General features: G+C 48.4%; 2 protein-coding genes across 4 annotated transcripts; both read right to left on the bottom strand.

Moving 5' to 3' along the window:
- Positions 1-5,217: 5,217 nt before the first annotated feature.
- Positions 5,218-22,119, bottom strand: Nuak2 (NUAK family kinase 2). The gene is made up of 7 exons (XM_020167063.2): positions 21,727-22,119; positions 13,441-13,561; positions 10,876-11,027; positions 10,473-10,538; positions 8,535-8,654; positions 7,874-8,006; positions 5,218-7,321 (listed from the first exon to the last, which is right to left on the bottom strand). The coding sequence occupies exons 1-7, from the start codon at positions 21,970-21,972 to the stop codon at positions 6,261-6,263; spliced, it is 1,899 nt and encodes a 632-aa protein (XP_020022652.2). The 5' UTR covers positions 21,973-22,119; the 3' UTR covers positions 5,218-6,260.
- Positions 22,120-36,885: 14,766 nt separating this feature from the next.
- On the bottom strand, positions 36,886-54,605 carry Klhdc8a (kelch domain containing 8A). 3 transcript variants are annotated; one of them, XM_074048511.1, is made up of 6 exons: positions 54,224-54,605; positions 43,330-43,912; positions 40,521-40,685; positions 40,096-40,311; positions 39,378-39,479; positions 36,886-38,252 (listed from the first exon to the last, which is right to left on the bottom strand). In XM_074048511.1, the coding sequence occupies exons 2-6, from the start codon at positions 43,703-43,705 to the stop codon at positions 38,059-38,061; spliced, it is 1,053 nt and encodes a 350-aa protein (XP_073904612.1). In that variant the 5' UTR covers positions 43,706-43,912; positions 54,224-54,605; the 3' UTR covers positions 36,886-38,058. The 3 variants fall into 3 exon arrangements, with proteins under 3 accessions (XP_073904612.1, XP_073904614.1, XP_073904613.1); XM_074048513.1 differs by lacking the exon at positions 54,224-54,605 and adding an exon at positions 46,159-46,915; XM_074048512.1 differs by lacking the exon at positions 54,224-54,605 and adding an exon at positions 44,255-44,496.
- Between the last annotated feature and the right edge of the window lie 15,907 nt (positions 54,606-70,512).

Genomic DNA, 70,512 nt, shown 5'->3' with positions numbered 1-70,512 from the left:
TGCTACCTGGTATGAAACTGCTACTGAGCAGAAACCCACCTGATGGATACAACACAGGTGATGCTGACCAGTGATTGGAGCTAGGGGTCCCAGACTGACCCCTAGAAGCAGGGCCAGGCCTGAAGGGCCATGCAGGATCCAGTGGGGGAGCTTTGCATCCTTTCCCCAGCCGGGGTGGGGCCCATGTGGTCAGATTTGCTGAGAAAGCTGAGCACCCTACAGTCCAGAGTCCAGGTCAATTCAGCCTGAGGCTCACATTCTGATCCTAGGGAGAGGGTGAGGAGGAGGAGGGAGGAGTAAGGACGAAAGGGCACTGGCTGGGCCCCAAACTGCAAACGCATAGTTGAGCACTTCCACCAGGAAGCTAGGACTTAGCCTCTGGATCTGGGAAAATCCTGGCCAGCGGGGTCTGTTTATCAGGGAAGCTGAGTCAGAGGAGCCCACCTCCTAAAAAGCTCTGCTATTTCTAGAATCTCATCCGGTCAAAGCCAGCCCCAGACTAATTTCTCTTCTCAGGGGAATTCCTTTGGGGAGAGGGCAGAGGGCAGAGATTGGTCCTTTCCTAAAACTGAAACCCAAACTCTGAGTTTTTGCCCATTTATGGACTTGAAGCCCCCTCCCCCACTAGGCTGACTCATTCCCTTAGCTTGCCCTAGGTGCCCCTGGAGAGGGGAAAGGGAAAAATTGAGAAGGTAGAATTAGCCCAGGAAGGGGCTGGAGGCTGGAAAGAGGAGACCACTGAAAATGATGGGGAATTCCCCTGCCAGGGAATTGGGGAGGGGAGGAGTTTAGAGCCAAAAGGAGGCAGGAGCAGATAGGGAGAAAGGTTGTGTCCCAGAGAGGCTGCTGGCCCAGTGGTGTCAACTTCCCCAGAGGCAGTGTTCACCTTGAGCACTTTTCAGACTTTAGTGGCATCAGAGCTATTTGCCATGCTTGCCCCTGCAGAGTCCCTGTCGCACGCAGCCAGCACTGCTCAGTGTCCCCAGGGACCTTGAGTAGCCAGTTCTGAAGCACATGGTGATGACCAAAGACCCAGAATGATTCTCTTGACCTAGGGTTTCAGTGTAAAGCAACTTCTAACTCTTCTGCAGAGGCCAGTGTCAGACCCTGGTCCAAGGATGCCGTTTCTAATGAAATCTGACCAGAGAGTCTTAGGAAGGAAGCCTTAGTACAACCCTCTCCTTTTACAGACAGGGAATCTGAATCTTGGAGAAGTTAAACTATAGGCTGGACCATATCCCCTCAACTCTCTCCTCCCATCCATAAGAGAACTTGACCAGGAGGAGAAAGCAGAGGCCAACCTGGCAAAATAGGAGTCCCTAGCCCAGTACTGCTCTGTTCTCCAACCCCAAACCCTGCCTGGAGTTTTTCTTGGTTTCTCTCCTTTCTTCACATCTGACATGCAATCTATTAGGATAGCCTCTTGTCTCACCCTTCAAAATATGTTTCCAAGTCTGACTATTCATTTCTTTACTGCTAAAATTCTAGTCCAATGCGGAAACAATGAGGCTCCAGAGGTGTGGGAGCCCCATAAGCCACCACGCCCCACCACCTCTTTCCAGAATTGACCACCAACTAGGTCCCCCTCAGCCTCCCACTGCTCTCCTCAACAAGCAGCTAGAGGGATTTTTTTTTTTTTTAAATCCTAAATTAGATCACATCACTCCTTAGCTCAAAACCTCCCAGTGGCTTTCTGTATCAGTAATAAAAGCTATGACCTTAGAATGGCTCACAAGACCTCATATAATCAACTTTTCCCTCCCTGATTATTTCTCCTCACTCCGTCGGGGGCTCCTCTCTCATTCACTCTGCTCTAGTTTCATAGGTTGTTCTAGAACTTGTTTCTAAGAGAGTAGAGATTTTTGTTAGTTTTATTTATAAACATATTTGCCGTGTACATTGTAGGCCTACAGTAAATAAATATTTAATGACTGAATGAGTGAATGAACACATTATATAGGTGACTGTTTATCACACTGAATCCTGCATCTCAGAGGCCTCAGCCCATTGGTCTTGAACCTATTCCTGTTCCCTGCCATGGCCTACACATCTATTCTCTTTTCTAGAAAACCACCCCTGTCATCTACTATGTGGTTCTCACCCTACCCCTTCTCCTGCTTTAAAAATATCCAGGTTCGCTTTGTAGCCAATTCTTTGTCCTGGGTCATCCTTGAGGGCACTGCAAATCCTGATTCCTGGGAGTTTTATGGGGGGTGAGCACTGTGACTTGTGGGTGACATCCAGATCTCCCCTGTTTCCCCTTTATTTTTTCCCACCAGGAGGGCAGCTGGTTGGCTGTGGCAGAGGGAGAAGTGAAGGGGTCAACATGATGGTGGGGCCAGGCTAACACATCTTGGAGTTTCCCTTCCTCCACAGAGAAGTCTGAGTACTACCTAGTGAGGGGGTTTCCACTCAAGAACAGCTTGGGCCCACCTCAGGAAGAAGCTGAGAACACTGCGTTCAGAAGGCCTTTCCTATATCCCGAAGTTGCCCTCCCCCATCATTGTCTGGGTTACCCACATTCCCGAAGCACTGATGTGGCACTAAATACTCCTGCAGGCCCAGCCTTCTCCCCCAGGGCTCAGCGTCATCTCTGAGCCTGCTTTCTGGAATGTTTTTGGTATGAACTATCCCGGCAGGTGAGGAGAAGGTCTGTGCAGATGGGATCTAAGGCCCCCACCCCCACGTCTAGGTCTCTTGGGGACCAAGATGGTAGAAGTTTTCTTCCCATTCATCCATACCCAGGCCTCCAGATGAAGCAAACAGACCACAGGAGACCAAGCTCTTAGGACCAAATACCTGTGTGGTGCTTTTCTTTCCTGGAAAGCCCATCTGCCCAGCACCTGCTGGGATGGTGCCGATGCAAAGGACTGCCAGGGCTGGCTCCTTTCCCTCCCTCATTCCATACCTCAGTTTCCCACTTGGAACAGCCCTCCTCCTCTTATATCCTCCCCTACTCCTGCCCCCCTCTTCAGCTCCTCCCTGTCCCCTCTTCTCTCCTAGCTTTTTAAGAAATAATCTTTTATTGTTATTGTTTTTGAGACAGGTTCTCCTATCTACCCTAGGCTGGCCTAGAACTCTCTAGTAGTCCAGGCTGGTTTCCAATTCACAGTCCTGCCTCTGCCTTTCAAGTGCTGGGATTTCAGACGTGTGCCACCTTGCCTTGCTCCTAACTCCTTCTTAGGGTTTGTGGAGACCAGGAGAGGGTATTCCCAGTTAGAGGAAATTACTATATTTCTTATACCTGGCATGTCATAGATGCTCAATAAATATTTGTAGATCCATCTACTTTTGTTCCTTTACCCAATTTTCCCAATCTAATTTAGTTCAAATGAGTCTCCCTACTCTCCAAGATTTGGCATCCCATAGACCTGGGTTTTGAGAGTGATAGAAATAGAGCCAAACTGACAAGGCTACAATGTGCCTGCTGCATGAGTATTTAAGAAATGGGCCAGATAGGGTGGTAAAAGCTTGTAATTGCAGCTACTCAGGAGGCAGCGATAGGAGGATTACAGTCTGAGGCCTGCCTGGGCAAAAGTGTGAGACCCTGTCTGAAAAACAAATTAAAGTGAAAAGTGGCTGGGGGCATGACTCAAATGGCACAGTGCTTGCCTAGCAAATGCTTGCCTGAGTTCAAGTCTCAGTACTATCCTCTCCACACACACAATGCTAGTGGTGCACACCTGTAATCCCAGTCCTCCAGAGGTATAGGCAGGAGGATCAAGAGTTCGAGGCCAGCCTGGGCTACATAATGAGATCTTGTTATAAAAAGCCAAGAGCTGAGGGTGCTGCTCAGTGATAGAGCACTTGAATAGCATAGGCAAGGCCCTGAGTCTGATCCCCAACATGGCAAGAAAAAAAAGAGAAAGTGGCCCTTATTATCTCCCAGGATGCAATTCTCCTCTCTCTCATCCTACATTAGTTGAACAGTTTTTCATTGGGTTTAATTCATCTGTGCTACCCTGCCCTCTAGTCTGTAGCTTTCTCAAAGCTAAGATCATGTTTATTGCCCAGCAATGCAATCACCTGTCTGCCACACAGCTTAGCACACCAGGGTTTGCAGGAGTCATGAGTGTAAGGAATAAATGAACCCTGCTTGCACCACAGTGGACTCTGCCCTTTTTTTTTTTTTTTCCACAGTACTGGGAACTGAACTCAGGGCCTCCACCCCCAGTCCTGACTCTGCCCTTTTTGAGGGTGAACATCCACCCCTGTATTTTTCTGGTGCTTACTCGAGCCTAGCCTAGAGCTAGGACCATGACATCTATTTTTCAAGTTGACTCTAGCTGCCACCTAAGCAATTTCTTGCTCACCATCCCATCTTGACCCCATAGTGGCTCTCCCGGTGCAGAGATGGAGGTCCAGTTCTCTGCCTGGCAGACACGAACAGCTGCAGGAAAGTCAGGAGTGCTGTGGAGCGGGAGCTGGAGCTGGCCACAAGTGGGGAGGTTTGGGGGCCTGCAAATACCAGAATACCAGAGTGGGGAGGGAGCCTGCCTGGAGCTGGAGCCAGGCAGCTGCCAGCCTGCACTTTGTCCTTGTCCAGCTTTCATCGTGGTCCTTGGGGCCCAGGAGTTTTTCAATGGAGCAGCCGCATGGTGAATTCTCTGCAGGGGGTTGGCCTGGGGGTGTGTGTGGACATTCCAGGCATTCTTTACTTCCTCCAGTAGTCTGGAGTGGGGGCGGAGGGAGGAGGGAGGAAAGCAGGCCAGGGAAGGGGATTTCTTTGGAAAGAGAGAATAAAGGCTGCCCGGGTGTCTTCAAGCAGCAGGGGGCCAGGCAGCTAGCAGATGGAGGAGGGGCAGCACCAGGGTAGAGTTGGGGCTGGGTAAAATGCCAGACCCTGTTCCTTTACTACCTTGGGCAGGAGCAATCTGGGACCCTAGGCCCAGCACTTTTCTACCTGAGTGCTTAAGAAGGTCATGCCAAAACTGCTGGTGCAGGTGTAATGGGAAGCTTAGGGCATCAGAGGGTTTTGTTTGTTTGTTTATTATTTTATTTGTTTTGTGGTGCTGGAGATCCTGAGTGCACGCTAAACCAGGGGTCCATCACTGAACTGTTCTACCACTGAGCTCCGCGCTACGCCCCCACTCCTTTTGTTCCTTTTGGATTGAGCAGTTTCTCTGTGTTCCATCCCTGGCAGCCCAGGGGAAAAGTGTTATGAGAAGGCTCAAAGTCCTGCCCTATCCTCCCTCCACCCCAAGAGAACAGAGGCTGTTTTCAAATCACCATTGTGGTTTTTTAATGGAGTGTTCTTTTGGTCACTGAGGGTAGACAGCAGCAGGATATAGAGTGAAAGGACCCAGAGACTCATCTCCAGACAGTGCAAGGGAACTTGTGGGCTTATAAAAGATCCCCCTCCTCTGATTAGAGAGGAGTCATGTACCTCTGTGTATAGGAAACCTGGATGTCAGTGAATTTCCCTAAAACATAGCATTCACATTATAAAGATTCGCTTTTTTAAAAACACAGAATTGAGAACATAAAAATAAATTAAGGACATTCTAGGATCCTGCAAGCCCAGAGAAATTGACACATCCAGTCTAGACTTCAGGAGCAGCTTAGAGGCAGAAGTTCAAGTGTTTGAGGTCCAGGGTGGGTTCCAGAGGAGCGTGGAATCCCTTGAGATGAAGTCTGACAGCAGCCTGAGTCTTGCAAGTCTTTTCGATCTATAGCAGCGACTCCTGGAGGCTCAGGCCAGGTGTGGAGGCTGGGAAAGGGGAGAGGAAACAGAGGCTGCTTCCTACTCCCAGGATAAATAAGGGAGGGTTACTTCAGAGCAGTTCCAGGACACCCCAGGCCTGGTAGGGGTGCCATATTCCAGCCCTTCAAGTGGGATGGGAACTTAAGTGAAGACACACCCCCACTATGGTAGGGAATGAGGAGAGAAGGGGCTGTGCTTGAAGGCACCAAGTGTAACACTTGCTTATGGCAGTAAAGAAGGCAGGCACTGATGGGAGTGTTCTTTCCAGGTCTCTGCAGCCCCACTGCGGGGCAACCAGGACTCCACCATGGGCCTTCCCCGTTCTCCTCTACTCTTCTACTCTTTTTCCCCCTCTATCATCTTCCTCGTTCAATAGGGCTGAAGACACTAAGCCCCTGACACACTTCATTTGCCCATTCCTGGTCCAGTCCTCCATAAGGCTCCAGTGCACACCCTTTTCACTTTTGGAGCTGGGATGCTGGTCCTAGGAGGCAGGGGAGCAGCACTCTCCCCTTAGGACATAGCCAACTACATCTCAGAGCCTGCCCGTCCATCCTCAGCTGAGCTTTGAGCAGATCCCTAGGGCCTGCCGGTAGGCTGCTGTCACTTCCTGGCAGTCTGTCAGGGAAAAGCAGCTATCGCCCAGGGGATCCCGACGCCAGCGCCTCAGGCACTTGCCAGGAGCCTCCGAGGGGGGCTCCTCGAGCCCCATGAGGTTGTCCACAGACACACAACCCCGCAGTGGAGGCTCAGGGAGCCGCTCAGGCAAGTCCAGCTGGTCAAAGGACTCAGAGGACAGGATGCTATCCTCACTTGCAGCTCCCGAAGGACGGCTGGCCCGTACTGGAGGGCGAGACGAGGCCAGTTCATCCAGGGAGCCGAAGGTGGTTGGGGCCGTAAGCTCCAAGGTGGTGCGTGAGAACTTGCCGTTGAGTTTGAGTATGCCCTTGCGGTTCAGGATCAGCTCTGAGGCTTGGGGGGGATTCTGCTCCATGGGGTCCCCACTCACAAACACATCACCGGCGTCCAACAGCTCCCCAGACTCGCTGGGTTCGGGAGAGGAGTAGTAGCCAGACTCGCGCTGCCGAGAGTTCTTCAGGATGCCCTTTTTGGGGAGTAGGGGGGCCACCTGCTCTGGGTTGTTGGAAACTGGGCTGACCTCCTGAGGGGTCTCCTGAGTCCCCTCTGAGGAGGTGGCCCTCTTCTTGAGAATGCCTTTTGGGAGCTTGAGGCTGCTCTTGCCAGGGCGAGGGAAGGTGTCCTCAGCTGGGTCACCCTGGAGAGACTGGGCCATGTCATTCTCCTTGCGGGACTTCTTGAGCGAATGCTGGCGCTCCAGGCCGGGCATGGTGCTCCCACCTCCAGGTGCGTGCTGCTTGAAGAAACTGCACACCTTGGCCCCATTCTCCAGGAGGGGGCGGGAGGAGCGGCGGAGCCAGTCAGCCATGGAGGCTCGGGCAGAGTCAGCAGTGGGGTGCCCACCTTCACGCAGAACCTCCTGCTCCCCTACACGAGTGGCATAGCCCCAGTTGACCCACCAGTGACTGGCCACATCCTCCAGTGTGGCCCGACGGGTGGGGTTCACCATTAACAGCCACCGGATCAGACCACAGGCATCTGGAAGACCAAAGGCAAAGGCTTCAGCTTGGCACCCACGGCCCCTCCCCGTCATGGGCCCCCATTTGAACAAAGACTCTGCTCACTCCTGGGTCAGCTATGAACGTTCCCACTGAGGGCTCCAATCAAGCCCCAGCCCAGGTGGGCTCCCCAGGTCAGCTTTCCTGAACGGACTCTGCTGTTGCCTCTGTCCCATGACCTCTTCATCATCTCTCGTTTGTATGTTAGCATATATTTTCTTTCTTTTCAATGAAATTCTACCCTCTGAAGGTAGGGACTGTGCTCAGGATAAAGTAAGGCTGGCATACACTTCTTCCAGCCTTCTACATCGTATGTGAAAGAACACAGATTTCGGAGGATGTGTGTCACTTGTGTGACACAAGTGTAGCAGAGAGCATCTAAGTCAGACCTTAGGAAGCACTTCCCAGGTATAATAAGGCATGCCTATAAGGAAGGAGACATTCCCTCCTTCCTCAGGGGTCTCAGGCACTGGGGAGGTTCCCTAAACTGCCACTCCAGCCTGGATGCAAACACCCACAAGCTATCACTCACCAGAAGGTTTGAGTGGCTCCCGGTAGGCACCATCGCTGATCTGCTTCACCAGTGTCTTATGATCTTGTCCGTCGAAAGGCATGGTGCCATGCACCAGGATGTAAAGGAGGACACCCAGGGACCAGCTGTCCACCTGAGAGAGAGGATTCAGCAAGGATGCCCATGTGCCACAATCTGGCTGCTAGCCTCACCTCCAACACCAGGGAAGAAAACTGTACATGCTGGAGAACTGCGAGACCAGTGCATCTGGGCATGACCCCCTCCCATACCCAGGGACAAAGGGGGCACACTGCAGAGGGACTGAGGCTCACAGGAAGAAGTGCTATCAACTGCCTCCCCCAGGGAGGACAGCCACAGCACAGGAGCAATGGCTAGACCATCCTTTTGGGCTGGGGCAGGGTGGCACTGACAGATACCACATCACTCAGGGAGGCTGGATTGGGTGCCAAGAAGGTTATGGGAACAAGGGAGCAAGAATGAGATGGGGAGTCAGGAGACCTGAGTTCTGGTGCTAGTTTTGCTACTCCTGGCTAGAGACTTAGTAAGTTATTGCTTTTTAGAGGCCTGAGTTTTGTACTCTCAAAAAGGAAGTAACTAGAAAACTAGCTATCTATCCCGCACGATTCTGACTAAAGCTGGCAGGAGGAGTTGGACCACTCACCTCTGGTCCCATGTAGGGCTTCCCGTTGACAATCTCAGGTGAGGCGTAGAGGGGGCTCCCACAGAATGTCTGCAGGAATTTGTCTTGGTGGTAGATGTTGGAGAGGCCAAAGTCAGCGATCTGCAGTACGGGGACAAACAATGGGTCATACCTAGGTATCCTGCAGCTCTCAGTCCACCCCTTTCCAGATTCCGGGAAACCCCTAGCCCACATTGGGTTTAACTATGTCAACATAGCTCAAGCCCTGGAAGAAAGCATGTTGAGGCTTGTGGCAATGAAGAGTACCTAGGCAGAGGTATATGGGGGCTCTAGGGTCCTCCCTGCTCCCGGACCCCTTTGCTCATGCCATACTCTTCTACTCTAGGGATATTCACTTCTGCTTTGTACACCCTCCTGATCCTGCAAGTCTGCCCCCAAGGAAGCTATCCATGGCAAGAGATCTCCTGTGAAGTTCCAGTTTCCAACAGCTCCCCACACCCATCTCTTTAGTTGTGCCTCCCAGCCTGATCGTGTGCTCCCACGCAGACCTCCTAGCACAGGTGAGACCTTGGGTGAGGTTCCAGGGACATTTACTAACTACAGGAGGGTAGGTCAGCCAGATGGAGGGGAGGACCCACTTCTCATGCCATTGCCAGAGCCCCCAGGGGCAAGCAAGGCCGTGTGATGTCTGAGCTGCCCTTCTCAGAAAAGGGCTCATCTTTCTGCCCTGAGCAGGCACCTGGGGTCAGCCCGGTTGCTAATGGGCAATTGGTGAGAGATGGTAGAACAAAGATCAGGGCTGTGATTATAGCCCTGGAGAAGAAACCTTTCCTAGGACTCTCTGGCCATCTAATTCTGAGAGTTTGAGAGGACCCAACTTCATTCTCTCACTTCCCAGAGATCTGTTCTGATGTATCCTCAGCTAGAGGTGGAGGTCATGCCCTGTTGCTCTTCACCTCTTCACCCCATCAGAGGGTCATGTGTGCCCAGGGTGGGGAGAAACTGTTTATGAAACTCTGGCTCTTTTGTTTATGGTTTTATTGGCTTCTTATCAAGCAGTTATCAGATGAACCCATAGTGAGGTCTAAGATTGGTACAGACAGGAAGGTGCGTGCCTGTCCAGTGTATGTGTGTTTACCAGTTCTGACCTCCCCTCCACCCTGGTCAGCATCAAAGAAACCCCACCTGCTCCAGGAATTGGGTGGGTAAGGGGCATGGACTCAGTACCAGGGCACTGCAGGGCATCTTAGGGCAAAGGTCAGAAACCATGGAGACTTTGTCCTTGATCAGGAATGTTCTAAGGAGGGTCAGAGTGCTGAGTCAACCAGGTACTTGCCAGTCCAGCTCTACTTCAGCTAGCTCATACCATCTCCCCCTTCCAGCACAGAGAGCTGAGTTTATCCAATCTGTACAAAATTCTCCTGACTGACCTAAATCTAACAACTTCAGCATGAGAATTCAGCAGCTGCAGCAAACAGGAAGTAGTGATGGGGTGCTTGGTTGATGGGGAAAGGTGCCAAAAGGATACCTAATTGCAACAGATTAAATTGTGTATCCGTGCATGTGAGTACACATATGCACACATGCAGGGAAAACTCAGGCCCTACCCTACCAGTCTCAATGTTGTGAGTGAAAGGTGACCCTAGATTTAGATGTCTTGTCAGCCTTGTGACATCAAAAGTCCGGGAGTGAGAGACCTTGGTTCTAGGTCAGGCTCAGTCACTGGATAACGGGGTGACCTTGTGCAAGTCACTTCTCATCTTGAGGCCTCTGTGCCCCATCCATAAAGGTGGCATTGGAACAGATGATGGCTAGGTCCCTACCAGCACCATCACAGAAGTCTGAGCTTTGCTTAACTCCTTCAGGAACACATTAAGCACTTAGTGTTATCTGAATGGGACAATGCAGAAAAGCTAGGGTGGGACGGGGAAGCTTCTGGAAATGAGAAGTGGGGCTCACCTTGATATTTCCATTGGCATCTAAGAGAATGTTCTCCAGTTTGAGATCTCGGTGCACAACCCCATTCTGAAAGACAGATGGATTTGAGTCAGTGAATGTCACCAGGGAAGGGAAGAGGATAGAGGACCTCATCTAGAAGGTAACACAAAGGGAGCCAAGTGGGTGGGGTTGAGCACAGGTCGGCTAGGATACCCATCTTTATTGGTGCATTTGCAATAAATCACAGGCTCTTCTATCCCTGCCAAAAGACTCAAAGCCAGAGATCCCAACATTTCCTGGTTTGGGAGTCCAGAAGCCATTTTGTCTTTCTGTGTGATGCTGGACAAGTCATGGACTCTCTGTGGTCCAAACTAGCTCCAGAACCCACCAACTCAGAACACGGCTCGGGCAGGTGGTTGCTTACCTGGTGACAATAGTGCACAGCAGAGACGATCTGCCGGAAGAAATGCCGGGCATCACGCTCACTCAGGCGCTGCCGCTCACTGATGTAGTCATACAGGTCACCCCTACTGGCATACTCCATGACGATCACGATCTTGCTGCTGTTTTCAAACACTGGGGGAATTGAGTAGGAACATCAGAGAAGGGGCCATACATCCTCCCTGGTCCCAAACTACACAGGACCTCACTCTAAGAATGTCTACTAATGGGGTGCAGAGGAAAATAAGGGCAGGAGGAAGGAGGCCTTTGAAGAATTCAGCATCTTCCAGGAATAAGGATAATGGCTTAAAATCAAGGGTAGTGGCTAAAGTCAGGCTTTTGAGAATTCTGGAAACTACTCTGCAAACTCCCAGGAAGTCAAAAAAAAAAAAAAAAAGACAATACTAGTGGGATGAAAGACCAGGTTCTTTGGTTCAGAACCTGACACTTTTTTTCCTAGTGACCTGGGTCAAATCTCTTCTAGATGCATCAGTAAGAAAACAGATTTGCTTGGACAAGTTATTCAACCATTGTGCCTCAGTTTCCTTATTTTGAAGTGGGATAATAACTGCAACTTTATAGAGCTGGGGAGAGAAACGGGTAAAAAGTCAGTGATAGCTCTGGGTCTGGCTAGGCAAGCTGGCACAGTGTCTGACGTACAAGCAAGCACTCAACTGGGCTCGACTGTTTCATTTACAGTAAGTGTACTCATTGGAAATCTGAAAAGAATGCCAATAATAAGGCCTGGCTTGAGGATCAGGAGATGGGTAAAGCATACAAAAGTGGACTGTGAACAATATAGTACCATGGAGATCTGTGAGATCATCACTCCTACCATCTTTGATGTCCCAAAGTACCCAGGCTAGGGCCTAATGCATATGACCTCACACGCAGAAACAATCAATAAGTATGTGGTAATTGACTGGCTGGCTTCCTGACAGACAGCCCACCCCAGCTAGCCCATCTTTATTCACGTGTAGGGGCCTTCTTGTTACCTCAGGTCCTGTCTTGGCTCCAGTCCTCTAGAAAGGTAGGGAGTGGCTGGTTCACCAAATTAGCCCTTCAGCTGGGTGTGTGTCAGAACACGCATGTCCATGACATTGGATTGTTGTGTCAAACGAGTCCTATGAGTTTGGCTTGCTTGGCCAGCCCAGAGCTATTGCTGTCTAGCCTCTGAGAAGGAGCTGAGGGACAAGGCTTCTCCTAAGACCCAACTCCCAGACACTTGGATACAAGACCTGGAAGAAACCCATAATCCCTGAAGCCTGTACTGGGATGGGGATGAATCTAGGGGAGTCCCTCAGACACAGTCACTAGGATTTCCCTGTGTCTGCAGAATCTGCAGGTAGAGAGGCTGCATCCTGGGCTTCAGAGCTCAGTCCTCAGACCCAGGTGAAGATACTGGCATAGGGAGAATTCACACACACACACACACACACACACACACACACACACACACAGCCCAATCACTCAGCGCAGCCTGGCTTAACCAATACTTTGTCATCTGCCCACTCTTCCCTAAGGGAACCTCACAGAGACACAATTAGCCTTCTCAGCCACTTGCTTGGGCTCCTCACGGGACAGGCTCAGGCCACTGGGCCATGCCAGAGTCTCTACCTTTAATCTTCCTATGAGCCAAGAGCGGAGACATCTCTGTTTTTTCAGACAGAGGACAAAGCCACAGGCTCCCTTCCCTCCCTCCTACTGCTACTGTTATTCCTGGTTTCCCATCTAACTGATATTACATAAAGGCTTGGAGCAGACAGGTGTATGTGGGAGGGTTCTCCTCCTCTTTCCTTCGTCACCCTCTCTTGCTCACTTTGTTGTCTGGGTCACAGGGAGGAGGGCAGATGGAATAGAAAAACCAGCACTGATGTCAGAAGAGTGGAGGCCAAGGGAGACCAGGAGAGGCAGAAGCCTATGGACTCGAGAGTGGACTTGAGGGGGCCTGGCTCTTGGGACACATGAAGAACAACGCCCTCACGCTGAGCCAGGTGCAGGTCTATGTGTGTTTTAGCTTCTCTGGGGTTGCTACTCATCTCACTGGGCTAGGAAGCAGTCTAGGCTGGGGATATAGCTCAGTGGGTAGAGCAGCTGCTTAGCATACATGAGGGTCAAGGTTTGATCCCAGGACTTCCAAAAAAACAAGCCTGCAATTCCACTATGAGCAAAGCACAGGGCGCTTAGTGACATTATCTACATTATCTGTAATGTAGATGGGATTATTGCGTTTTATAAATGAAGAACTGAGGAATAAATGAGGAACTGAGGCTGGTGGAATGGCTCAAGTGGAAAGAGTACCTGCCTAGCAAGCATGAGGCCGTGAGTTCAAACCCCGGTGCCACTAAAAAAAATAAATGAGGAAATGAGGTCAGACCCTCTATTAAATGAGTTTTCCTAAGTCATGAACCTAGGTTTCAAACCCAGTTTTTGCTCAACTCTAAAGCCCGTGTCATTTTTTTCTTTGTGTTGCCAGTACAAACACACACACACACACACACACACACACACACACACAACTGCCAACTCCAAAGCCCGCCAACTGTACCTTCATGGATAGCAATGATATGGGGGTGGTTGAGTGACGACATGATCTCAATTTCCCGCCGTATGTGCAACAGATCTTGCTCATCTTTGATTTTGTCTTTTCGGATCGACTTGATGGCCACCTGGGAACAGAGAATGCAAGAAATTGAGGAGAAAGGTCTGCAGGTACAGGCATCCCTGAGGACATACTGGGGGCCTTGCCCTGGAGGTCTGCCTGCAGCTGCTGCACAAGCCATAAAATGCACTGAGAGAAGCCACCCCACCCACCCTTCACTAGGGGAGTTGGCAGAGGGGCTGGAGAGCACCTGCTCTAGAAAAGGTTTTCAGCTGGGTGTGGAACAGTTTTTTATTCAGAGTCTACAAATGAATGAGGAGGGTAACAACCAGCATCCGGCTTCCATAAGACTGATGCTTTGTGGTTTACAAAGCAAATTTGCCCTGATGCACTATGAGTACAAGGACTGGACCTGTTTTCAGCATCACGGGGCCTTGATGCTGAGCACTGAATAACCAGGTTTTTGCATTAGTAAATTGGCCTTCACGACAACTCTAGGAAGTAGGCACAGAAAGCACTGTCCTCCCCATTTGCAGGTGAGGGAAGTGGGACCCAAAGAGGGTAAATGCTCTGCTCAAAGTCACAGTCACTCCTTGACACAGCTGGCTCTCTGATTCTGAATTCACTGCTTTTTCTGCTCCAGCACTCTAAATTGCCATATATAAACAACCAGGCTCTAGCCAAAAGGTGAAAACAACCCAAATGCCCGTCAATAGATGAATAGATAAACAAAAATGTAATACATACATAGAATGGAATATTATTCAGTCATAAAAAAGGAATGAAATTCTGACACATGCTACAACATGGCTGAACTGTGAAAATATTATGCTCAGTGAAAGAAACCAGCCACAGGAAGATAAATAGTATATGGTCCACTTTATGAGGTACCCAAAATAAGCAAAAATATACGGATAGAATAGGGGGCAGGAGGGTAGAATGAGAAAGTTACTATTTAATGGGTGTAGAAGTTCTGTTTGGGATGAAAAAACATTTTGGAAGTGGACACTAATAATTTACAACCTTGAGGATGTACTTAACATGCCACTTAATTTTACACTTAAAACTAGTTAGAATGGCAAATTTTATATTATATATATTTTACCATAGTTGAAAAAAACCACACCAAAACAAATATGAAAAAAAAAAAAACCAAAAACCCAAAACCCCCAAACAGTAGTCTCATCAATCCAGGTAAGGAATGTCCCTTCCCTAGCAACAAGCAAACAAACAACTAGACAGTTACCTAGTCCTCTGGGACTTGCTATCTTTGTAAGGTGATAAATACCATATAAGGATTAACCCGTCTGGCTGGTGCCTGTGGTGGGCTCAGGAAGGGCAGAGTGAGGGGAGAGGAAACAGAGAAAGCTGTGAAATGCAGCTCAAGTCATCTCTTGGGGACTGAAGAGCCTGAGTCTGCTCTATCCCGCTCAGCAGCAGCTCTTGAACGAGGCCCAGGTCACTGTAGCTGATAGGAAAACAGGGCCAGGAGTCCATGGCGTGTGTGAGACACGTTGCCTGGAGATCTGGGCCATGATTCTCCAGGTTCTGACCCTGTCCCTGTGGGCAAGTCCCACCCCTCTCAGAGCCTCAGTTTCCTTTTCTCTGAAATAAATGAGTTGAGCGGAGCTGTCTGAGGGGTTTTCCTGGTCTGATTCTGTGATGTGAACTATACAAATGCTACAGGGCCCCAAAGGCTATGAAGCCTCCATGTGGGGGAGGTGGTGTCCCAGGCTGGTCAGTTCCTGCCAAGTCCTGTCCAAGGACAGGAATGATAAACAAGAGACTTCCTCTTCGCAGGAGATAGGGCAGTTAGGAGAAATCTGCAGGCATAGGCCGAGGTAAACAGCAACTCGTTCAATTTCCCACGGAGGCTGGCCTCCCCTCAAGATTCAAAAGGAGCCAGAGAAGGAAACCCCTGCTCCAGGGGAGGGGCCTCTAATCCACCTTTTCACAGGCTCCGAAGGCACACAATGGCTTCCGGCTCGGCTCCCTGGGACAGAGCCTGTGCTCCCCATCAGACAAGAATGCGGAACGGCCCTAATCCCGTAAGAGGAGTTGCTCACAATGGCCCAGGCCGGTCACCCCAGCAACGGGCCAGGGATGGCGTGCCCTCCGCCCTGCCCCTCCCCCGAAGCTGCAAGGCTGAAAGAGGGGAGGCCCCACTAGGGCCATCCCAGAGCAGGGCAGTGAAAACAATGGCACGGGAGAGACATGGTCACCATGGAGCCTCCTCCTCGTGCTGCAGCTGCAGGGGGTTGGGCTGCTAGCCTTCTGCTCCAACCCACCCATTTCTCCCCTAGAAGCTAAGCAGGAAAAATCCCTGGGCTTGAAACTGGGGCATAGGGGCGGGGGTAGAGGTCCTGAATCCCTCTCCAATTAGGAGGCACCTCTCTCTTCTGGATTCAACCTGGAGCGTCATTCCCACACATCTCTCTCCACACCCCTTTTCTCTCCCTGAAGGGAAGATTTTTTTATGGACAAATTCTTCTCTAAGTTTTTGTTTCTGACATCAGACAATGGGGAACGTGCTGTGAGCTCTTCAGAGACAAAGGTCCTTAAAAAGTGTGTTAGTAGATAGTGAAAACAATCACATATAAAGATATACCACTATCTAGACAGCCAAAAATAACTTGTGAGCTCAAGATGCATACTTTTGCACAGACTAGGCACATCTTGGTTGTATAGTTATGTAAAAGAGAGTGAGATGAATCATAGGCTTGGGGCAGAGCCCTGAAGATAATACCTAACAGAAACAAGGCTCAAAAAAAAAGAAAAAAAAGGGGGGTCTTCAGGATGCTAGGAGTGTGGCTAAAGGGCACATAAGTAGAACCCTAAGGTCCATTTCTTTCAACCCTGGAAACCTGTAATTCTAAATCAGGTTTGTTTGTTTGTTTTGGTGAGGATGGGGGTTAATGCTGGGATCAAACCCAGGGCCTCATGCACCCTGGCACGCACTCTGCTACTGATCCATTATTTGCATTAGGTTCCAGGAGATCACTGCTTGGCTGGCTTGCTTACCTTCTTTTCCAGGAAAGAAACAAATTATATCATAGGGTCTTTATCAGTCCCCAAGCAGGTAATAGACAAGAAGAGAGATGTACCTTTGCCTTGGTGGGGCTGGACCACTGTTCCCAACTTTTCCCAGAACTAAGAGGAGAGGTCTCTCAATATACAACAAAGTAAATCAGATACAGCACTAGCGCAGGTCTTGACAGAGCTCAAGCATACAGAAAGTATTTAACAATTGTTTACTAGTTGAACACATACCACAAATAAATATTTATTGGCTAAGTCCTTGAGTGGATCTTTGACCCAAGGAACCAGTACCCAGATAAAATTTTCTTCCCTTCCAGGCCAGGGTGGAGTCCATCTCAGTTATGAGAAATAATTATTAGGGACCTTTGTTCTTACCTGCAAGGTAGTTGGTAACTATATTCTAGAATAAAAATAAGCAAACTAAGGCCAAGGAAGAAGGTACCAACTGCTGTCCTGGCTACCCAGAAGGCCACATAGTCGTGGTTTGTCATGGTACAACTATTCCTTTTACTCTCAAATATTATATGGTCACCATCCTCAGATGGAGAAAGGAAAACCAGCCCAATGAAACCAGCTGGTTCCTTATTTGCACTTATGAAGCTGTGTGACTCAAGGCAGTCACTTGGATTATCTGGTGAAGTGGGCTGGCTAGTTTTAATGTATTGTTCTGAAAAATTAAACAACAGTGATTCTTTAAATGCCTGCCGAAGGCCTACTATGTATCTGGGACTATGCTAGGTGGTGAAGATTCAGACAAAGACTGGATAGTCATTGTGTAATGGCCCTCTGTCCAGTGGGAGAACTAGCAATCAAATCCACTTCTGTCTAGTGTGACAAATATGGTAGCTAAGGACCCTGCCTAACAAGGGGCTCCAGGAGCACCAGAAAGAACTTTCTTTGCCTAGAGGAGCAGTGGAAAACATCCATGAGAGAAAACTGTTCTAGATCTTGAAGGATGGGTGAGAGTTGCCAAGCCAAAGGAGATGGGCTAAGGAGGGGCAAGAGCGCTCTAGGTAGAAAGCATTTGCACATCAGGATGGTCTCTAGGCTCTCTTCTACCCTCTAGCATTCTGTGCTGGGCTTCTTCCCAAAAGGGCCACCTGCTACTGTGCCAGGAAAGTGCTAGGCAAGGATTGTTTCAAGACCCCAAACTAGGGCCATATTGACCTACCAGGAGAATAATTCCTGCTGATACCGTCCTAGTAATATTTTTGTTCCTGCAGCCCTGCAAGTTGGAAAGGCAGCTGGGCTAATTTCTTATCTCATTTTGCAAACAGTGAACAATGGAAGTCCAGAAAGGCACACTGAATTTTTCAAGGTTCCTCAATGCATCAAGACAGAATCAGGATCTAAGATAGAGGGGTGTTGTCTGGAGAAATTACCACCTCAGAAGTCAAAAGTCCCTTGGAAGTTCCCAGCCTTATCTCTTATTCCTAGAGAAGGGACTGCCCCATATCTTGCTCCAGGTCAGGCTGAATAGCCAACCCATCCCACTTACAAATATATAGACATGCTGGTCCTATGCCAACACCCCAGTGGGGGTGGAGCTCCACTGGTAAATACTGCCTCCCTCCCAGAATGATTTGCATTTATGAGAGTGTGGTAGAAAGGTCTTAGAAAAAAAAAAAAAATGGAGATCCAGAGATTCCAGGTGCTGGGAGAAGGTGTAAGCTTGGCATCTCTGGTCATAGCTATCACCCTGATTTGGAGCCAAGATCCTTGACTCCTCTCTGGCCTTTTACGGGGCAGCTGCTGTCTGGGAGGCAGGCAAGAAGCTGGAGGATGACCCACTTAGATAGTGGAGTAGAGGTTGGGCTAAGCTGGCTGGGGCTGAGCAGACTGGGGATGGGGCTAGGGGCGGCTCACCACCCCACTAAAGAACCAGGCAGGGAGCAGGAATTGGCTCTGAGTGGAGCCTGCACCATGCCATCCCTTCCCAGTTGCCATACAGCCCCCTCTGCCAGGTTCCTGGGCCAGGAGCTTCCCGGCCCAGCCCTCTTGTGTGGTTTGGCTGGAGCCCAAGGACAAGAGTCGCCTGTAGCCTCCCTCCCTGCTGCTGAGCAGGCAGGTGCAGGCGGAGCTGGGAGGACAGCATCGGCCCAACACGCCTTTGGCAGCTGGCCAGCAGGAGCCCTTCTCTGAATAGGCTGAAGGAAAGGCTAGGGCTTCGAACAAAGCAGATGTCACAGTGGTTTGTATCAAGAAAGGTTGATTACGATTCATACTCATTCAGACTCAGTATAGAGGGGTCCCCAGGAAAGGGAAGGCAGGGTTTGGTCAAAGCCAACCTTGCCCAGACAATAACATTTTGTGTGTCAGATACTACAGTACAAAGCACGTTATATATATTCACTTATTTAATCCTAGAAGAATGGAATTATTATAATCCCCACTCTACAGAAACTGAAATAAAAGAGGTCGTGGGATTTGAGCCCTGGCAATCTCGATTCTGAGCTAGGCAGCCATCCCCACGAGGTTTAAAAGCCAGGAATATAGTGTAGTTTCCCCATCCAGGATCATCAACAGAGTCAAGTGTGTGGGGGTGGAGGGTGGCTCCCAGTGACTTTTCCCACTCTTAAGCACAGCCTGGAGCGCTGGGAAAGGCTGCAGAACTCACTGTTGGAATGACAGAGCAGTGAGGCAAGCCCAGGCTCATCTCAAAGCCAACTTGCAGACCAAGACTCAGCTCTTGGTCATCCAGGGCCTGGAATGGACAGTCTGGGGCTTCTGTGCTACAGGCCTATTGCTAACCAGCCAGAGGATGTCACCTCTCCTCTCTGGGCTTCAGTTTCACCCACTGTCTATGAAGGAAATAGATCATCTCAGTCATTTTCAAACATTTTGAAAGCCCACTAGGCAATTCTATATATAAAAGAATCCAAAGCATTCCCACCCCACAGCTCTACCGTGTGGACTCCCCTTTGTAACGTCATGGCACCCCTTGAAGGTGAGACTTCATGTAGATCTCGCCACAGGCTTTTGGTGGCCACCATTCCAGAGAGCCCAGCATATGTTTCTCTTTTTAGGGGGAGGGATAATCAGGGGAGCTGGAAGAACCACAGGAGGAAATGTCATCTGGATACCAGGAATGTATCCAAGATCCAGAGCAAATGTTTGTTTTTCCTCTGATGCCCTCCTGCAGCAGCCATTAGTCCACCTACCTACCCCCCCCGCCCCTCCCGACAAGCCCATCTGGCCCCTACTAAACCCATCTAGACAGGTTGGGAGAGCAACGTGTGCTAGGCTTCCCTATGAATCTAGCCCCCACCAACAATCTCAGGCCATGTGGGGAAGGTCTGGGGGAGTTCCCATGTTCCTGTCCTCCATTTAAGTATCTTGAGGCACAGGGCTCTCTCTTCAGGACAGTTCAGATGCAGAGATGGGTGGGTGGGGATGAGGGCACCACTCCAGAACTGGGAAATCACTAGCACAACAGAAAGCTACTCTCCAAGAAAAAGAGGGACCCTGAACAAATTCCCAGCAGCAGTACTGGGTGGTCTATGGATCAGGGAGGTTCAGGGCAGGTCCCACGCCTACTGATTTTGGCTCCCTACACACAGCAAGAGGCACAGAGCCATGGAGTTTCTTCTGAATTCTCTCTGTTTTGATGTAACAAGAGCTGGAATCCCTGCCTAGAGTCACTGAGGTTTGAAAACTGAAAGCTGATTTAGCTCACTCTGAAATCAAATGAGATCTCTCTCTCCTCCTTCCTGCCACCCCTCCTCCCCATACACAACGGTGACCTCCGTCAAGAGTCTGTTGGAATCTCTGAACTTCGATCTCAGTTTCTCAATTTCTGGGCCGCCCCAGTCCCCACAGTCCAGTCTTGCCCCCAACAAGAAACATGGGGCACAAGCCACGAGCAACTATTTTCCAGCTAAGCTCCTGACAAAGCCTGAGCCCAGGAGTCTCGAGCCTGGAGCCGCACCAGGCCCTCACACTTTATAGAAAGAGAAAGAAAAGGAAAGCCAGGAAGTACATAATTGCCCAATAGCTGTAACCTGGCAGCAGGCAACTGGGGATTGTGCCAGGCGTTAGCAGGAAAAACATACTTGGTCCTGTTGATGGGGCCATAATCCACCCCTTTCTCCAACATCTACTCTCCTTCACCAATGAAATGACTTCTTGAGTTTCGAACCAGCTACTGGCTGCAAAAGCAAACACTATCTGGGGAAAGGAGTCTTGATACAGCTAACAAGGCTAACTATGGGCACACACACACACACACACACACACACACACACACCTCACAGCCAGCACTTAACTGGATTTGGCAACACATAATCCCTAAACCACCTGCTCTAAAGGCTTCTTAAAATACAAATTATAAACTTTCAGAATAAATTCCCGTTGAACCAGAGAAACGAGCACCCCAGCTAATTCCCACGCACACTACACAAGTTTGAAAACCACTGTTGGCTAACTTTTGGCAAATCTGCCATCTTTTCAGGGCTGGCCTTTCCAGATCTATCAGTTCTCACTGCAAGTTCTATGTGTCAGGACCAATTTAAGTTCACATTTGTATCATATTCAATCTTCCTAGCAGCTTGTGAGGCAGGCTGTTCTTTCTCCATGTTTGCAAAAGGGGAAACTGAGAATACAGAAGTAAAGGCAATTGTTCAAAGTCACAGATTGCTGTGACTATTACCCACACACTAAATCAACAGGACAAGTTCCTGCAAAGGCCCCAAACCCAAAGGTATCTCTGGTGCCAGTGGACCTGGCACCAGAGTCTGGTTTCACATTTCTCGGAATCAAATACCCAGCATAGTGCAATTTTTACCCACTCTCGGAGCTGGAAAGGACCTGTGTCAAACCTATCCCTGTGCAAATCTGCATCGTATGCTGGACTGCCAGATTTGGAGTTGAGAAACTCCACACCTCATTCATCATTCAACCACACACATTTTTATCAAACACCTGCCAAGATCTGGTACCTTCTACCTTCTCTTTCCATCCACCCTTATCGAATGGTCTGTTCCAAGCAAAATTCAACACAAGCCTCATCTTCTCCAAGTACAAGGACATGCTGCCTGGCGTTGCCTGCAAGATCTCCCCTACAATCATGGACAACCCCCCGCCCACGCCCCGTCCCCCGCAACCTCAGCTTGGTGCAGACTGCGTGCTAACGACCCCACCGAGCAATGCACTCCGGCCGGCGGCCACCCGGCCGACGCCGCAGGAGGCACTCACCAGGCGCCCCGAGCTCTCCCGTGCCTTCTTCACCTTCCCGTAGGTGCCCTTGCCCAGGGTCTCCAGGAACTCGTAGCGGTGCCGCAGGTTGTGTTTGTGATGGTGCCGCTTCACCGCCTGCTTCTTCATCAGGGGCTTGGGCGACTTGATGAGCCCATCGGCCAGCGGCCCGGCGAGCTCCACGGTCAGTGAGGCGGCGGCCGAGGGAGCCGGGCCCGAGCGCCGAGGAAAGGCCAACGACTCCATAGCGAACGAGAGGTGAACGAGGGTGAAGGGGAAGGCGACCGGCTGCGCTGCGGGAGCTAGAGCCCGCGGCACGTGTCCCGCACCCGCACGGAGAAGTCACAGCGGTACCGGAGCGCGCTGTACAGTGCCGCATTCCAACTTGTTATAAACGCTCCGAGCCGGATTTCCCTGGCCACGCCCCCCGACGCCCATTGGCCTGCTAGTCGGCGGCGCGTGACCCAGGTAGCTCTCATTGGCTCACCCTCGACCTGGCTGGGAAAGGTGTGTGTGGAGCCCCGCCTACCTGGGGGCCGAGTGGAGGTGGCTTGGCGGGTTGGTTCTACTCAAGTTCCGAACCTTACTTCGAGCGCCCTCAGTGAGTGGTCCTCGGTCCTGCTTAAAACCACCTGTTCTGTTGTGCTGTCGGTAAGGGGCAATCTGAGGGCACTACATGTCAACAAAGTGTTTCTCCATACTGAGTAAATTTGCTTCTCCCAAGTCAAAGGTTGTAAAGTCCTTTGACCACTTTTTTTTTTTTTTTTTTTTGAGGTACTGGGGTTTGAACTCAGGGCCTTACACCACTTGAGCCACGCCTCCAGTCCTTTTTGCTTTAGTTATTTTTCAGATAGGGCCTTGCCTTTTTTTGTCCAGCTGGCTTCTGACTGCAACCCTCCCATCTCTGCCTCGGGTGGACTTGGGGCCTTTTGGCTACTTCTTTAAGTTCACATAGGAGGAAGGAAGATGGAATGAGATGGAGGCTGACTGCAGCCAAGGGGGAGGGCTGACGGTGGTGAGCTGCTCTGGGGTGAGTGCCCTCCTCTTCCCTTTTCTGTTAGGTAAACCTTAACTGGATCCTGGAATCCAAGGATCCTAGACCGTCCTCACCTTGCAACTCAGCTACACTGGAGGCTGAGGAAGGAGGATCACAGCAGAGCAAAGTGCTAGGCCCGCTCTCAAAAAACAAACTTAAAAGCACAGCAACTAAGAGACAGCATAGATAAGTGGGACCTCATAAAGCTAAAAAGCTTCTGCTCAACAAAAGAAATGGTCTCTAACTGAAGAGAACACCCACAGAGTGGGAGAAAATATTTGCCAACTATACATCAGACAAAGGACTGATAACCAGAATATATAGGGAACTTAAAAAACTAAATTCCCCCAAAACTAATGAACCAATAAAGAAATGGGCACGTGAACTAAACAGAACTTTCTCAAAAGAAGAAATTCAAATGGCCAAAAAACACATGAAAAAATGCTCACCATCTCTAGCAATAAAGGAAATGCAGATTAAAACCACACTAAGATTCCACCTCACCCCTGTTAGAATAGCCATCATTAGCAACACCACCAACAACAGGTGTTGGCGAGGATGCGTGGAAAAAGGAACCCTCTTACACTGCTGGTGGGAATGTAAACTAGTACAACCACTCTTGAAAAAAATTTGGAGGCTACTTAAAAAGCTAAACATTGACCTACCATTTGATCCAGCAATACCACTCTTGGGGATATACCCAAAAGACTGTGACACAGGTTACTCCAGAGGCATCTGCACACCCATGTTTATTGCGGCACTATTCACAATAGCCAAGTTATGGAAACAGCCAAGATGCCCCACTACTGATGAATGGATTAAGAAAATGTGGTATATATACACAATGGAATTTTATGCAGCCATGAAGAAGAACGAAATGTTGTCATTCACTGGTAAATGGATGGAATTGGAGAACATCATTCTGAGTGAGGTTAGCCTGGCCCAAAAGACCAAAAATCATATGTTCTCCCTCATATGTGGACATTAGATCAAGGGCAAACACAACAAGGGGATTGGATTTTAAGCACATGATAAAAGCAAGAGCACACAAGGAATGGGAGGATAGGTAAGACACCTAAAAAATTAGCTAGCATTTGTTGCCCTTAACGCAGAGAAACTAAAGCAGATACCTTAAAAGCAACTAAGGCCAATAGGAAAAGGGGACCAGGAACTAGAGAAAAGGTTAGATCAAAAAGAATTAACCTAGAAGGTAACACACATGCACAGGAAATCAATGCAAGTTAATGCCCTGTATAGCTATCCTTATCTCAACCAGCAAAAACCCTTGTTCCTTCCTATTATTGCTTATACTCTCTCTACAACAAAATTAGAGATAAGGGCAAAATAGTTTCTGCCTGATATCAGGTATCAAGGGGGTGGGAGGGAGAGGGAGGGGGTGGAGTGGGTGGTAAGGAAGGGAGTGGGGGAAGGGGGAAGAAATGACCCAAGCATTGTATGCACATATGAATAATAAAACAATAATAATAAAAAAAAAGCAAAAGAATTGGGGGCATGACTCAAGGACAAGTGTGAGGCCCTGAGTGGAATCCCCAGTACCACCAAAAAAAGAAAGAAAAAGAAAATAAAAACTTAACCTCTCAAAGAGGGCTTGTAGGGTTGAGTGAATCCTTCAAGATGTAGTGGAATTTATGTTTATTCATTTATGAAAAACATATTACACTTGTATTTAATTTGTATTCCTAAATCTGTAAGTAACTGCCCCACCCAAGGTTTTCCTCTTTGTGATTTTAGAGTCAGGAAGACTGATGGGGGTTTTTGAGGCCTGGAAGACCAGGTCCAAAATCCCCATTTTGAGTGAAATGAGAACATCTCTAGGCTTTCTTCTCCCTTGTATGGAGAGAAAGTAGCATTTCCTGTAGTCTTTTGATAATTCTGTAAAGTGAATATTATTCTGCTCAAAGCCACACAGCTGGTGAGAAAGCAGCAGAACTGGGACGCAAAGCCTGATCTGTGGGGAGGAGAATGGACAATAGGCTTCTCTGAGGGAAACCCCTCCTTGCAAGCAGACAGAGCCATGACTGGATTCTAGCTGTGCTGGGCTACCTCCCTCTCCCCTCCTAGAAGATAGCGTCTCCAACTGTTTTTCACAGTATGCACAGGATGATGATCTCCAGTTGATTAATTTTGTATTTAGTGTCTGCACATTTTCCTTCTTCCACTGACCCCTGGATCCTTCCCAGTGAAAGTTATGGATAGCTGTCCCTCCATGGAACCCTTTGCCTCCTTTGTGTCTCCTTATGCAGGAGCCCAGCCTCTGTCCCCCAAATAATCTGGAGGTTCACAGTAGGTAGCAGTAGTTTGCTTTGGGTAATATGTGAAAGTAGAATGAAGCCCAAGAGGACCTGCTTGCTCTCTCCTCTCCATCTGTGTCCATTCGTGGGAGCTCATCCAGACAGATTAGAACTTTGAAAAGTAAGCATGGGTAATGTAAGAGCAGGCACAGGGTTGAGTCCTGGGAGACCTGAGTTCTAGTCCTGACTAACGTGCTGGCCTGGGGATATAATAACAAAGTAGACATGGCTTCTGCTTTCGGACAAACTCAGTCCAGTGAAAAATAAACAAGCAAATCCTCATGGAGGGAGAAGTGTTCATGATGAAGGAGGGACATAAAGACCTTGGAATGATGACAGAAGGGGCCCCCTAGTCTCCAGAGGGGAGGAGGCTAGTCAGGGGATGCTTCCTGAAGACAAGGCTTTTCAATCTAGGACCTGAAGGACATGTGACAATTAGCCAGCTAGATCAACAATAAGTAAGATGAAGGATTATACAGATGAGTCTAAGTTTCCTTTTCAGGCCTAATCTAGACTCTATGAATGTTTCTAGGCATCCCGAACACCTCATGTACCACTGAACTCAGTGGTACTCATGGACTGAAGGAATGGATGTGCAGACTGCAAACAGGACACATCACCTCTCGGATCTTCCTCACTCCCACTTCAGCGTCCTTAACTACAATCTGAATTCGCACTTAAGAAGCAAACCAGGAAGGACCAAAGATCCAGGAGAAAAGATTCCAAACTGCCTCCCACCACCTCCCCAACCCCGGCCCAGTTCCAGCCCAGGTGCAGCCTTGTGGTCCATTGGGACTTAAGTGATGTTTCTGGGCTCCTGTCACAGCAGGCAGCAAAGGAGACAAACAAGCAAACCCAGAGCCGGAAGAGCATGCCATTCGGAAATGATCCTAACTGCTGGAACTCAGCCCTCACATTCCTTATAGGGAGACCTGGTTGGTGGCAGAATGGCTGTTTGCTATTGTCGGATCTTGGGGAATTCCTGTGTCATGTGCTCAGATGTGTGGATGTGCTGGGTTTGAGCTGAGCCACTCTTAGTCCCATTTGCCTCACCCTCAAATCCTGGGAGAGAGAAGCGTCTTTCCACTGCCATACTCAATCCCTAGTCATTGGGCCTACTATGTGTGCACTGGGGAACCAAACAGAAACAAGCATCTGTCTACATTCTTACACACTTCACAGTCTCCATGTACGCTGCTTGTGTGTGTGTTGGGGAGATCTGAAAGCAACTCAGATGGGAATTGCTATGCTGTCTTGCTGGGTGCATGACATAGGTAGAAGCACAGATGAGGACAGCGAGGCCATGCTGTGGGGTGGGGTGGGAGGTAAATGAGGCAGATCTCAGACACATCTAAGATGAGTCTTAAGGGATCACTAAGAATAAGCTCCCCGCTCTTAGGAAGTTTACTGCTAACAAGGGAAATAAGCAGGGTGCTGGTGGCTCACGCCTGTAATCCTGGCTACTCAGGAGGCAGAGATCAGGAGGATCGAGGTTCCAAGACAGCCTGGGCAAATAGTTCCTGAGACTGTATCTCGAAAATACCTAACACAAAAAGGGCTGGTGGAGTGGCTCAAGGTGTAGGTCCTGAGTTCAAGTCCTGGTATTGCAAAAAAAAAAAAACAAAAAAACCAAGGGAAATAAGATAAATATACAATTTACCATATACTCCAATGCAGAAAGTGGGAGAACACTTGAGAGAAGTACGAAGTGCCACATGGGACTGGAAGGATGGTTCTTCTTCTGACTCAGGCTCAGGCATTCCTGGAAGGGCTTCACTGGACCAACCCTTCCAGTTGGCTTTGAAGAGTAGATTAGATTTGAATTAGCTTTCAGGGATGAAATGGAGAGGTGGGGACCGAGGGTGTAGAAAAAGAAGGGCTTTCTCTCTCTCTCTCTCTCTCTCTCTCTCTCTTTCTGTAGAATATGACAGCTCTAGGAGGTCTCCAGGAACTAGAATATCTCTTCCCTTGGAATTGTCTTTGATTCCCTTTTCCATTTTTTCAACTCATCATCTACTTCTAGCCTGAGACCTCAACCATCAAACAGCCTTTCCCCAGAACTCAGAGGACAAAGTATAGCTCTCAGTCACCCCTACCCCCACCCTGTGGTGGACAACATGACCTGCAAGGTGTAGGCCTTCCCCTCGCAGTGGCTGGTGGAACTGCCTGCATGGAAACCTGCCTATTACAACTCCAAGACAGAAAGGCATAAATCCAAAAAGAGGGATGTCAATCCTGGTAGTCTTTAGCAAATTAAGATGTCTGGCTCATGGCTGCCCTCTTGTGACCAAACTAAACATAGCAAATTTCATGGGACTTAGAAAGCTGTGACTACACAGTGGTCTGCTTTGATAATTTGATGAGCCATTCATTTGTTCATTTAATCAACAAATATGTACTAAGTGGCCACAATAATTGTCATAGTGATATCTAACATTTATTGAGCCGTCTGTGGTTCTAAACATCTCTGATAAAATGTCACATCCAAGACCACCAGCTAGGAAGTAGCAGAGCTGAGTGTTAAACTCTGTCAGCCCAACCTCACAGCTTGTGCCCTTAATTATTGCACTGTTTTGGGGGACCAAGTGGGTTTGGATATACAAGATGGAACTAGTGAGCTGCAAATGATCTAAATTCTAGTAGGTCTTTGGAGAATTTTGTGCTGCTAACATCCAGAACAATCCTCAAGCTCTCGGTTACAAGGAGGAACTGAATGTTATTCACAGACTAGACCTGGAGAGGGACATGACTGGGAAGAAGTCAACCCAGAAAACCTTCCCTATTTCCAGCCTGGAGAGGTAGGGATGGCAACGGGAGCCAGGAGTGCTGGGATCCAGTTCTACTTCTACCCCTGACTCTTAAAGTCAAATGAGTAAATCAACTCTGAAGTCCCATTTCAAATCTGTTGCATTTAAGCAGGATCAAATTAGAAATCACAGTCCCTTACCACTTTCTTCACCACTGGACATTCAGGTGTTTCATTCCCTCTCCCAACCCCAGGCTGGCATGATGTTTTGGTTTAGAAGTCTGGCAATATCGCTCAGAGCTCAGCAATTCCACTGATTGTCTGTGACTGTATCTCATCCCTCTGCAACTCTACAAGAAAGAATGAAAGAAATGATGCTGCTGGGCACTAGTGGCTCACGCCTGTAATCTTAGCTACTCAGGAGGCAAAGATCAGGAGGACTGCAGTTTGAAGCCAGCTCAGGGAAATAGTTCAAGGAGCCCTATCTTGAAAAACCCTTCACAAAAAAGGACTGGTGGAGTGGCTCAAGGTGTAGGCCCTGAGTTCAAGCCCTGGTACCACAGACACACATACAAAAGATGCTCTTTCATACAGCTTACACTGTGGCCAGCCTTAGATGACCTTAGATGACCTGTCTTAGTACATTCAATCCTCACCACAACTCTGTGAAGTAGGCACTAACATATGATTATCCCCATAAAACAGATGAGGAAGCTAAGACACAAAGGAGTTAAGTATCTATCTCTGCAGGGTCACAAAGCTCGCAAGTGACTACAAAAATGTCATTCTTTGCCATCACGCTTTGACTTGGAGAGGATTTCCGGTTTTCCCTCCAGTAGACTAAGCTGCTCTGTGTCATAGTTTATTCATCTGAACCATGTCTCACCTCGTGGGCTTGCTTTGGGATGGATCGAGATGTGAAGTTGCCACATGGATGGTTTCTGGTATGTCTGCTTGGGACTTTGCTGTGCTATGGCCTTTCTAAGTCCCCTCCCCCGTCTCTGGCAGAACCTAAGTAAGTGTGATGGGGGAGGGGAGCTACAACAAAGTAGAGGCTTATCAGACACAGGACTGTAAAGACAAGCTCTGAGCTAGGAAGTGGTCATTGAAACAACCAGAGGCTTGAGCCTTTTGCTGGGGATGGAGGGAGGGGTCCACCCGGGTGGGGAGAGGGAGAAGAGGAAGAACCCTTTAATTACCCTTATAGCTGGTTTTTTAACTCCAGAACCAGGGCATTGTAGGTGTTGGAAGGTGCAGTGGGTGGATGTTTGGGGAGGTTTAAAGTGTAGGGCTTCTAGTCTGCTTTGGAAAAGGCATTGTTAATGACAGAATGAAAAGGCCTTCCTCCATTTTTGCCCTTCCACCTGTGTGCTTTCACTGAGCTCTGAGGTTGTGTAGCTCCCATTCTGGGTGATTGGGAAACTGGTGGGTGTGGGGGTTATGCTTTTAACCAGGTTAAAGTTTCAAGGAATTCCTCTGCTCTGCCTCTGAGTCTCCAAGTACTTTCCACCGACTCCCTCTGTGGTGTCATTGCCCTAAGTCACTGGAAATGGAGTATAAGTCAATAAAAATAACCCTTCATTTTTACAACTGTCAAGACGTCTACAATTTTATTAATCCTCCACCAACCCTGTGGGACCTCGGATTGCATCATATGCCTAGAGATTGTTGATATCAATGAAACTGGGGGCACATTGAGCCTCAGAATGGAAGTTAGAGATGGGGTTTGACACACCAAGATCTGCCGTTTGCTGGCCGCATGACCTGGGGTAGCTGACTCAGTTTCCCTATGTCCTAGTTTCTAAATGGTCAAAAGAGACTCTGAATTTTGTAGGTGCTTAATAGACCACTATAGACTGCCCACAGGTGGAGTTTATGGTAGTGTGCTCTGTGGCTAGAGGCCTGGTGGCTTCACACTTCATATAAGGAGCAGAGTGTCTTCTTCCTGCTGACTTGCCTCTATTCAGGGAGGTTCCAGGAGTGACCAGGTAGAATGAGGAAGGACATTATGCCTAGAGAGGAGGTGGGAGGAAGATCTGCCCAGTGCTACCTCCCTGCTCCAAGTGCCTGCCTCCTGCTGGCAACCTGAGCCCTTGGCCTCTGAGATGATCCTGGAATGTAAACTCCAAGCAAAGCACATTCTTTAGCCGGGTCACCAGCTCCTGGCCCTCAGTAAGGGCAGGCGAAAGCCAGCATTCCTCTTGACCATGAATGATATTAGCACAATCTGGTACTGGGGGCGGAAGGGGGGGGTTGTGACTACAAGGTTGATTGTCACCCAAAGCTCATAAAAAGCCCAGTTCTGACCCACTACTCCTGTCAGAGCCCACAATAAAAGGGAGAGGGAATCCCATCCTTAAGCAGGGGGATTTGAAATACTGCTTATTTCCTGGATCTGGGTCCTATGTAAGCTACAGGCTGGAGAGGAGCTTAGAGGAAAAGGGGGCAGTAGAAAGATTCCTCTCACAGCTCTGCTGGCTCAGGCTCTTTGATTTCTGACTTTTATTCAACTCAGCTATATACTTAGGTCCTCCATGCCAAGCTCCCTGGGTTAGTGATACTAGCACAGTCCTGAGGAGCACCTCAAAAGCCATGTGTGTGTGTGTGTGTGTGTGTGTGTGTGTGTGTGTGTGTGTGTGTGTGAGCGCTATGGATAGGGTGTGTGGGGGATCACAGTGGCTCTAACTCACCAGATACATAATGGAGAGGTGTTAGGGCCCCAGGATAGGTGTTCAGGGAGGGAGCTGAGGAACTGCCGGGTGCATTTGGGGAGTACTGAACAGCAGAGAAAGGGAGTCTGAAAGGGCAGAGCCATTTCAAGGGGCTGAGAGGCCCACTGAAGCCTATGGAGGATATTTGAATTCTGTAAGGATGCAGACGGATCTGTAGACCAAAAAGAGTTCTGGAAGGGTAGAGGGAACCCAAGAGGGGATGGGAATAATGAGGCTACTGTGGCTATGAGGGCCAGGAGGAAGCTAGTGGTTTTGTGAGGGAGAGAAGAGGAAGGTTGAGGCAGTCACTTTTTGCCTAGGGTTAAGCTGGCTGCCTTGAGGTGCTGGAAGCTCAGATCCCAGGTGGAATAGGACCAAGTTGCAAGGGCAGCTCCCAGCTACAAATGGGAACAGTATATGGAGAAAAAGATTTGCACATTACTATTTCCTTTATATGTTTGCTTTTGCAGTTTTGAATCCCTGAGGTTAGGACCAAGATCCATTTTCTTTCTTTTTTTTTTTTTTTTGCAGGGGGGAGGGATGCAGTACCGGGGTTTGAACTCAGTACCTCAGGCTGGCAAAGCAGGTGCTCTACCACTTGAGCCACTCTGCCAGCCCTGTTTTGTGTTTTTTTTTTTTTAAGATGGGGGTCTCAGGAACTATTTGCCCAAGCTGGCTTTGAACTGCAATCCTCCTGATCTCTGCCTCCTGAGTAGCTAGGATTATAGGTGTGAGCCCTGGCTCCAAGGGCCATTTTCTGTTGAATGATAGGTACAGGGCCCAAAGTCCTTGTCTCATTCAGGTGGGAGAGCAGAGTGGTTCACCTTATGGAGATAGTGACATCAGCCCTGTTTGCACAGTTATGTCCTCCTTCCAAGGTTGACCAGAAGAGTCCTGAGAACCCAATTGGAGCCCTGGTAGGCTAGAAGGCCAGCCAGCCTGGAGCTCCTCCCTGCTCACTCTCCCTGGTACAGGCAGACAGGAGAGAATAGCTTTCTCTTGAAGCACCCAAAAAACCCATCATTTATGAAGTGTTGCCTCAGGCACCAAGTGGGCAGTCACTCTTCTGACCTTTAGCCTTGCATCCCACAGACCCTCTGAGTCACCTGCCAACTATTTCCTCCTTGGAGGATAAAGGTGGCTGAGAGGTTTTGCATAAAATGAAACTGTCTCACAAGCCAAGAGAGTCCAGTCTGGCTAAATTAGGAGTGGAGACTGGGGCACTAGGATCTTTCCAGCAAGTTCCTCAGGGAGCCATCCATGCTCTTACTCCACATGCGGCCTGCAGTTATCAAGCCCTGGCTCTGTGCCAGGCACTGACTAGATGCTAAGCAGTGAAGATGGTGAGAAAGAGGGGCTTCCCTTCCACAGAGCTCAGGAGCTCTTGCAAAAGTCACAAAAGTCATGAGACGCCTTTGGGTCTCAGTTTCCTCACCTGCAAAACAGATCAGTTCCAGACTTTTTAAGAGTGTACAAAAGGTCCCTCTGGCTATGAAGGCCAACTGTGGCACCCAGAGGGGCAAGAGCTGCAATGCACATCATAAGAAGCAACAGATGGCCCTGCCATAGCAAGGACCACAGAGTGTGACAGCAACTCACCTTTCAAACTGAAAGTGTGTGAGTGTGAGAACAAAACCACATGAGAGATGTCGTCTATAAGGAGGGTGACGTGTACATATGAGCTTATAAAGACAGGCATATGCACAGTGTTCAAAGTGTGGGAGTGTGAGATGTGAGTGTAAGGTGTGCGAGCACAAATGATCACGTACGTGAAGATAAGCATGCATATGAGGTATGTCTGAGTAAGAAAGTGTGTGAGTGTGTGTGTGCATGAATGAGTGTGCAAGCACAAGAGAGAGAGAAGGCAGAGAGTGTGGGGGCGTGTGTGAGTGTGGAACTGTGAGGACAGGCAGGCAGGCAGGGAGAGGAGGGGAGAAGCTGGGCGCAGTGCAGCAAGCTGGCCTGGTGTGAAACTGCTGCCACACACGGTCCACAGAGCTCACCCCCACAGAGCCATTGCCTCTGGGTTGGGGAGGACTGGTTCTTAGTTTTGCTTCCTGGAGTCAGAAACACAAGCTCTGCACTTCTGTGAGGCAGGTACATGATTGCCTGCAGCACTCAAATGGTCTTGGATGTTTGGGAAAAGCCACTAAAAAGCAAAGAGGATCAGATACCACAGAGAACACAAACTCTAAGTGAAGTTAACATAGGGCACTAAAGACATTTGCCCCTGGCAGCTAGCTGGCCCTCCTTCTTTCCCCAAGGGACTGACCAACCATCTCTGACCTCTGCCACTAGTTGCCCTGTGGCTAGGGAGGGATGGGGTCTGAGAGGTGCCCCTAGAACAGTTTCCTCATACTTACGTTGACCTGCCCCACCCCCCTCTTCTCCAGGCCTCAACCCCTCTTCAAGGTGTGTACAGCCTCCATCACAGCTTCTGACCTCTTTTCGCACCACTCCCCGACATGTCCCTTGCCTAGTGCTCTTGGGCACTCTGCTCACCCCACCTTTCCATAGTGTTGTGAGTTGATTTGTGTCCCTACAAGACCATCTGTTGAAATCCTCACCATTGGTACCTATGAATGTGATTGGGAAATAGAGTCCTTGCAGACATAAGCAACTTAAAATGAGATCATAGTGGGTAAGAATGGGCCTCAATTCAATGATTGGTGTCTTTACAAGATGAAGGAAATGTGGACAGACACAAAAGGGAGGGGACCATGTAATGAGAGGCTGGAATTAGAGTGACACTGTCACAAGCCAAAGAACACCAAGAATTTGTGTGCCACCACCAGGGGCTAGGAAGAGGCAAGGAGAGATCTGTTCTTCCTAGCCCTACCCTCACCAGAGCCTTCAAAGAGAGCATGGCCCTTCTGCCACCTTGACTTTTTTAGCCTTAGAAATGTGGCACAATGAATTTCTGCTGTTTTGAGTCCCCTAGTTTGTGGTATTTTTGTCAGGGCAAACCTAGAAGCTAATGCTATCTGACCAACTTGCCACTTGCCATAGATCTATCTGTCTATCTATCTATCCATCTATCTAGTGGGATTGGGGTTTGAACTCAGGTCTTCTCCCTTGCAAAGCAGGCACCCTACCACTAGAGTCAGACTCCAGTGCATTTTGCTCTGGAGATGGGGTCTTGAGAACTATTTGTCTAACCTTGAACTGCGATCCTCCTGATCTCAGCCTCCCAAGTAGCTAGGAGTACAGGCATGAGTCACCAGCCCCTGGCTCAACATTACTTTATGTGTCCACTTCTTTAGCTCTTGCCTGAGTCCTGCCCTGTGCTATGGTCACTTCTGTGACTGTTTCATCTCCCACATGAAACTCCCACCCATGTAAATGTTTCATTTCAGGAAGGCCACATCCCAAATTCTCTCTGAGCCTCTGACTAGGGCTTTGGGCCTGTTCTGTAGGTCACATGAGGTCTGGATACATGCATGAACTCTCTTGGTCTCCTTACTGCAGAGCTCACAGACAGCAGTGTATGTGAGGGTGTGCATGGAGCTGGATTAGATTTTTGTTCACATCACTTATTAGTGGGCTGCCTGGGTTAGGTGTTCAGGATTCTTAGCTCTCAGCCTACGAAGGAGTTGAGAAAGACCAACTACCACTCCCTGTGCAGGAGCTGGGGGCTGGCATAAAGCCCAGCGCAAATGGTAATAATTGTTAGAAAGAAACCTTGGAGGGAAGGAAGCACGGGAGGCCATGAACTAGTCTACTCTCTTGTAGTCCTGAAGCCTCCTGGGATTCTCTGATTGCCCAGAAGTTGGATCTTGCTCAAGAGAAGGCCTGGAAAGCATGGCCTGCATGCTGTAACATGACAGCAACCACTGGGACTCCTTCAGATCCTTGGTGGGACCTTAGTAATATCTGTCTATTTCATTTTCCTCTGAAGAGGAACTCAGAATATCCCTTGCTGCCAAGATGCAAATGTGGTCAAGTTGCTCCTCCATTTAAGACTTGTTGCTCCTCCATTTAAGACTTTAATTTGCTCCTAATTTCCCATATGCAGAAAGTCTAGATTTCTCAGCAAGTTCTGCAGTAAAGCCTTTCTTTTCTTTTTTTCTGTGGTACTTGGGCTCAAACTCAGGGCCTCGCGCTTGTAAGCAGCCACTCTACTTGAGTCACTTCACCAGCCAGTAAAGCCTTTCTAGATGTGCTAGCCTGCATTTGTAGCCCCACCTCCCTACATCCTCCCCTGAATTCTCTAATGCATTTCCCCCCAATAAGCCAAAAACTATTTTCCTCAATGGTCTTTTTTTTTTTTTTCTTTTGCCTCCCAGGTGAGCACCAGTGCACTTGGCCCTAAGAACACCTTCACCTTCACCTGTCCTTCAAAAGCACCAAAATAATACTGCAGCTGCTTACCCAACAGCGTAATTCATTTTACGTATAGTAAGTGGCTCTTAGCCTCATAATAAGTGAGGCCTTATTTTGCCCATTTTACAAACAAGGAAACAGGCTCGCAGAGGTTGAGCAAGGTACTCAAGATCAATTAGTACATGCTAATCACAACGCAGAAGATGCTCTTGCTTCAAAGCCTGCCATCATCCTCTTCTATCTGACTGGCTTCCTGCATCTTTCACAGTGCAGTTTTCCAATTACCTGCCTGGGCTATCTCAATTTATCTCTGCTCTTTGTGGCCACCCTGAGCAGGCTGCGTCTGGGTTGCACTAGTAAAGATTGACACTGAGCACAGAGTAACTGCAGACTTGATCCCTTGTCACCTTCTAAGACTGCATGTGTTGGAGGACAGGAATCCTGAAACCAGCAACACACGACAGCACATCATAGGTGCTAACATTAAGCAATGGTTTGGAAAAGCCAGCAGAATGAAAAACTTAGAAGAAACCCCTTTCCCAGGGGTATAAATTTAGGAATATTCTGTGCTCTTGACATCAGGGAGCTCTTTCCAATCTTTCCTAGGAATTCTCACACTCACTGTGAAACAGTCCCCATCCTTCCTGGTTGGACCTTCTGAGTTGTATGTATAGTACAGAGCACTTGATCTTATCTGTTCTGGTGCTAGTTCAAGGAAATGCTTGCTGTGCTTGCATCTTTTGGAATCAGACCTGGTTCAGTTACTTACTAGCTTGTGAACCTGGACAAGTTGTATAACCTTAAACAGGAGACAACTGACCTGAGAGTTGATCTGAGGACTGAAAGCACCTTGGGAGATGGTGTTACCATTGCTCTTGTTTTACAGACTGAGAAATTAAGACAGGAAGGTGAAAGATCTTTCCACCATGGTGGGGAGAAGAGGAGGGGATGGGAAGGCCTATGGGGTTGGGCAAGTGACGTCTGATGCCCGGAGCCAGGCCATCGACCCCAGATCCTGTGCTGCTTCCACCATGCCACGAGTCACAGAACCATGAGGCTTGACACTGGATTTCCCTCACTCCTCAGCGAGGCACCCCAGAATCCTCCCACAGTAGGTTTCTGAGAGGTGAGTCCTCAGCAAACACCAGCAACAGATCTGAGTTGCCTTGACTGGTTCCGGTGGGTAATTCAATGTTTATAGCTGGCTGTACTCCAAAGGTTCCAACTATCTTAAAGTACTTCAGTTCCATCCATACATATGGGGCCATTTGTGCACCTGGAGAGAGCTCCCATAAGGCCAGGCCTTCTCTTGGAAAGAGTGGAGGCTTCTGTTGGTAAACCCCTTTCTTGGGATTGGAGAGGGTGGGAGGAAGGACAGAAATGGAAAGGGGATGGGGGTATTGAACTAGGGATGGCCTGTGGGGCAGCTGCCTCCAAGGAGTTGTTCCATCTTTCCTAGCAACTGCAACTCCTCCAGTCCCTTTCTCTCACCATTAGATCAGGGGGGGCCAACAGAGATAGAGGACACAGAAACGAAAGGGTTGGCCGCTCTGCAGTCTGCTCACTAGGGGGCACCCACGGCCACAGTCTGCCTCCTAACCTGGGTAGGAAGGAAATGTCAGCCAGCAGGTGGCAGTGCCCCTCTAGGACCCAAGGAAGAAAAAAAGTGCAGGTACCCAGAGGAAGGAAGAAAATAAATCCCTCTCCCTAAAGACTCAGTTGGCAATCTCCCTGTTCTGCCTGAATGAGAGATAATCATACCATCATGTGAGGAGAAAGCAGCGTTACCTGGCTTCTTCACAACCCTCAGGGCAGGTATCTATTCATCATTGCATCCTAGTGCTAGTACAGATTAAAAAAAAAATCTTGCAGTACTGGGGATCGAACGCAGTTCCTTGCATATGTTAGGCAAAAGGTCTATCACTGAACTATATCCAGCCCAGTGCAGCTTTTAAAAACAACTGAGAATACAAACAGATGCTATCCAAGCTAAAAGGAAGTATATTCTCCAAGGGTTGTTTTGGTTTTGTTTTTAACTCAGTGAACAGTTCCCTTGGTTCTTTAGATAAGAAAAAACGAGCTTCAATTGAACAAAGTTAGGTCAGACACGAGTAACCTGACCAAAAGAGTGAATGAATGCAGCCTTTGTTGAACATATACATGAAGTCTTTGTACCAGAGATGGAAAAATCTGTTTTTCTGGGAGTGGGGCAGCTGGTGGCATTTGTGGAAAGGTGGAAATCTTCAGGAGGCACAACCAAGAATAGGTAGTCCCCTGGGGCCTGATTTAGCCTAAGGACACCAGAAGGGTTGTCTCATGGGGTCTGCTCTACCTACCCATCAGGGTACTCCTGCACCCCATCACCACAGTAGGGTACCAGAGAAGATAGGAATATAGATTTTAATCATTGTGCTGCTGCTATTAACCAGAGTGCAGTTAATCCATCCTTTGTGGATTTTGATGCCACAGTGTAAATGAGAAGCTTTCACACAGGAACACTCTGGGGGCCACTGGAGACAAAGGATGAGGCCTTTGATGGGAGGGAGTGGCAGAAGGCAAAATGCAGAGAGATGTGGTGAGCAGATACAGAACTCAGAGTCTGCTCCTTTCCCATCACTACATGACCAGCAAGGACCCTGAGAGGAAGGGTTTTTCCTGCCAAGGCTTGGACTGAGATGTGAGATGTGAGAGCCACCGCCCCGCCCCTACCTTCCCTCCAAGGCTTCCTTCCCCACGCAGTTGCTTCAAGTCCAGTTCCTGCCTAGTAGATGAGGTCCAGGGCAGGCCCACAGCTGAACGGATGTAGAACAAAGGAGGGACAAAGGCTTTGGGACTCCCTCACCCTCCATTTCAAGTCCTAAGAGACCCCCAAGCTAGTTCAGAGCTGGAGGACAACAGGAGCCCTCCTTTGGGTAGGAACTACCCCTCCCGACCTCCTGGAGGAGGGGGAGAGGTGGAACTCCCCGGGGATGAGGGGGGGACTATCCTTGTGCCTTTCTGTGCTACAGGACAGCTCAGCTACAAGTGGGGCTTTTCTGGGACTTAGTGTTTAGGAGTGGAAGAAGGTCACCGAAAGCCCCAGGGCCTGACCCTGCTAATAGGAGCTGCCATCCTGGGAAGGAGTCCAAACTGCTTTGATAAGACCATTCCTCATGTCAAGAGAGGAGTGATACAGTCCAGGGCAAAGGTGCAGGGCTGGCACAGCTAGGAGTCAGAGACACACAGGGCCTCCACAGCGTCACTCAGACCCTGGGTAACACCCCCCACAGCAAGGAGGCAGTTCTTGATGACAATGCTGGAGCAGGCACAGCGGGGCGTGGGCATGGCCGGGAGGACCTCCCATCTGTTCTTCCCTGGGTGGAATGCTTCTGCTGTCTCCAGAACAGTGGGCTGGTTCCCTAGAAGCACCAAGACAATCGGAGGTTACACAGCAGTCCAGCCACCTCACATACCTCACAGTCACCCTCCCCTCAGGACCCACAAGCAAAAGCTGAGCAACTCCAATGTCCTTAACTACAACATCGCTCCTCTTCCTGGTCCTGGGCCAGTGGCTCTTGTCAAGCAACCCCTTTGCTCCTTCTTCATACCTTTGATCTTCCATCTTCTTAAGAGTAAGCTTTTTGTCCCCATCCCTGGTTTTTATCAGAGGCTTCTTGAGCCCAACTGTCTCCCTGTTATTTTCACATACAATAGAGCTATCCCTGTTGTCCAGGTCACATGGTCTTTCAAGCATGAATAAAGTGAGGTGTGTACACAAAGAGTAAAGTTGGGGTGTCTGGAAGCCCAGCTGTCCGTGGTGACATGGGGCTTTTCACTACTAGAGTCTCTCCTTCAAAATACCATTACTCTTTGGGAGGGTATTGCATCAAATCCAGAATTTATTTTATCAGAAGCTTTTCTATCCCAAGACTGAGCTGGGTATCCAAGGCAACAAGAGGGCTCAGAGGGGGACGAGGCCAATGTCCTCTGCACTTTGTCTCCAAATATCTCCAGACATTTGTCTCTAAATATCTCCAGACAGGGCTCCAGGTGTCTGGACTCAGCACAGAGCTACACAGTTATCAGTATGTCCCTTATTCTCTCTGGGCCTCAGTATCCCTCCTATAAGAGGACAGAAAGAGCACATCTGGACCCACAGGTGGATAGGTAATGTCCAGACTGTGAGGAAGAGTGTTTTGAATCCTTCTTTTTTTTTTTTGGTGGCACCAGGGTTTGAATTCAGGGCCTCACGCTTGCTGGGAAGGCATTCTTACGGCTTAAGCCACTCCGCCAGCCCTTTTTCATGTTGGGTTTTTTCAAGATAGGGTCTTTCAAACTATGCGCAGAGCTGGTTTTGAATTAAGTTCCTCCTGATCTCTGCCTCCTGAGTAGCTAGGATTACAGGTGTGACCACCCAGCATCTGGAGAGTTTTTTGGATTCTTTGGGATAAAGTGGTGGGAAGTGGTGTACCAGGAGCAAAGGGCCAAAGATCCACCGAGCACCAAACCCACCACTCATTCCAGCCAGGAAGCTCCATCCTTACCAAGTCCTCCTGCCACTACGACCCGTCCACTTAGAGAGCCAGCCACGAAGTCTGCCCGCCGCTTCTTGAGGAAGAATGAGCGTTCCATCTTCAGCCATCCCCCTGAAGGCCATGAATAATGGCAGGAGAAAGAGAAGACAATGCTGACCACCCTTGCCACATAGACAAGTCCCAAATGACTTTCATCCTGGGCAGTAGCTCCTCAGCATTCATCCTTGTGTTCAGAGTGCACAGAGCACCCCCTGTTTGAAATGACATCCTCTGCTACCTCCACTCTCTCTCACACTTGCTACAGTCTCAGACACCACAATCCCCACCAGGAAACCTCTGTTCTGCTTCAGTTCTCCCAGGCTATAACTGGGGAGGAGGCTGACAGAGCTGGTGAGTGCAGGAGTCAGAATCTCTCTGTTTCTCTACCAGTAAAGGAAGAATCCCTCCCTGACCTGGTCCTGCATGGACATTATCTGCAAGGAAAGAGACAGCTTTGATGAAAATAACTAGCCAGGCTAAAGGGAGACCTGTATAGGTGAAAGAATTTCAAAGTATCCCTGAGTGGAAAGGGGTACTGAGACTTTGGAGAGGCTTGCCAAGCTGGGTAAATGGCCCCAGAGAAGATGGTTGGGATGGGGAAAGTGGGAACCAGCCAGAAGGGAGACAAGTAGCCAGAGCTTCCATGAGGGAGCCCTGCGAGCAGGGCAAGGGCTGGTACCCAGCTCACCCTGTTCCATGTCAAATACATCCATTGTCCGCAGGAACTTGGGCTGCCGGTAGAGACGACCTTGCCGCAAGCCTCCCAGGCTGTACAGGTGGTTGTCCAGAGTCACAAAGCTGGAGAAGGCCCGCTTACAGGGGATGTTGGGGAACTTGGTCCAGGAGCGAGTCTCAATGTCAAAGACCTCGAAGGCATTGACGGCATACTTGGACTGTCGTCCCCCTGCAGGCCAGAGCAGAGTGCAGGGTGGGCAGAAGAGAATTCTCTGCAGTCAGGGCTGGGCTCCCCTTCTGACTGTTACCCAGTCATACAAAAGCTCCCCGAGGGAGGGTGATTATCCCCCAGCCAAGGAGATGCTCAGCCCACAGGCACCGCATCCCAGGGAACTGACCCAAGGGAGGGAGAAAGTGCAACAGGTAACCCATCCTTACCCAGCACATAGATCTTGGTGCCTCGGAGGAATGAGGTGGCAGCATATCTTGGGGTGGGCATGGGTGCTAAGGACACCCACATGTCCTTCAGCATGTCATAGTGTTGGAGGTGGTTGTGTGGACGGAGATCCAGGCCCATCCCGCCTGCTGCGTACACTCGGTAATCTAAAGAGAAAAGTCACGTACACCCTGGCTTAGCTCAGAGGCTTTAGAGGCAGGCCCACCAGCACCCACCGCCCATCATGGTCAACTTCCCAGTCACTGTTTTTGCCAGACGGACCATAGTTATGTCGGTGTGGATGGCACTACTCAAAGTCCCTGTTGTGGCTAAGTCTGGGTCTTCCTGAAGCCATGATAGGACTGTGTGCCTTAGCCTTCCCTCACATGCAGTCCTTACAAAGCCTAAGACACAAAGTCCTGCCCAAAGGACAGCGGTGAAGTCTAGGCCTGGAAGACCCCTTGCGGGTCTTGTGCCTCCACTGTGCTCTCTCTTCAGGGAAGCTGGTGGGGAAGTCAACATGGAAAGATGTTCTTCTGATATCCTCTAGCAACTGCCTGTTCCCCAGGTGCTCCCAGACTGGCATTTTCCAGGGGTCTTTAGAAATGCAGTCAGCCCCACTGTCACTAGCCTGCTGGGACACTGAACTGCTTCTGGTTTTTGTCTGCCACCTCCATGGGAGAGGACCATCCTCCTTTGTAAGTGAGATGGATGTGGAATCCAGGAGGCACCTGCGCTGAAGGGGGTTGGGCCAGGGCTGAATGAGGGTGAGGCTTTGGAGGAGACCTGGCCCCTTTATGAAGCGCTGCTCTGAGTAGGGAGTGCCCTCCATTTCACCACTGCTCTTGACTGCAGGTGGCCTTTCAAGGACTTCTCTGACACACTGCACCAGAGAGGATGGGAAGGGCAAAGCATTTATGTTTCTTAGGGCCTGACTCCACACCTCCTAGGCCTATAAAGAACACCCCCGCCCAGCCCACATAGACACCCCTGCTTGGATTCTGTCAGTGGCCAGTCCTCACAGCTTCTACTTTGAGACCCCTTTACTCTCTGAGGTTACTGTAGGAAGGGATGAGGATCGAGTACTATTTCCTCCTACTTTCTAATCTTAATGGGAAAAAAAAAAAAATCCTAGCCTTACCTAAGGCTGAGAATGGGTCTGATAATGAGTAAATCACTCCCTACCAGAAACACCTCCTCCTGGGAGTCCTCCATCTACTCCACACTCCTACAGCACTTCTCTGTTCAATTTTGACTCATTCCTCTCAGATTCACCTGGGTGTCCCTGAACCAGAACACTGGGCCCAGAACAATAGCGTGGTGCCTCCTGCGAGATGGCACCTCCATTGCCCTGCTCCATCACTCTGCTTGTCATGTTACTGACATCATCTTGTTCTGTTTCTCTCAATAGGTGATGGGTCCCTTAGCATCTGTTAAGCTGTAGTCCCAGAATGTGGGACAATGTAAGTGTTTCTTAACCTAACTGTTGAACCTATTTGATGCCACGGTTAGGAGTACAGACTTGATCATCACTTACTAGCTGTGTGACCTTGGGCCAATGACTTAACCTTTCTGGGTCTCACACTGCTGCTTTCTACAATGAGGATAAAAGTAGCACTTATCTCACTGGGCGAGTTGTGAGGATCAAAGGGGATAAAGGGTGAACTGTAAAGACTTAACCTTTCAGCACCATTTATTGAGGACTGAGAATGAATGGAGGGCACTGGGAAAGACTCCAGGCCTTCCATCCTTATTACAGGGAGGTTATAGAGACCCCACTAACTGCTCTGTCTAGGGGATTGTGGACTACAGCTTCTCTCTGGTCACCTTCAATGGTCAGACCCTAGCTTCTGAAGCTGAGGACCAGGTCTTCTGCCTCTTTTCTTTTTCCTGGGGGTCTAGGACTTGCTAGGGGCAGAGCAGGTGGTTTGTGATCTACCACAGGCCTGACCCGAAGCCAGGATGAGAGGGAAGGAAGGACAGGAAAAAGGGGAGGGACCACTCCTTATTGCAAGCCTATGCTGCCCAGGTAAATGTGTGTGAACCTAGGGTCTTCTAACTCCTATTGGACCACTTCCCATGAACCTATGTTTTAGCAAAAGAGCTTTTGGACACTTCCCCTCCCCACCTCCAGACCAGTTGTATTACATCCAAAAAGAATGAAATGAGGGGTGTTGCGAATGTGAAATGAAGCATCTTAAAACTACACAGTCAGCACACCATGCTTGAGAACTTAGTGAACCTTTGAGTAATAGGCCAAAGGAGCACACCTTCTGGAACATTCTGATCTCCACTTAGCACCTCTGAGCCTAGGGTGGGGGGTAGAGGAGAGGGTAGAGAGTCCTGGAATTAGTCCCAAAGCCCCAGGAGGTAGAGTCCAGTGATGGTGCAAGGATGGAGTGAACATCCTCAGGACCCTAAATAGATGTTTGGATGTGGTGGCATCTGCAGACAGGCTTCAGGGGACAGGATGTGACCAATGGGAAGTGTGGTCATTTGCTGAATGGGGCTGGAGTCTACAGACACATTGCATCTAACCCTACAGTCCAGACCTTGACTCTCCCCTCTGGCAGTGGTCTGCCCAGCTAGTTGGGAGGAGCCTGCTGGTGTGGACTGCTGGCATGGGATGGAATTCCTAGACACTTTCATGGCTGGACCTGCATTTTCCCATCTGTAAAATAAGGGCAGTGGGTCTCCAGTTTTAGTGTCTGTTGTGGGATCAGGAACGTGGTAGTGAGCCCTCAAGTCAGTGCTGGTTCCTATCCATTTCTCTCTGCGTCCCTGCCCACCCTCAGCCCTGGCCCCACTTGCCTTTGGCCGTGACAGAAATGCCCATGGCAGCCTCACGCAGCATGCTCCTCTTCTTCCACTTGCCCTCATCAATACTGTACATCTCCACGACTTTCAGGGGCAGCTGATTGGTGCCCACACCCCCGATCACCATGATCCGTTTCCCTAGGGCGGTGACAGCTACCCCGGCCCGGGCTGTGGGCAGGGGGGGCAGGGCAGTCCACTGGTCGGCCTCGGGGGAGTAGACCTCAAAGCAATCCATGGGGACGCCATTGTCGTCACATCCCCCGATGGCATAGACCTGTCCCCCGGTCTCCAGCAGGGAGCAGTAGACCCGGCGGCTGGGCAGTGGCGCCAGGCGCTTCCACTGGAAGTCTTTGACATTAGGCACCTCCATGGCAACCCCAAGGGCCCTGCCCGCCGCGCCCCCGCGCAGCCCCAGGCGGAGTTCGAGCCGGGGGTTCTGTCTGCTACTCCGCGCCGGTCCCCGCGTCCCCTCTCGCCGCCTCCATCTCGCTCCGGTGAGCCGGCTCCCGCCCGACGCCGGCCAGCGCCTCACTGTCCCTTACAAGTCTCAGCGGTCCGGCGGCGTCCACGCCTGGCCCTGCGGGAGGAACAGGGCGAATGAAGGGCAGTGGGGACCACGCGTCCCCGCGCCCGGCGAACGCACGAGCGGGCCCCGCAGCCCCTCTGCAACTTTAAAGGCAGACACGGCGACCGAGGGCGCCACTCCGCGGCTGCACCCCTCCCGGAGCCGCTTTGTCCTCCGCCCCCTCCCCGCCCGCTGCGTGGAAACCGCCTGAGCGCGCAGGAGGAGGGGTTCAGGGCGGGGATCTCAGGGGCTCCCAGCGCTGGGCTGCCCCCCGACGAAGGAAGGGGCGAGCATCCATCGGCGTCGATGCCTCCCTCTCCGCAATCTCGGCGCCTGCATCCCGGTGCCACTTACCCTGCCAGGCCAGAGCCGCGCGACGCGCAGACAGCTCATTCCCCGGGCGCCCCGAGCCCTAGTCCCGCGGCGCGAGGAGCGGGGGAGAGGGCGCTCTGTCCTTCCCCAGCCCGCACACCGCTGTCACACATGCAGGGAACAAATGAGCAGCAAGAAGGAGTAGCGGAGCCACCAGCTGGGAGAAGGCCGGCGAGCCCGCTCCACGCACAGCACAGCCTCACCCGCAGCCGCCACACCTGTGCAGGAATCCGCGGGCGCCCCGTGGCCGTGACCTCTTTTACATATGCTTGGGGAGCGTGGGGCCGCGGGGGGAGGGAACGGCCCTGGCCGAGGTGGGGGGTAGGGGGGACGCTCACCTTGTCTACAGGGCTAAGGGAAAAGGGAAACGAGGGGATGGGGGGGCACTAGAGCCAAGTACCCAGATGATGGGGACCAGGCTCCCTCCAGCGTGGGGGCGGGCGTTTGTGAGTGTTTGTTTTGGGTGAGGAGGCGGAGAGTCCAATTACCCAGTTTGTCTACAGTACACAGACCCAGTTCGTGACAGGCTGGCTTTGCTTTGGGGGAGGATTATCACATGCTTTAACCTCATAGAAGCAAGTTATGTGGGAGTGACACATGCAGATTGGCACAGGTGAATTAAAACATAACCTGCACATGTGTGTATATAACTTAGCCATCACCTTCTCTGCCTCCCTGTGTAGACACCGAGCAACTGACAAATACATGGATATGTGGACACACAGCCAGAGACACCAACACAGATAAACATACAGGAAGTCTCTCCACACCATCACCATCTTTGCACATCTCAGAAAGCAAATCTCAGATAGCAAATCTTGGTTCTGGGTACCAACCCACAGGGCTGGACTGATAATTCTTTCAAACCACACTCCAACAAACTTTTGCCCCCAGTAATACAGGCTCCTATGATGCAGCAGACCACCTGGTCTAGTCCTATAAGGCCCATATGGCCTTCGTTCTACCTGGTTCCCTTCAGTAGAGCTATACCTTGAAACACCCAGGCCTGAGAGCCTGACAGACCTGGGTTGGAATCTTGGCTGTGAAAATTATTTAACAAGTCTGAGTCTCAGTTTCCTTTATGTATTATTTTCCACTAGACTTACTGTTTTGAGTTAAATTTTAGATTCACGTGTCGTTTTAAGAAATACCTGTTTTCCTCCAATGGTAACATCTCACAAAACTATAGAAGAATCCTCAACCAGGGAATTGAAGTTGACCAGTCAAGATACAGAAGGTTTTCATCACCAAAAGGGTCCGTTGCACCCTTTTATACTGGACCTACTTCCCCCCTCTCCTTCTTTTCCAGCTCTTGGCAACCAGTAATATGTTCTACATTTCCAAAATCTCATCACTTCAAGACTGTTATACAAATAGAATTGTACTGTTATACAAATAGAAAAGTATGGAATCTTTTCGGATTGTCTCCAATCCGAAATGTTGATTGTATCAACATTTCATCCCCTTTTATTTCTTTGTTGCACTCCATGGTATGCAGGTATTCTTGTAGGTTTTTGTGAAGATTAAATGAAATAATATTTAACCAAACATACTTCTAAGACAGAAAGAGCCTCGCAAATCTCTACTAATACCATTATGGCTACCATGACTTCTAAGAAACAGATGTCTTAACTCATAATAGGCCCATCTTAGTATTTTGAGTTTTTGTCCTAACAATTTCACTGTTTTTGTTTGTTTTAGTTTAGATTCTCATATTGCAAAGTAAGCACACAAGAAGGCTGAGTTCCATTTTCTGTATTCAATAAGAACTCACAAATTCTGAAAGTGCATAGTCTGAATTCATGAACTTTCACAAGGATCATCAAACATTCCCTTTCTTCTTATGGGGCTAGACTTTGAGGGATAGGGGACTGACCCACCCTTACCTTAACAGGAACAATCTTCACAAATCAGCACAGGGTGACAAGGGAGACTGAAAGGCACAGTCCCTCCTCAAATAGGTTGGTGGGGTCGTCTTCAGCCTTACTTGTCCACCGGACCTTCCACTCAAGCAGTGAGTCCAATTTTCTTGAACTCTCCCACAACTGTGGCAGCACGGTGAGCAGGTCTGCAGCAGCCTATGCTACTTTACATTTGTATCACCTGCTGGAATAAGCTAAGCGCCCGCACTTTCTCATAATTTCCAAACAGCCTTTGGAGAAGTGACCAGGGCAGGAGGAGGAGGAGTCTGAGATTCAGTACAGCACCTTCTTCTTATGACCAAGCCATTCGGGAGGCCTAGGGTGTGAATTTCCAGTCCAGTGCTCATCCACCTCATCGTGATCAAGTCACAAATGAATGAGTGTGCATTATTAAGGAAGCCAAACTTTTCCATTCTCATCTGGCATCTGGCCTTTTGTCCAACTGCAGAGAAGGAAAGAGCTCAGACCCCCAGAAGGATTCCAGCAACCACCCACACTGTCTGTGCCTGGAGCCCACCTAGGGAAGCCCTGGAATCTGGTCCTGGACAGGACAGGCGCCTGACAGCCTGTAGGCTCATGTCTACAGGCATCACCACCTACACAGAGCAGGGGCTCTAGAGACTCAGGCCCTTGGAAAAGTACTAAGAACCAGGTGCCTTCCAGGCCATGGCCTACTTGCTAATTCTGGAAGTCCTGGCCTGTCTCCATCTCCCCCACCCCTTCCCCCATGGCTCTTCCTCCCAGCCAGGTGACATCCTTTAGTCCTTACATTGAGTGCACATTAAAGAAGCTTGTAACCTAGCAACCACCACTTAAGATTCCCTGAGTCACCTGCAGTTTCCATGTCTGGGCCTTCAGGAGTGCCAAGTTGGAGGGAAGTTCACTGCCTCCTTTGATCTCTCATCACCTCATTCTAGTGTGGAATCACTTTCCCAGAAGTTCTTCCTCCTGTCAAACCTAAATTCTTCCTGCTCTAAGATAGCACTGGACGTGGGCTGCTCTTGCTCTGAAAGTGTTCAATGGGACTGGAGGTCTCTCCTTCACTGATTCATTGTAGATTTGCTAATTTGACCCCCTAGCACTACGACAAATGAACAACAAAAAAAAGTGTCTGACTTTTTGCTTTGGTGGGAGAGGGGTGGTGAGAAGGGAGGGAGGGAAAGTGGAATTTTTATTATTGTGCTATTGATGTATCAAATCAAGCTTGGGCATGTGTGACCCCAGAATAATGTTACCTAGTAAGTAACACGTTGGGTTTGTTGAGGTCTAATTTACATACAATAAAATGCATTTTTGCTCAGCATCTATGGAATATTATGTAGGATACTGACTTCATGATCTCTGATGTAGGTTAGGGGAAACTAGGGTACCAAGAGAGGACTATTCAGAAAACCAGGTAGGGCTGTCTCAGTGTGGCAGGTTACCAATGGAACATGTGTGGGTGGGTTTTAAGGGTGGTGAATTCCAAGAGTAAGGCACAGTTTGAGGTGACACAGCATCTCCTCCTGCCCCAGAAATATAAATTACCCTCCTGTCAGCTGGTACCTGCTTGCCCTCTCCCCCAACCCAACACGGGGTGCCATGATTGCTGGAGGGACACCTGGGAGCTCCCAGGCAGGATCACCTTGTTAACACAGATCTCTTCCTGCAGTGCCCCACAGATCACAAAAGAGGTAGTGGGAAATTGCCGGACTCTGGAATCAGACAGGATACAGGCTCAGCCACTTCCTAGCTGAGTGACCATGAGCAAGTCACTGATGTCCCTGAATCTCTTTCCTTATCTGTGAAGAAGGAAAGAAAATCTTTTGGAGTGTGGGAGGAAGGTGATGTCAGGAGGAGTTGCTGAGCACATCATAGGTGCTCCACAAAGGCTCATTTTCTTCTTCCCTTTAGATGGTGAGTTTCTGTTCCTCCAGCTTGCTGTGTGTTCTGGGCAGGTGTCCCAGGTAGCAGGTGCCAGTTTCACAAGGAGGCCTACACCTTTCTGTAATCCATCATTTCTGGACCGATCTTGGACAGAATCTCTTTCCTCTTGGCTAACTGAGATCGCTTCTACCGCAGCTCAAGCCACAGTCTAATCTGGAGAACAGGTGGTGTCCTTTCCTGGGTAATCACCTGCTCCTGATCATTCTAACTGGAAGCCAAGTTGAATGCAAGTGTGCAAGTGAGAATGACTCATCCAATTAGAATAAGGCAGGCTGGGAGCAGAGAGAAGGACAGCCTCCTCCCATAGTATTGACAAGAAGGCCTCCTCCCACCCAGCCCCACCCCAGTCCCAATATCAGCCTAGAGGAAGGATTTAGGACTCTCTGCATCTGCATAATCTGATCGTGTGGCACTGCCACCCTAGGGGTGGAGGTGCAGAGTTTGGCAGAATTGAGCTCCCTCTCCTAACAGCCTTGTTTAGAGAGTTGAGTTGGCCTTTCAAGAACCCTACCCTGCCAGTGCCCAGTGTAGGGAAGGATCCTAGAGGGATTTGATAGGTATCAGTGAAAGAATGTCACTCCCCACTGATATAGGGAAAACCAGGATCTCAGGTCTGGGAGAGTAGGGTTGGGGGAAGGGGTCAACCTTGCCTTTCAGACTCAGAGGCTGCACAACTTGAGAAACAAAAGAGTGGGGGAAGTTGCACACTCCTCCCTTGTTCAGTGTAAATGATGACAGTGACAGTGGGAAGGGAAATCTCTGAAGGACCTCAGCTGTTTCCCTGCATTTATTGAGGAAATTGGAGAGGAAATGGGGCTTGTAATAAAGCTAAGAACTGGGTTATAAACAAGGGAGAATTTCCTAACCACCAGCATCAGAAACTTCAACACCAGCAAGCGGTGAGGTGAGAGGCTGTGGTGCCACCTCCTCTATTTCCACACCTGGGAGATGCTAGAAACAGGAAGGACACGGGAATGGGAATCAGGAGACCTCTGCTGTAGCTCATGTTTATCATACCAGGCTGTGCCACCCTGGATGTATCTATTCATCCTGTGTGTGCTTTAGGAGGAAGGAAGGTGAAGATGAGAGCAGCTGGGAGGTGCTTTCTATATGTCTGAAGCCCTAGGGAAAGAATGGTTTAACTCTTTGTGACAAAGCAGCCGATTCTGGGGTAGACAACCTCACATTCTTCCAACAGCTACACATGCACGCCTGCTACATATGTCTGCCCCTCACAGGCACTGCCAGCTACCAGAGGGGGAACTTCCTCTGGCTCTGTTGGTGCCCTCACCCTCATTTCCCTCCAATCAACTGAGGATAAGGGGGACCCTGCCATAGTTCCAGCCATAGCTAATGAATGGGCTGCTCCTTACAGTCCTTGGGCACCTGTCTGGAAATCTAACCATGCTTCCTTTTGGGCTCTGACCTTTCTGAGTACCTCTTGTCTCCCACGGTTGTCAAGATAGTAAGCAGAGGATTCAAAGGCTCAAATAACAGCACAATTTGTCCCTTTCTCTAAAAAGGAAAACATACCTATGAATCCCAGCTCACCGTCCTGGGGCTGGCTAGGTGATGGGTCCAAAGGGGCCTCATCCTCCCCTCTTCCAGGACAGGGGACACACAGAGCCCTCAAGGAGCCCAGACAGCTCTGCAGAACAGCAGAGGCTGCAGGCAGGCGGCGGCCCACTCAGACACGCCTCTTTAAAGGCCCATTAGTAAGTTAATATTACCATTTCCAGAGCCAGCAACGTCCTCCATTTTTCTTAATTAAAAAGAGCTCCATGTCCTGGCAGAGCTGAGAGGGGCTCTGAATGACTTACGCACCAGCTCTACTGCTGCCAGCTAGGAAATCTGCAAGGAAGATTGATTGGCAGATGGGTCAGGCTGCCTGTCGTGGCTGGCGTGCATACACGTGTGTGTGCATGTGTGCTGGAGGGGGAGGGGTAGTTCCAGAGTGCTCTGCTTGTCAAAGCCAGAGGGGAGGCCTGCTACACAATCCAGGGCGAACCCAAAGCCCACCTGCTCACTTCCCACAAGGGGTTCCTCTCCAGAGCAGGACTGTCTTATCCGGGGGACACAGGCTCAGGCCACAAGGCTGTTAGCTCAGAAGAGAAAGGGCCCGTTCTCCAGACATGCATCTTAGTTCATGGTGGGTTTCCTCACCTGGTGCACACCTTGTATTGGACTTCTCATGACCCGACTCTCCTTGCTCATCTCCTTCTAACACAAATTTTATCTGACCTTGGCATCCAGTAGGATCCGAGGCTCTGGGCCATATATGGAAACTCAAAGGGAATAATGGGTCTACAAGCTGGGTTTGTAGGAGATGGTCCTTGGCCCAGAGGCTACAGAGACCCAGGATGTAAGAACAGTCACCCTCAGAGGTCCCAACCCCCTACTGTCTCTCCCAGCTGGCACTTTGGGGGGCTCTGTTACCTACATTACACCTGGGCTTCCCTCCAAGAACCTGCCATCAAGAGAGGTAGAGAGGTTGATCCAACTCTTCCTCTAGCAAGAAAGAGTTTCCTGTTCACTGGGTGGGCCTGGACAGAGGTACACACTTACTTCCTCCCCAGAGGTTCTAGAGAAAGGACCAGGCTGAGGCACATTGAGGAGGAGGGGTGGGACTGGAGAGCAGACCTAATCCAGCACTGTGCTTTATCTGGCTCCCACGGGGGAAACAGGCATTCTGCTACAGCAGCCAGGCTGCCATCTGGTGTGTTGACCCATGCCTCTCTGTGCTACAGAGAGAGGAGGAGGGGACACACGATGGGCTGGCTGCAAGTGGGTTGTGCCTGTTTAAGAATAGATGGGAGTCCAGAAAGGTGAGAAGCAGCCAGGCTGTGGGTAAATCAAAGGGTCTGCCGTCCTTGTTAATGGGTGTTCCCAGGCCAGGCAGGTGTGCAGCTGAAGGGGTCTGAGGAGGCCTTGGGGACCCACACTGCTGTCCCAGCTGAAGAGAGAGCAGCAGGGCCTGAACCCTTGGGAACCCTTTTGTGATCTATTATCAGGAGAAAACGGCTTCCTGCTTAGAGCCCAGGAGCCCTCAGTCCTTTCTTGGACTTTGCTGGGAAATAATCAGAGCGACCTCTACTCACAGTTTGACCTAATGGCTGGCATCCCAGGAGGAACCACTACCAGGGATTCTGTATGTCCTTTTTTCCTCCATAATTCTAGTCCAGAAAGGGCTATTTCTTTCCTTGGATGACATCCCTCCCCTGTGGTCCCAGCCTCAGGAGTTGTGTTCTGTGGGGTTCCTTAGCACAGGCTCCCCCTCCCCAGCCCCACAGACATGGTAATACCTTAGCTCAGGGGTTTGCAAACGATGAAGCTAGGGCCCAGCCTGACCCACTGCTGGGTTTTGTATGGCCTGCCATCTTAAAGGTGTCTTTGTATTTTTAAATGATTGGAAAAAAACAAGAGGCAAATATTTCAAGATACACAAAAATGATATGAAATTCCCATTTCAGTGTCTATAAATGCAGTTATATTGGATCATAGCCCCTCTTACTTGTTCACATGTTGGACAGCCTCCAGCAGTTTCAACAACATGTGTGGCCCGCAAAGCATAAACATTTCCTATCTGGGTCTTTCCAGACCATGTTTCCCTCACCTTTCAAGGGAACAAGAGAGTCCCTACCCTTTCATTGATAACTTGTTCCATGCTTACCTAAGTTGCCATGGCAATATCTAGTGGCAATTTATTGGGCACTTACTATATATAACAGGTACCTTTTCTCTGTCACATAATCTTCACAGCACTAATTGTGCCATTTCTGAAGGCATAGAGGGAGCTCTTACAGAAACTCAGAAGAAGATTTTGGGGGCTGGAGATGTAGCTCAGTGGTAAAGTGATCCCCAGCACCAAAAAAAAAAAAAAAGTCCTGGAGTCAATCCCAGGTGTGCCTGTCTCCAATGTCCTGTCTAGGCCATCATGAATCTAAGATGACCTCCAGTAGCCCACATGGCTGCTAGTTTAGTCATCCCCATGAAGAACTAGGGGAATTGGGACATAGGTTTTTAGGTACCCAGAACCCCTCGCCCCTGCTCCACCAGGTTCCTTTAGCTTCAGAGCCTTGTCCTCAGGTGAGAGGAGTGTGGGCCTCTGGCAGCAAGTCAACAACAGTGACAAAAGTGACAATTTCACATCAGTGCCACCTCCCTCCTGCCTGCTTCCTCATCCTTGACTATCTATTTCATCACTTACCACCTTTCCTTGGGAAAGATTCAATTTGCATTTAAGGATGGCTCTGATATACTTTCAGGTACTAATTACAAATTCATTCCTCTTTAAATACTAAGACATCTCAGAGGTGGTAGAAGGCATTGGGAGTGGTTGCGATTTCTGAGTGATGAAGTCTGAGCTGTTTACTGTAAATCACTTACAGCTCCCCACCAGCAGAGGGCAGAGAGGAGGTGTTTGAAAAATCTATGCAGGAACTGAGAGTTTATTTTAGGAGTCTAAAATCAATGAAAAATAAATGTCTAACAATAATTTTCACGAAAAACTGGAAGGTGGTTGGCAGAATGGAAGCTGCAAGGTGGAGTGCCAGAAGTCCTAGGTGCTAGTTTTCCAAGCTGCTTATGTCTCCAGGCAAGATCCCTGCCTGTCTTATTTTCCACTCTTTCCCATCACCGACCAAATGCTTGGCACTGAGTCGGGAGTCAAGGAATAATTGTCACACAAAAACCTGCATGAATGAGTGGAGTCAATGAATCAATTATGGGAGGATCATTCATTTGAATACTGTTATGAGTCAGCCATTGGTTTATCTGTCTCCCCATTAAATGGTTTATTCCTTTGCACTTCCCCCAGTGCCACACAGCAGACAAACTAATCCTCCTTGGTCTTGAAGAACAGTACTGTGAGTTTTATAAGCCGGTGCATAATTTCACATTCATGTGCAATATTTAATAATTGCAGTACAGGTGGGAGGTAAGTCAGCCTTTATTATTCTCATTTCATAGGTGAGAAAACAAACCCAGAGAGGTGAAGAGTTTAGCTTTAGAGCACCCAGTTCCATTTGAAGCCCAGCTAGGACTGGACTCTGATCTCAGACCACCAGCCTGTTTTGCATTTGAAGGTCACTCTCTTCTCTGTCCCCATACTGGGCGGGTTATTCCAGACAGACTGGCCTTGTCTTTAAGAAGCTGGGAACCTGAAGTACAGTCTTGCCTCCCAGCCCACTTGGTCCCTGGGCTGTGCAATGGTGAACAGCCTTTCCATTTCCTGCCTCCATCCTTGGCTTTGTGCTCAGCCTGAATGTCACCTTCTCCAGGCTTAAGTGATCCTACAGACAAGAGTAATCATTCCATATTTCCACAGAACTCCCTGTGACTGTGATACACATATATGATACTAACTGTGGTGCATCCCATGATAAGAACTACTTCTGATGTTCAGAGTGCCATGTCAAATTATTTACGTAGTCTATATAATTTGAACCTTATAAGAACCCAAGAATAATAACAATAATAGTGAATAAGAATATGGTGCTTATTATGTATCATGAACTGATCTACATTTTTTATGTGTGTATACTTTAGTCTAGAAATTAGGCGCCATTAATACTGCATTTTACAGATGCAGAAACTGGGACTTGGGGCAAATGACTTGCGCAAGGTCTCTCAGCCAGAATGGTGAGTGCAGTCCAGCCTGCCTGGCCCTGTAGTCTGTGTACCCATCTAGAAAGTCTTTCTTAACAGATACTAAGCACTTTGTAGGCAGGAACCATGTGATGTGTCATTCTTGTCACACACATACCCTTAGAGGCAAGCACAGCACCTTCAGTATCTACTGTACTCCAAAAAGCCAGCTGAATTTGAGCCAGAAGTTCTGGGTCTTGGCTGTATGCAGGCTGATCTGTGCCCTGGACAGTGATCTTTGAACTTAATTAGCTGAGTTAAAGCCAGATGGGGAGGATTCTTTAACTTCAAAGCCAGAGGCCAGCTGAGGAGGAAAACCCTTCGCAGATCCTGTCCCCATGCCAGCTGCCTGGTGTGGGCTCTCTCCTCTCACTAAGGCTACTCCCCATTTTCCCACCAGCAGGCTCTCAGAGTGCCAAGACGCCCCTCTGCAGAGATGAATTAAAAGAAAACTTACCTGACCAGGGAGAAGAGGGCCTCCGGTGATCATCTGAAAAAGACAAAGGAGGAAAGGGGCCTGGAAAGGGGCTGCCAGGTGGCGACTTGGAGTCTTGCTGCTCCCGCCGCCGCCGGTGTGGGCAGGGTCCCCAAGGCTCCCTCCGTGAAGGATGAGTCCACAGCTGCAGCCTCCAGCTGATGAACTGGGAGACAACCAGCCCTATGTCGGGGGCATGTGGCCAGCCCCGCCCACATGCAAAGAAGCCTGGGGGGCCCTAAGCTCCCTGAGCTGTGACCCTCACCCAGGGGACACCGTGGGCCAGCAGAGCCCTAGCGTCTGGGGCAGGCGAGCGCCTCTCCCTCTGAGCCTCAGCCGCAAGGGCCTGCTCTGTGAGGAGAGGGTGAGGGGGCGGATGCGCTCACACACAGTAACTGCCATGGAGACTAACCAACAAAAAGACTAGGCAGCTGGACTCCTCCGGCAGATGCATGCGAGAGAATGGAGGGAAGAGATAGGGGCTGAACTTGGCTAAGCTGCCAGTTGAGCCAAGGGCAAATGTCCACCTCAGCCTTAATCCAATACTGGCTGGTCTCCCCCTCTATGTGGGACTGTGGGGAGAAGGCAGAGAAGGAGCCTAAGCTTTTTGTATTAAGGTCCCAAATAGCTACCCCCTATCTCTGCCTTTCTGGGCACAGATGGGGCATTTGTGGTTCAGAGAGGGTGAGAGATCCCTGAGGAAGTGCTCAGCATTGTGACAAAGCTGGGCTCATTCTGTAAAGTGGCATGTTTCACCAGGTCCGGTGGAAACTTTCAGAGCCACTTCAGCACTCTGTCCAGAGAAATGGCACACAAGATGTTCTCAAATGCAACAGGCTGAACTCAGAGCTGCCTGCTTGCAAAGCAGGAGCTCTACCACTTGAGCAGCACCTCCAGCCCATTTTGCTCTGGTTATTTTGGAGATAGGGTCTCGTGAACTATTTGCCTGATTGGCCTCGAACCACCATCCTTCCAATCTCAGCCTCCCAGGTAGCTAGAATTACAGGTGTGAGCCACCAGCACCCTGCTGCAACAGGCCACTCTTTAAGCCCAACCTTCTCTATCAAGATGTCAGGCAATGCTGCCTCCAGTTTCAGGAAGGTGGTTTTGAGAGCTCATCCAGGTGTGGGGCCCGTGACTTCTTCTGTCTAGGACTTTAAATTCTATTGTGGCTGCGGGGTTTACATTGTGAGAAAAAGAAAACCTAGGCCAGGCGCAGCTACTCAGAAAGCAGGGATCATGGAGGATGGAGGCTCAAGGCCAGCCCAGGCTTGTTCCCATCTGAACAAGCAAGCTAGATGTAGTGGTACATTTCTGTAATACAAGCCGCATGGGAGGCATAGATAGGAGGATTGAAGTCCGAGGTTAGTCCCAGGTGAAAATGCAAGACCCTATCTGAAAAATAACTAAAAAAGCAAAAATAAGTAAATAAATAAAAGGGCGGGGTGGGGGGCGTGGTTCCACTAGTAGAGTCTGCATGGCTTGAGGCCCTGACTTCAAACCCCAGTATCTGCCTCCCCACTAACCAAAGAAGGAATTTTTCAGGGAAGAATATAAAGTGAACACCAGAAACCCCACTCCAACTATTGTGCTGTGTGATACTGGCAAGTTTCTGCATCTGTAAAAGAGACCAGTGGGTCAGGAAGAGGATTAAATAAGAGTGTGTGTAAAGTACTTAGAGCAGCACCGGCTTGTTGTGTTGACCATCTTTATTGCTGTTGCTACTAAATCCTTCTGCTGCTGCCCTTCCTCAATGACAAAACCAGCCAGCAACAGCAATTGCTCACAGGGTTAAATGTGAGGATTCATAATGCAATTATACTTGATGGAGTAGTGGTCACAGAGTGTACATGTTTGTCAAAAACCATCAAATTGCACTTTATTGTATGAAAATTACTCACCTCCCCAGTTGTTTTTTTGTGGGGTAGAATCCAGGGCCTTGGCAACACCAGGCTAGTGCTCTATGACTGAGCTACTTCCCCAGCCCCTGCACCCCAGTTTTTAAAAATATGAGTTTATGATAGCATGCAAATCGGCCCTGAGTATCTACAACCTAGGAAATATTCATTCCTTTCTTACTCCCTGGCCCTCTGCCTAGGAAGAGAGGAAAGAGAAAGCAAATTCTAGAAGCCAAGAGGACAGTGGCCTAGTGAGGAGGTGTTTGTACACAGATCATATTGATCTTGTAGGTAAAGGGCCACCTATGGAGACTCAGATTTTCTGGAGTGTTTTTCAAGACTTGAACATTAATCTCTCAGCTGCACAGGCAACACCTGGGCCACTGAGTTGCCTGCATTTACCTGACTCCTAACTTCATAACCCAGATTAAGAAGTGCCCACACCCTCCCATGTGCCTCCTCCATCTGTTCCAGAAGCCATTTCATCACTGTTAGGTCTCTACCACTACCACCATCCCTTTGTCGCCTAGACTTCTTGTTGAGATGGACTTTGGTCCCTGAATAGGGTGGCATGGTGACCATTGGCTGCAGGCTGTCACTCCTAATGAAACGCTGGCCCAGGGAGACAATGGTCCATCAGAAGAGCCCAGATGAACTATGGGCCATATTAGAAACTCCTGACAGATATTGCTACAGGGCAATTAAAGAGCTGTGTGTGTGTGTGTGTGTGTGTGTGTGTGTGTGTGTGTGTGGGCTGGAGGGCTGGAGAGTGGAATATAATTAAGAATCAAGTGCAAGTGGTCCCTGGAGACACAGAATAGGCCACGAGCTCACAGATTGCCTGAATGACAGCTGCTTGTGTAATGCTAGAGAATGGAGGGGCCTTGGCCAAGGGAAAGCTGGCTGTTTGCTGTTTGTTTTATTGGGTGACACCTAAAAATTCCATGATACATATTGGAGAATAATTTGAAACTCAATTTGGGACTATCCTTTTTAAGAAAATATTTGGAATCACTGACTCTTTTCTGTTTCATTTGGTGTTAAAGAGTAAGAGGGTCTGTGGATGTAGCTCAGTGGTAGAGCTCTTGACTAGGCTCAATCCCCAGTACTGCAAAAAAAAAAAAAAAAAAAAGAGTGACAGGCAAATGCAAAGATAATAAAGATGGTTCAAATGTGAAAATCCTTCCAGGATGACCTCCTTCATCTTTCAAAGATGTAAAGATGTTCATATCTAGGGACAGGGAGAAAAGGAGATGAGTTGAGATAGTAACAACTAAACCATTGTAGATCATTGTAGCCCTGAATCACACTTCTGATGTGGAGTCGTGGAGATGAGGGGGTCCAATGCTAAGCCACAACCTTGGCAATGGTGAAAATGAGCAACGACTCTTTTGGTAATGGTCTGATATTTGGTGAAAAAATCAAGTTGGTTTCAGCTGAAATTTACAGGCTGCAGTCCCAGTTAAAATGCAAACAAAGCACTGTGGCCTGGAGTCAGCTAGGATTCTGGGACACGGAGCAGTCACCAAGCTGGGCTTTTCTGCAGGAGTCAGGATAGATCAGCTCTGTGTGTTATTTCTTAGGCTTTCTCTACTCAGCTCTTCCCCTCCCCCCTCAAAAAAAGAAAAAAACCAGGGAGCCCAAGCGGAACATAAAAAGGTTCGGGAACTAAAATCCAGCCTAATTTAAGCTCTGCTCACATAGGAGGCCAGAGAGTAGAGGGAGGGGTGGAAATCAAGTAAGTAAATGTCATCCGTGCAGTTGGGTGGAAGCCATTAGCCAGGCAGAGCATCCAATTAGAAGGCATTGAATTAGAGCAGTAAAAGAGGGGCCGAACATCAGAGAGCCCTGCGGGGAGGGCTGGTGTAAGTGGACAGGAAGGAGCGAGAAGCCTGGATCAATGGAGGCTCACCATAAGTGTGCTAATAGCAGGAGCTAGCCGTGCCACATAACAGGGTACCCAGTCCCACACCTTCATAAAATGCTCACCTGGTTCCTTTGTCATCCCCTAAATCCTGTCTCGGGAACGCAGCCACCATGGATTATTTTGGAGAAAGCTTTTCCCCTTTTGCCTGAACCCAGGGAAAAAATGGGCAGCTTTCAGCCACTCTAGGTTTAATTGGAACACACAAAGAAGGGAGCAAATCCCCTGGCAAACAGTGCCTGGGAGATTTCATTTTTCCGCTTTTTAGTACAAAGCTACTCAAACAGATGCTGGAATACATCCGTCTGCCTGTGCATGCAAGAAAAACCGAGGTTGGGTGGCACGGAGCTGTTTTCATTTAAAGCTATGAAAATAATTTTATTTTGTAACCGGTGGTTTTCAAGACTGGATCTTTTTTTTTCTTTTTCATAAACTCATTTCCTTCTTCAGAAAAAGAAAGATTAACATTCCCCCTTTTCTCCTAAATTGCAAGATTTCAGATAAAGACTCTCAAAAGCTACATAACTTGCTGTGATTTCCATGTGCCATTGATCCCAGGGTTTTAGGGGGAAATCCAGTCTGCAAGTGCAATTGGAAGTAGTTGTGATTTAGGACAGTCGTATTTAGGCATTTAACAGAGCTGATGGGGCCTCCGGAGTGCCCATTAGCTCATGAGGCAGCACAGCCTATGTGCTTGGCATGCTCAGGAAGCTCCAGGGCTCAGTGGACTGACAAGGCACAAGGCAAGTGTCTTCAGAGAGGACAGAAGGGTGTGGTAGGGACACCTGGTTGGTCTGCTCTTTGCACTTTGGGAGTACAGAGGAAGAAGCAATTATAACTGTCTGAGGATGCCAGAAAAGACCTTATGAAAGAGGTGGTCTTTGATCCGGGCCTTCAACAGGTATCAGACTTTGGCAAGGTAGAGTGGAGAGTATTTCAATTAGACACAGTAGATCCATGCTTGTAGACTGGGATGTGGTTGATACTATGGGACTGCCAGATAAAATACAGGATGCTCAGTTACATTTCAATATTTAGGATATACTAAAAAATTATTTGTTGATTGAACTTTGGATCTATAGATATATAGATATAGATATGTATACTAAATCTGGTAACTCTGTGACAAAAGGAAATGACCACTCTCATACACTGCAGTATTCCAGGAGCTCAAACATGTCATTTGTAATCTCTGCAAGTATTTCTGTAAAGTAAGTATCAGCATACCCATTTTCTAGCTGAGGAAACTAAGCAATTTGTGACTCTGAGTAAAACAGTTAAGTGACAGTGATGAGATTTTACCCTGGACCTGACCAACCCCAAAATATGCTTTGCGATTACTAAGAGGTCAGGTGAGGGGAGAAGGGGAGTGCTAGAGACAGTCCTTGCTTGAATGCCAGGTTAAGAGCTAGTCCTCTTAGGAGGCAATGGGGAGTCCTTGAAGGTTTTTGAGCAAGAGAGTGAAATGATCAAAATTTGAAATATTAATCTACAGCAGACTGCAAAATGGGTTTAGCAATCAGGAGACCATACAATTTTCCTTTCCACAGTTACCTGAGGAACACCAATTACAATTTATTTTTGGTACTGTGTTAAGCACCAAGAGCATGACAAAGAAAAAGAAAGGCATAGTCCCTGTCCTAGCAATAAATTAAGAAGCAACTGATTTCCACAGAGGGTAGTTTTATGAAAGAGGAACTTGGCCTGCTTAGAAGATTATCAAAATAGCCTACAGAGGAGTAGATGAGGGTCCAAATTACGGTTAGGAACATGAGAGTGTTCAGTGCTTTTGCAAACCAACATTATAAGTATATTAAAGACCATGTGATTTGATTCTTAATTACAGGAAGAGTTGGAGCCGGAGAAACACAGATCATCAAAATCCAGAGATAACCCAAAATTCCAATTACTCAGGCATTTCATGTTATTTGCTCATCCACGGGATGTGGATGTATTTGTATTTTTATCAGCAGAGTATCATGGTTCAAAGAAAATGCTTCAAAGACCTAAATGTAAGTCATAGGAGAAAACACACTTACATCTTCGTGACCTTGGATTAGGCAAAGGCTTCTCAGCTATGACACCAAAAGCACAAACAACAAAAGGGAAAAAGTGGATCTGTATAAGCATATGTCCACTAAATCACAATCAGAGAGAGACTCTCCAAGGAATAATACTTATTTGAGACGGAGCATGCCATAGTAACTACAGGAGTATTCAAGGAGCTTGAGGCAAGGGGAAGTTCTTAAAGGCAAAAAAGGAGAGATTTACATAAGCTACTTAGATACAAAGTTCATTGGTCCTGGAGTCCAGAGGCAGAAGTTGGCATCAGCTCATTGGTGGAGGTGCTGTTGCTGGGTAAGTGTTCTGTCAAGAGCATTCCTTGTCTGAATTGTTGCAGTCTTAACGATGTTAAAGATGAACTTGGCCTCAGGAATCTGTGCAAGTGTGCAAGGCCTGCAAATCACGGGGTTTGTGCAGAACAGGAAGTAATCTCTTGTGAGCCTCTAGAAGGTTCTTGAGAAAGTGTTAACATCAGATGGGCAGGCCTGAGCCCTTCCCCTTGTAACTTCCTGGCTCTAATTTTTGTCTGGCTCTCACAAAGAACACATAATGCAATGCAATGAAGTAGAAATACTTCATTTCTTTTTATTGCCTAATAATATTTCATTGTGTGGATATTTACATTTTATTTGTCCATTCATCAGTTGGAAGACGAGACTTCTCTGTGAGTGATGATAAAGTTTTAAAGTTAATCGTGGGAAGGTTGCACAATTCTACCTGATAAAAGCCATTGAATAATACACTTTAAGTGCTTGAACTGTATGGCATATGAATTATAGCTCATTAAAGCTGTCTTTAAAAAAAAAAAGAGCAAACCAGATGCAGTGGTCTGTGCCTGTGGTCCCAGCTGCTCAGGGGACTGAGGCAGAGGGATCACTTCAGCCCAGGAGTTCAGGGCCAGTCTGAGTAACACAGGAAAACCACATCTAATACATACATACATACATGCATACATACATACATACATACATAAGAACTTTTTTAAAAAGACCAAGGCTTTCACATCAGGTCGATATCAGTGCATATCCGTAATGTTAATATCGAATGTCAGTGTTTCTAGGAGATTCATAAAGCCCCTTTCTGGGTGCGTCTTCAAGGCTTCTGGAGTCATTGAGATCATGAGGGCTCTGACCTAGTAAATGGATTAATCTGAGGGATTCCCAATATGGTGGCATTTTTGGGAGATGGTGAACGATAGGCGGTGGGGCCAGTTGGAAGGAGTAGGTCACCGGGAGTGTGTTCTCAGGGCTGTAGCTTGCCCTGCAACCCCTTTCCTCTGCTTCCTGTCTGCCACAATGTGAATTCCTAGGTTCTACCAGGCCTGTCCTGCCATGATGGACTGACAACTGGAAGCCAAAATAAATCTTTCCTACTTGAAGTTGCTTTTCTCAGATATTTGGTCACAGTGACACAAAAGTTGGACTAATACAATATCCCAGTTATCCACTTGACCTCAGATGAATCAATTTTCTGGACCTAACTTTCTTTGTAAGGGATTATTACAGGATTAACTGAAATAGTGCACATAAAGTACTTAGCACAATTCTAGGCATATTATAAGCTTCTAACTAAGATTATTTATACTACTAAGGTTGGATGCATACCAACTTTTTGTGTGATCACAGACTATTCCTAATTCTAGCACCTTCAGTTACACGAGGGTATCCCTTGAAAACTTCATGGGACTCTGCACACATTCAGAGAAATTACAACTGTACAATCCCATATAGCATTTCCAAATCAGTAAACATATCTCTGAATTGTCCAAACACAAGCCTCAGAATTAAAAACTCAAACCAGAAGATTCTCAGAGTTTGACTTCAGTTCAAGGTTTTGCAATACACTTAACAGGTGTCATTTATATTAAGAATCTTCATAAGAAAGGTGTGTGATTTCTTGAAAGTCCATGTAGCTGGAACCAGATCAGACATGAAATGTTGTGCCACAATTTCCATAGCTTCTACATATTTTTATTTTTCTGTCACCTAAATGTGAACAGGGAAAATTAAATACTTGCATTTACAAATGCAACAAGTTATGCTGGGCAAGTATAGTTGCTTGTGACTGTATGAAAAGACTTACTAACTAGTTTGATTGAACACTAATGTAAAAAAAGGCTATAACAAAATGAGACGTTACTTGGAGTAGCAAGTTTCACAGTTTCTAATTCCTCCGTTAAAACTCTTGCCTGCTTAGGCCAGGTACCAGTGGCTCACACCTGTAATCCTAGCTACTCAGGAGGCAGAGATCAGGAGGATCTCAGTTTGAAACCAGTCAAGGCAAACAGTTCCGAAAGACCCTATCTAGAAAAAACCCTTCACAAAAATAGGGCTGGTGGAGTGGCTCAAGGTGTAGGCCCTGAGTTCAAGCCCCAGTACCACAAAAAAAAAAAAAAAACCCAAAAAACCTCTTGCCAGCTTAAATGGGGCAAGGCTTACAAGTACAGCAAAGACGAGCAAGGGGCTGTGTTAATAATAAGTGTTTATATTAATAATAATAGTAACATTTGAATACCTACTATACATAGATGGCTTCTACATTTTATAAGTCACCCAGTACTCATGCAGGAGAGATATTTTAATCTCCATCATATAGATGAGAGATCAAAAGCTCAAAGTCATTTTTCCCAAATCACAAAGATAGTGAGTGTTATTGCCAGAGCAGTACCAGCTGGCAGTACCAGCTCTGAGACTGGTATCAGATAGAAGGTTCTCCTTCATCATAGGGCTTTAGCCATGCTTGGCCTGGTTCAATGAAGAAGAATCTTAAAGTTAATATCTCTTCTCTTCTTAGAGCCCAATCACTTGAAATCTCTTACCCCTCTCTAAAGTGGAGTTCACTAAGACAGTACACTTTAGAACTTGGCCACACACTGATATCTGTGTCTCCCTCCAGAGATACTGATGCAATTGGTCTGGGGTGCAGCTTGGGCACCAAAGAGCCCATCAAAGGTCCCCAGGTGATTCTATTGGGTAGCCAGGCTGAGAACCACTGGATGAAGGGAACCTGTGTGGTTCTGTTTCAGAGCCTTCAGTCCAAACCTGCAGCAGGGAGGACTCAGGGGGAGATGCTCAGATCTCCACTTGGCTTTAACCTGATCAGATTTGCCCATGAGCTGTTTTGCCTTTAAGAAGGAAAATGTTTCCTTACTAGGCCTAAGGCAGCCCCATCGGAGGAGTCCTCGCATGGTAGGCACCTGCTAGACAGAGAAGGAGAACAAAGCTGGGTGCCAAGCCAGCCATCCTGGGCTCAGCAGTAGTTTGACCAGTTTAATTGTTGTGTAAACAAAATGTAGCAGTGCAGCAGTTGATGGAATCTGATCTCAGAGGGATGGGGAGCTCCTCTCATCCCTGCCTGGTGGCCTGCACAATAGACAGCTGATTAAGCATCATAGCTCTCCCTCACCTGTGTCCTGTCCAGCCCTTCAAGATCAAAGGATGATTAAAGTCCCAAAATCAAGCCAGGAAAATCTGTGTCATTTCTTGAAACAGACAAGAAGGACATCACAGGACAAATGATGGGAGCATGACTAGAAATTACAGAGACAAATATCATGTGGTTTTTTCTTCGGTGTTTCCTACTGTTTGCAAATCCCATACACTAAGATTCTTTGCCCATCAGATTATGGAGAAGAAAAGCAGAATTTTAATATTCCGAGTTTTAGTCCTCATGTTAATATAATTGAAAGGTAAAATCCATCTTCCCCTCCCCCCCTCAATAGCCATATATGTTTAAGTACTTGTTTTTATTTCCAAGTCACTTACCTACAACTAAAATTTGTGGACTTTTGATTCATAAATCAGGCATCTCAGCCCTCATTTTAAGTCTCTTTACTTACATTTCATGTGTAATCCTTATTAAAATTATATTCCAAAAGTGTGCCCCTATTAGCATTTGTTGGATTCCTGCTGCCTGTCAGCACTGGGCTGGTCATTCAAGACGACTGATGATGAAAACATTGTCCTATGTTCTAAGCATCCACAATCTGATTGACTTGGCCAAGAGCACTCATAATCACAATAGCAATAAAATTCAACAGATTTTCATAAGTCTGGTTGGAGGATTTCTCCAATCTATAACATGTTAGAGTCAGAAAATTCAAATGCTAGTCAACACTGTTCAAGAGGGCTGACAGCCTGAAAGATGGGGGGGGGGAAGAACAAATAAGACCACTAACTCAAAGGGCACAGCAGTCTGGGACCTTTTAGGATAGGGACAAACTGTCTTATAGGCCTCTCTGGTCCCCCAAAGGCATCCCTATTTTAATATGGTAGTGAGACAACATTTGTAGCAGTAACAGCTATGATCATTGCTAGGCATCCTATTATAAGCTGAAATCTAGATTATTTTATGCAGGCCTCACAATGACCCTAGAGATAAATTTCACCTTCCCAGTCAGCAGATGAAGGAACTGCAGCTCAGCAAGGCCAAGTAGCTGTTAAGTGTGTGGTCAGAATTTGAACCCACATCTATTTCTCTTTCCACTCCATCCTCAGATGATGCTTACGATTATAAAGCAAAGATGCAGAAGAGATGGCAGGTAGATCATCTAGTTCATGTCTTTGTGTTACCAGGGAGGACACTAAGGGGAAGTCATTAAAAAATATACAAAATTGTACTTGAGATCTTGTTTAAAAAGGCAAAGAAGAGTGTCACATTGAAGAGTGATTTCTATCCCATATTGCCACAGCACTGTCAGGTTCCCCAGAAACAGGGCCTGAGACAGGGCGACTTGCAGCAGAAGAGCTTATGCGTCTGAAGTAGGAAGGGAAAAGAGTACAGCAGAGCTGTGGCCACAGGTGAAGTCTACACCTCGCCTGACTGTAGTGGGTGAGTGGACTGGGTTGCCCCCTTCCCATCTCGACGCCAATAGGCTAGCCTCTTGTTTTTCCATATTTGTCAGTTTTTGGCTGCAAAAACACCCATAAACCTTTAGCAACTATCTGCACAGCAGGGGTAGGGTTCTGACCCAGGGAACAGGTCAAGCAGAGCCCCAAAAAGCACCCGGACAAGGTTTAACCATGGCTCTGCAGCCCCATACTATTTCACGGGCTTCCTGAGGGAGGATGCCACACAGTTAGGATAGGAAATTGCTACAGCTTTCAAAGAGGCAAACGGTAGTTATTCCCCTCTCCCTCAAAAGAAATTGCCAGCTGAATGAGAAATCACGAGGCAAAATGTGCGGTCAGTGGAAGGATTCACTGGGCACAGGCCACAACCTTTCCATCACGGCTAAGAATGCAAATCTGCTCCTCTGAGAAATGCTTCTGCTTCTCCACACAGCACGGTCAAAAGGAACCTTTGATAGTTTCTTAGGAGCAGAAGACATGTGTGCTGTCACAGAGGATTAATTGTAGAAAACCTAGCCTTGAGGAATGTCCAGATTTCTCCTGATTAGCAGCGGATTCCCTCCACCTCTCCACACGGCCTACTTTTGCATGCAGTGGTCCCCTTCCAAGGAAGCTGCTAGCACATGCAGAATGCTTGCCTACTTGCACACCAAGTTGCAGCATCAGCCTTATGAGTGAAATACAGTCCAGGTGACTTCTAGAATCTGCATGGGTGCTACTTCTCAGATAAAGAAAAATCCCTTTATCTACCGAGATGTTTTTCCCACACTTGTCAAAAATCAAGAAATGTACGTGATCCTGTCTGACTTCTGTATATGGTAGGGAGAATGGATATCAGACGTGGCAGTTGGTTTCAAAACATATCAAGAGATCAAAGGTATGAAGTGTGATACAGAGCTAAGGACAATTTCACTTGGGTCTCTATTAAGAAAATTACGAAGATAAGGCAGGCACTGGTAATAGACACCTGTAATCCTAGCTACTTAGGAGGTTGAGATCAGGAGGATCTTGGTTCAAGGCCAGTCTAGACAAACAGTCTGAGAGATGCCCATCTCCAAAATAACCAGAGCAAAATGGGCTGGAGGTGTGGCTCAAGAGGTAGAGTGCCTTCTTTGCAAGTGCAAAGTCCTGAGTTCAAATCCCAGTTCCCCCACTAAAGAAAATTGAGAAGATAAAGATAAGTACTAGTGAAATTCCTGAGGTGAAAGTGAGTTTCGGATAGAAAATACACATGAGTACCCCAGGCTTCTGATGTCTCTACTAGGACAAACAATACCAAGGCCATTGTGGGTTCCAGGTGAGTATTCCCTGCTTATTTTGGCATGCTTTAGTTCAACTGTCATGGGCACACAATGGATTTATCCAGATACAGTTTGTCTTAGCCACAACCTGTTATTAAGGGAGAAGTGTGGGATGCAATGCTGGCAAAGGAGAAAGAAAACCAGATGATATGGATGGGCTGTCCATACAGAGATAGGAAACTAGAGTCCTGCCAACCGATGCTCGGTGGCAGATGTATTCTGTTTGCCTGCAGTTTGTTTTTAAAAATTTTTTTAATTAGTGGCCAATTTAAAGATTTCATATTTGTGAATTTATATTTCATGTAAATATCCAGAATTTTCACTTCTTTTGAAAAATCTGTCCACATTTCCGAATGGCAAGTCTTGGCGAGGCTGGAAGCTGCTGCTTCCTCTGGAGTTCTATACACCGGATGAATCGCTTATTCACTTACACCACACCCTCCAGGGTGTTTGCCTGGGAGACCCTCAATACCATAACAAATGCTGTAGATGGTTGGTTAGCTTCTTATTTTAATATTACAGTAAGATCTATGTAACATACAATTTATCATTTTAACTAGGTTTAAGTGTGCAGTTCAGCAGTACAGTCACATTGCTCTGTGACTATCCACTCCATACATCTCCTGAAGTTTTGTCATTTTCCCAAACCAAATTGTGTCCTTATTCAGCATGAATTCCCCATCCTCCCACTCCCCCGCTGTACCTTTCTCCTTTCTGTCTCTATGCATTTGACTATGCTAGGTCCCCCATGTTTGGGGAATCAAATGGTATGTTGTCCTTTTGTGAATGACTCGTTTCACTCAGCATGTCTTCTGGGTTCATTGTTGCATGGTGTCCGGCTCAGAGAATCTGGGGTTCATGACACAGATGAGGGAACTGAGGAGAGCACTGAACTCCCACTAGGAGCAGGGTACACTGAAGACTAGAGCATGGGTCCCCTGATCCCTGTGCAGGACACACTCCCCCCACATTGATCTTCTTAGACCCCATAGAAAGGCTTCAGCACTAGCAGTGTGAGTAGGAGCTGTGTGTTCTTCCTGGCAGCAAAGCCATTCTCGTTCAAACATGACCTGAACTTGCCCTTCTCTGAGTGTCTCTCCATTTGAGGGGCTGCCCAGCATTGGTCTTGAAAAGGGAAAAGAGCTACCCTCTCATCAGAATGGTAATTGACATTTCTAAGCCCTCCCTACAGGGCAAAAAACAAAACAAAAAATCCCAAACATCCAGTTGCAAAAAATAAAAAAAGACAAACTCTGATCCCCTCCACATATTTTCCGCTAATCCTTGAACTCCAAAGAAGATTTTAACAATGGCTCTCTAGGAACCAGAGCTGTCACACCGTTCCCTCGTTGCCAGGAAATGAGGAGAGATGTCCTCATCTGAGTCTGCAGCTACCTAGAATAGCCTCCCTGGGGCTCTCCAGAGATTGATTCATTAGGCAGGGCTGTTTAGGTGACGCCCACATGCCAGAGCACTCATCGGAGCCTCCTTTTCCTGGTGAACACAGTGAAACTGGTGATGCTTTTCACTGGCCAGCTGCAGCATGGCCTCTGCCTGTTGTCCTGCTCTTGCTCGCCTGACTTGCCAAAATGATCAGGGGTGAGGCACCGTGGTGCTGTGCGTGTACCAGGTGTCAAGGAAGCCCTGGGTGACCCTCCTCCCAGGGTCATTTCTTCTTGAGCAAGCTTGTGCGCTTAGCACAAGCTAATGGTTTCCCTTTCCTTTTCTTTCACTTGAGCGTCTACAGGGACTCTCTTCATAATTAAATGCCAGTGGGATAGGCACGTTCTTATTTTAGCCATGAGGTAACTTCTTGCTTCAGGAAAGAGTAAAGTTTAATTTTACTTCAAAGATCAGCCCCTTACTTTTAATCAAGGAGACGCTCCTTTTTTTTTTGTTTGTTTTCTTTCAGGTTTTGCAGTACTGAGGATGGAGCCCAGGGCCTCATGCTTACTCGGCAAGCACTTTACTACTGAGCCACATCCCAGCTTCTCAACAAGAATTTCCTTGGGCTTCGATGGGGAGGAAAGAAAGGGAGGGAAAAGCTGGAAGAGACGGCCCCCCAAACATTAATAACTCTTTTTCTTGCATGAAAGAACCATTGACAATCACTATAGCTCTGAACAATGTGGTCTAACACTTCTCTATTCATGACTGTGGCAGTGAAATAACTTGGTTCTTAACCAATTATTTTTAAGAGGTGGTAGTGCAGTGTTTCTGTGAATGTCGAAAAACAAAAATAGAGTTTTTAAGAATTTCTTCCATCTGCCAGCCCGAACATTGGCGGGGTAGAGATGTAAACAGCATCGTGCAGTAGAAGAATAGACTGCGTTGTCCCACACCTAGGACACAGCGGTGACACAAGCCAGTGGAACCCAGTGCCTGGGTGGCACGCAGCTAATTGGACTCTGCTTCTTCAGCCAGCACTCCCCTAAATTGTCCAGCAATCAGATAGCGATCACCCTGGATGGCAGGTCTGACCCCAATGCAAATGGTGACATTTGCAGGACTGAGTACTTATTCCCTGGGAATGACAGCCTGTTAGAAGTGAAGGCGCTGCACAGTGGGGTTGACTGCAAATGCCTTTTACACGGTTTGTACATTTCTAGGATTTCTTTTGCAGGAACAAATAAGAGGTAAAATCTGAGGTCTTGGTTTTGTGATTTCAAATGTCTATTTGGGTTGGGTGTGGTGGCTTACACCTATAATCCCAGCTACTTGGGAAGCAGAGAAAGGAGGATTGCAGTTTGAGGTCAGCCTGGGCAAAAAAGTTAGCCACATCTTATCTAGGAGTTTGCTCTGGACAAGAAGAAACTAAATCTCTCTACCAATTCTCTTCTTATTACTGGGACCAGTGGGAGACAGAGCCCTGTCTTGGAATTTGATTTGGCCCAAGGTCAAATTTCAATGTCATGGTTTCTGCTGAGTTTTTGTACAGCTGCTTAAGGGTAGGCAGGTGACTCTGTGTCTGGGAAAGGCACTGAAGCCCCATTTCTTATACACCTGGTCCCCAGGTATGCTAAATGCAGCAGGAAAAAAAAAAAAGACATAGCAGATAAAAACAAACCCACATGCTACCCACACTGGGAGGCGGAGAGATTTTGGCATGACTCTCTCCATGAAGTGTTCCCAGCAGCGGTGTCTGAGATCCATACTGCACCTGACCACTGTGTGCCCTTGGATGGGGAATGACTGTGTCCTGCACAGGAGACTTGGGGTGCAAAATTACTTTGGTGGGCTAAAGGCGATTCCCTCAGGAAAACAGGTTACATACACAGTGTGTGTTAGTGTATTGGGGAGAATTTGGGGACAGAGCAGCAATGAAGGAAGTGGGCTCTCCTGCTTTATCTCTTGCCAAGGTCAGCTTGGTGGCAGCTCTTTCACCTGGATAGAGGACAGGGATCCTGGGACAGCTATTAGCCCCATGCCCTGCACTCTTTTCCCAAACTACGAGGGGAAGCTGAGTCTCAGAAAGAGGATAGTGAAACTCTTGGGACACATCACAGATATTCATGAAATGGGACAAAGGCCCTCTTAGGGTTTTATATGCAGAGGGGTTGCAAGGGTCCCCCTCCATTCCTTTCCCTGTGCATGTGAGGCCATTGCACGCAGCTCTTCCTGCTGGCTCTGGGAGCCCCACAAAGCTGTCTCTGTCTGCTCACCAATCCAGACATCTCACCCCCTGGGTAGCCTCTCTCCAGGTCTTCTTTGCTGCACTTGCAGCTCCCTTTGCCTTGTTGTCAAACGCACACAAAGTGCTGCCTCGCATAAATGCTGGGCTCTCTGCTCCTGGTGATGCAGAGCCCTGCACACCATGAACTGACCTGTGCTCCCAGAGTCCCTTGGGGGTCTCAGCAAACAGCTCCTTGGGTTTGTCCTCTTTAGAAGCCTTCCCTGTCTAGCTGGAGGCCATGAACACTGACAATCACAACCAGGAAGGCAGATGAGTTTGTTCTCAAAGTTCCTTTTCTCACACATTGGCCTTGTTCAAAGTTCAAACTTTTCCTAAATGTGGAGCACTGTTTCTTTATGTGGTCCCCAAGAGCCTTCCTGAGCTCAAGACTGCCTTCTTTTCCAGCCACATCTCTCACCACCCCCTTCCCTCTTTCTCCTGCTCCTTTCAGTCTTCACTCTCTCTCACTTAGGCGGCAGTGTAAATACCACACTCTGCCTGGCAGACTTTTCCTTTAGCCTTGCCCACTTTCTCCCCCTTCTTTGGATCAAATCCTACTCA

This window comes from Castor canadensis, chromosome 11, assembly GCF_047511655.1.
Source record: "Castor canadensis chromosome 11, mCasCan1.hap1v2, whole genome shotgun sequence".
NCBI lineage: Eukaryota > Metazoa > Chordata > Mammalia > Rodentia > Castoridae > Castor > Castor canadensis.
The sequence above is the reverse complement of the archived record's forward strand: the minus strand, read 5'-3'. Positions and strand labels throughout refer to the sequence as shown.

Coding starts and splice junctions, on each gene's coding strand:
- Nuak2 (XM_020167063.2), bottom strand. CDS start 21,972: ATGGAGTCGTTGGCCTTTCCTCGGCGCTCGGGCCCGGCTCCCTCGGCC. Junction 11,028..13,440: donor TATCATTGCTATCCATGAAG/GTACAGTTGGCG, acceptor CAATTCCCCCAG/TGTTTGAAAACAGCAGCAAG. Junction 10,539..10,875: donor CTGTGCACTATTGTCACCAG/GTAAGCAACCAC, acceptor TCTGTCTTTCAG/AATGGGGTTGTGCACCGAGA.
- Klhdc8a (XM_074048511.1), bottom strand. CDS start 43,705: ATGGAGGTGCCTAATGTCAAAGACTTCCAGTGGAAGCGCCTGGCGCCA. Junction 40,686..43,329: donor CATTTCTGTCACGGCCAAAG/GCAAGTGGGGCC, acceptor TTTTCTCTTTAG/ATTACCGAGTGTACGCAGCA. Junction 39,480..40,095: donor TGTATTTGACATGGAACAGG/GTGAGCTGGGTA, acceptor CATGGCCTTCAG/GGGGATGGCTGAAGATGGAA.